Source organism: Ziziphus jujuba, chromosome 4 (assembly GCF_031755915.1).
Source record: "Ziziphus jujuba cultivar Dongzao chromosome 4, ASM3175591v1".
Taxonomy (NCBI): domain Eukaryota; kingdom Viridiplantae; phylum Streptophyta; class Magnoliopsida; order Rosales; family Rhamnaceae; genus Ziziphus; species Ziziphus jujuba.
In genome coordinates, this window is record NC_083382.1 from 2,038,605 (window position 1) to 2,106,932 (window position 68,328).

The window sequence follows — 68,328 nt, forward strand, 5'->3', positions numbered from 1 at the left end:
TCGATGAGTCTCAGACCGCAGTTGAAAAGGCTCAGACCACATTAGTACTCTTAATAGCAACAGAATATTGAAATGACTCATCAGCAATACTATGAACAAATCAATTGAGGATTGAATAGGTCTGAAGCCCAAAGCAGCAGAAGACAATTTCTCATCAACATCAGGCAATGTGTCTACTTGATCGACTTTAATAACATTTGGACGGGCTCCGATATCAGAACCAAATCTATGAATACAGTATAAGCCAAAACATGTAGCTGCCACACCAGTAAAAGTAGCAGATGTGAGTTGCTCCAGAGAAGGAAAGACAGTGACAGAAACTGCCAAGAAAAATGCTGCAATTTGCCAACTTCGGCTGAAATTTATGTTATCTATCAGTACCAAGCCTGTTTTGCAATACATTGCAAAGTCTTTACCATTGTTTATGAAACTGTAGTGGCTACTGGAGTCATTGCTATTAATTAGACGGAAACTGGACGCACGGTTCTGCACAACTTCAGCTAGATCAGCACGTGCAAGAGTTGTACCTCCTCCGAGTTTGGCGAGGATGAGAGCTGGATTAACACCATATTTAAAGCGATACAGATGATCTCCACCAGAAAGGAAACAATCTATGCAGGAAGAGAGCACACCATGAAAACTTGATTGATCATGGTCACTGCATTTTGGACATGTACTATGATGATCGTCTGACCTTGCTCCTCGTCGACCTTGAGTGAAGTGGATCACGTTTTCTTCATCCAAATATATTCCTGAAGTCATATATATCAGGAAAATTATTAAGTAAATTTCATGGTGGTGAAGAACTCAAATTCTCGTTCATAAGAAAGGAAAAAGAAAAAAAAAAGTCTGTGAAGCACAAAAGTACTGTCTGGCATAAATTCAAAAGAAATGGAGACGAAGAGGAAGGTTACCATGGTCTTTTGTATTGGCTTGTGTCTATATGTAGATGTAATCTCCAGGCTTTAGGTTTTTCTTCTTGGTTTCCTTGAGAAGAACCTTCCACATCTTGTTGCGCAGTTCACTCATCTTACAACTGGGATATGTTTCTTTCTCTGCTCTTCAAATTTGTGTTTTAGGAAATGGGAAATTGAATTCAACCACACTAGAGGTGCAATGCCAATATTGAATACCTTGACAATACCGGGTTTGGACTGTAATGCAGAAAGGATTGGATTGGCTGACAGAAGGGTAAGTCCATATTTCTATATTCTTAAAGAAATAATGACGACAGCAAATAATAAGGGAAAAGATACTACCTAGTATTGTATGTCAGTAAGTCAGTGTCACTTATCGCCATCAAATTAGTCAACAAGGGCAACATATGTATATCAATGCTATTGCTAGGAGTATTCTACTTCTCCAACTTATGAGTATACATGTTTATTTAATTTGCTTTGAATAACCAAAAATCATCTTACAGTAGGACATGTTACTCTCTCTCTGTCGCTCTCTCTCTTTCTCTTTCTATTCTTCAAGGAAATGGGAAATTGAATTCAACACCCCTAGAGATGCAATGCCATTATTGAAAACCCTGATTAACAAGTGCATGAGGACAATACGGGGTTTGGACTGTAATGGAGAAAGGATTGGCTGACAGAGGGGTAAGTCCTATTATTAAACAAATAGTTATGTCGTGGCATCAAACAATAAGGGAAAAGATGCTGCCCTAGTGCCTATTATTATATGTCAGTCAGTTGTCCCTTTTCTCCACGAAATTAGTCAACAAGGGCAGCGTGTCACTGATAGGAATTATCCTACTCCTCAAATTTATGAGTGTGAACATACTTATTTTACTGTGTATAACCAAAAAAACAAAACAGAGCAGACAGAGAAAGAGATGGCCTAATGTTCATCCAAAAGCTGGGTTATAAAAATAACAATGCTTCCAAATCATCTGTCAGTAAGATATTTTGTTTAATTGTGTTGCCTGTTATCGTTTCCTACAAAATTGAAAGTGGCTAGGATCAAGCAGATAAGTTCAAATAAATATATAAGAATCTTAGAGAGCATAAGTACTTCCCGTAATCGGCAGAGCGAAAAAACACAAAGGAAAAATAGACAAAAACTATCTTTATGTTATGGGACAATTACATAAACTTACCTTGTAGTTTTAAAGTTTTTTTTTTTTTTTTAAAATTATCCTTGTTTTTATATATTTTTCAGATACTTCTCTTTTAGTTTTATTTTTCTTTCAATTTATTATTTTACACAATATATAATAGATAATTTAATAAAAAATTAACAAGTGGAAAGACGAGAATGCCTTTTTAATTAAAAGACAGCATTTTCTATATGAAAGACAAATAAAACAGAGGAAGCTCATTGCCAAACAATCACCATTGCCCAAATGTTGTTATATCCATGGCAAACCGACCTCTTCGACTTCTTCATTCTTCTTTGGATTAAAAAAAGTTGTGGATGACAGCCATTGGTGCAGACTTTAAGCATTGATTGTTGGTGTTTACTTTTTTAAACCCACAGTCACATGCTTATATATGCGTTTAGCAAAGGAGGCCAGGAAAATAAAAGAAACAGTTTAAAAGAAAGAAAACCATGTATAAGAACATTAATAGCAAATAATAAATTTTATATTCATTACATCAACACACCTGATTTTTTTTTTACCAGATAAGAGATTTGCAAATTTGCAAAGTTTTAAAAACAGGGAGTAACAATTGAATTCCTTGAGTGAGTCATATGGAACCTTCAATTAATTGAGAGAAAGAAAGTGGCAGAAAAATATTTGGGTTGGATTTCTCATCAAATTTTACATTTATTTATTATTATTATTTATCGGTTCTAACAAAAGCATATAAAAAGTTACATTTTGAACTCTTCTCCAATTTTATCTTGACCCTATCCACTTGTTTTCATTCAAAACATATACAAAATTAAAGTGAAGTAGACTGTGGTAACTTTTTACTAAATCATTGTCATTTTGTCTGGTTAAAAGATAAAAATAACTAGCACATCTATGTTAATAGACTGTTTGAGAAATCATAAAAGCGACCTTGCATAAAAATGAAGAATAAGAGCTGACTAACGGATGTTTAAAATAAATAAATTTTTTTTTCCAAATGAAGAATATAATAAGCTATATACCATGACCCAAAAGAATTGTCATTAACATGGTTTAGTAGCAAGAAGAACATGATCATCTATAATTGTATAGAGAAATGGCTCCAGATTAAGCAAGATTTGGATAAATGCTTCATGTGCTAATTACTAACTTTTGCATTCGACAGCATTGGTTAATACATTATGTATTTATTAATACCATGCATAGTGTAGCTGGATTATTTTCCACCTCTTTTACCCTTACCGTCTTTCTTGAATTTGATCCAACTTGACAGTACCTATATATGCTCCGCCCCATTTCACATACTTACAAATTTAGTTACATCTTTGAGATTACTAATAAGCCAGCAAATACCATAGAACTCAACCCATTTGTGTATCTAATGATGGGACACGGATGTTTAGTCATAGGTTATGGATCTTTTTATTTTAAAAAGGAAAAAGTGCACTCCAGTGGAGCATGATTTTTTGGTCAGAACTCCAATGGAGCGGTGATTGCATATACAGCAGTGTCTCCATTTTTGGATAAGTTGAGAAGGATAGATTTCATTGGCAATTGGACCGTCCCATTAGTTCAAATAAATAACAATTACAATTTCCATCAAAAGGACCCCATCCACATATAAGCAACTGTTATAATCAAGTCGAGAAGACAATTTTTACTCCTTATAGCCCGGGGACGTTCAGGAAACCAAAATGTGTTTAGCAAAATAGGGTAACAAATAAACTTGGGTACGAATGTGAAAAAAAGCTGTCGGGACATAAAAGAAATAAATCTCTCAAAAGCAGCCAGTTCCTGAATTCGAACTCTACGAGCATCCCTACGATATCCTGTATCAGAAAACAGTCTCCAGATTGAGTAAAGGACATAACCCACAGCTAGCCCACCAACAAAATTATTAATATTAGTTAGCAGCAATGAATATGGAAATGAAATGATAGCACAAATGGCGGCAAAAACGGATGCTATCTGTCCACTACGGCCGACGGTAATGATCCTTGGCACTAGCAACCCTGTTTTGCAGTATATTGCAAAGTCTTCACAGTTGTTGTGGAAGAGGTTGTAGGCACCAAAGCCATTCTCCAGGAGGAAATAGGCACGGTGCAGGACAAATACTGGTGGATCCGAGTAGGCAAGAGTACCTGTACCTCCTCGGCTTTTGGCTATAAAGAAATCTAGATCAACACCATAGTCATAGTGGTAGAGTTTGCCGACCTTGAGAAAATTACGCATGTTGCAAATCCTCACAGGACCACTGGTTATTTGGTCACCATTGCCCCACCATTGATGGATGGTGGGTGTAATAGGGGCATCTTCTCGAGTTAGATGGATCACCTTTCTTCTACCCCATCTTTTACCGATATATATTCCTGCATACATATGGTCAGCTCAAATTTGGATTTTAACATAAGGATTAACATCAATTTTTTTTTTTTTTTTTGGTTTTTTTATCACATTGTTAAAATTGAAAATTTTATTAAAAATATATTTATTAATTGTCAAGTGTCAATAGAGTTTTTTTTTTTTTTTTTTTTTTTTTTTTGGGGAAGTTTGAACCTAGACAGAGAAAAATAAAAAAGTATGGTTTTTGTCAACTCAGCTAATTACATTATTGTGTCAATCGAGTTATTAAATCTTGATAAAGTTATCAAATTCCAATAGAATTCAATTTTTCCAAAAATAGAATTTTATAATGTCACCTTATCTACATTTGATTATTTTTTAAATTTTAAATTTTAACAATTACTATAATTTAAAAACTAACAAAGAAAGACATAATAATATTATTTGTGCTTATGTGATTTTTATTCATATAAATATATATATGTATATATATTATATCAATTTCTCATCAAGTTACCTAAATAATTTATTTTTCATCAAAACCTTTTTTATGAGTATTTGGATTTTTTCAAGAGCGATTTAAAAATGTATTTGAAATTTATATAAATTTAATAAAATATAAACAAACTAATATTTAAATGCAACCTAAACATATTTTTAAATTTTAACTCTTAAAAAAATTCAAAGGCTAATAAAATAAGTCCTAATGAAAAATTCATAAAAGATGGGTTGGCTATATATATATATATATATAATGTAATTAAGTCCACCTCCTATCATTTGAGCATATATTTAACAGATAATATACATGATTTTAACATATATTTAACAGATAATATACATGATTTTAACATATTTTTAACAGATAATATCATGTATAAATAAAAAGACGGAGAAAATCACCATGATGCGCGTAGAAATAGCTCCTCTACGTGTAGATGTGATCACCCGGCTGTAGTTGCCTCCACTCTATCTTGTTGGAAAGCACCCACCGGATGTGGAACGTCTAAAATTTTAGTTGTTAAATAAAAATAAAACTAAACTATAAGATTAAATAAATAAAAAAAATTTAAATTTCAATTATATGTATGTAGACCAAGTACGGAGAGAAAGTTACTCTGTTGTATACAGCCCAGTAAAAAAATTTGAAGCCTGCTAGGGCCCAGACCAGTGGACGAGATTTAGACCACATACAGAGTACCGGATACAGATTTTCTGTCTCCAAAACTCTGTCTCCAATCCTATCCCACTAATAAAAAATTGACACCTATTTAAAATACTATCATATATTTTCTTCTGTTTTCACGTCATTCACCGTTAAGTTATACTAACGGAAGCTTTCTTATGGCTACAAAACTCCAATTGGGCCCATTTTATTAAAATTTATAAATAAAGTCCTCTACCATTCTTTTTCTTTTCGTTTCTGTTCTTTTTTTTTTTTTTAAATTATTGTGCCATTCTTGCCGTTCTTCTCCCTTTCAACTATAACTTGTATATTTTTTAATTATTATTATACCAATCGAATCCCACTCATTAAAGTTTCAAAAAAGCCCTAAATTATTTTTCTTTTTTTCTGATTTTTTTTTATTTTTATTTTTTGTGCAATCCCATGCCAGTCGTCACTCTAACTATTATATATTTTTTTAATTATTATTTTTTTTTTCTACCGTGCAGCAGCAACAGCCATTAAGGGTTCTTTCTCTATTTTTCTTTCTACGAGGCATTGCAGCAATTTCTTTCTGTTATGTTATATATAAGAAAACATCAATTTACAATTTTAACAAAACACATCTATCATCGAATATAAAAGAATACTTTATTCATAAAAAAATATATATATTTATATATATATATATATAAAAGAATATTATTTTTAACTCTAAAGAAATGTAATAAATGTTTCTAAAGTGCATTAAATAGTAAAAACAAATGATATAAAACTTATTCTCAATAGTAAAAACAAATAATATAAAACTTATTTTCAATGTTTCTATATCCTTATGTCAAACTTCTATATATTCTTGTTATTATCAATGATATAATTGTTATTGAATCTGAAACATTGGTGTTCTTGGGGGATTGCATGCACCTACAAAAAGACACACAAGTACATGTCATTTCCTATAAAAATAAAGCAAACTTTAAAATAAAAAATAAATATATATATATATATATATATTTGATAATCTTTTGAAATACCTGTTCTAATAAATTCAGCATACTTGTATTCTGAATCAAATTTGTTGAAGCAACATGACTACAAACCTAGTATATATAATATTTTAATATATATAAAAAACAAGAAAATAAAATAATATTAATAATTTTTACCATAAAAAAAATAAAGCATGAACCACAAAGATGAAATGTAATTAAAAATATAGTATTACGTGATCACCATGGTATCGAGGCACAATGTTGAATGGCAAGTTTAATAGATCTTGACTATTAAAATTAGAAGAAACCTGCAAGTGAAAATATATGCAAATATATTAAATATTAATATAAATAATGCAGACAAAATTTTAGTTAATAATAATTATAACTGCATTGAATGGAATATTGAAATAACTAAGTTTGTTGAATTGAACGTGAATTCTTACATCATTATGTGCTATTTCACTAGCATGTGACTGTTGTTGAGATGGTTCTCCAAGTGCAACATTTTTCTTCTTTCGCACCCTTTCAAGAGCATTTCTTGGCTTTGTAGATTTTCCACGTACTCTTTTCTTATTTTTAATTCCTTTAATCTTGTCACTAGCACTTGGTACGGTTGTAGTCTCTACGATTTTAGAAATGGATTTTCCAATATTATTGTCTTTTAAATATGTATCCACATCTTCTAAAATCTTAGCAAGAGCAGTTCTTGCAATTTTATATGTTTCTTCTGTTTCTGCTGCCTTCGTTGCCACTTGAGTTTGCAGTCTACACAGATCCTTATAACGTCTTGCCAAACTTAATTTAGGGTCTTCATTTATTGTATTTGCAAATACAAATTCAAAATTTCCTAACTTTGCAGATTTTGTCCATCGTTTCAATATATATTGTATAGGAATTTTTTTTATATCCTTTGAATAAAGAACTTTAAAAGCATGGGAGCACAAAATTCCTGTAAACTCAAACTTTCTACAACTGCAAATCACTGTGTTATCAAAAAAATCATATCTAATAGTATGCTAAAATTGTTTTTTATTATTGGTAAGTTTGTACTCCGTCACTATCCCAATATGATCAAATATTTGCATAGCATAATCATAAGCCTTACATTACTCATCTTGGAACACGTTGAATACTATTGGGGTGTAAATACTTGCTGCATCTTTTAGAATTTCAACTGGAAATGATAACGATGGAGTACTTTGAGTCGCTTTGAAATCAGCCTTTAGTTCTTCATAATGATGATCTTCAATTAACCTCTGAAAAAGCTCAAAGAACCTTAATAAATTATGTTGATAGCTGATATAATTTTTAATCACATTATTCATACTCTCACTCGGTTGAGTAGTAGTCATATCTGCACAAAAAGTCTCTATGCCATAAACCAATGCCCATTTCTTTCTCAAATCAAACATTCGTATAAGCCAATCATTATCTTTAAGATCATATTTCTCAAGCATTGCATTCCAAGCTAGAAAAAATTCTTGTTCTTCTTCATAATCATATATCCAGCTACTAAAATCTTTGGCAAACTCTCGAAATTTGGCAAAAACTCCACTAAGATGTTTTGCTGCATTTTGATACAAGTGCCATATACACAACTGATGACATGTTTCTGGCCATTGAGAAGTTAATGCTTTTGCCATTGCTGGATCTTGGTCAGTAACAATAGTTTTTGGTTTTTTACCCGACATTGCTTTTACAAAAGTATCAAACAACCAGATAAATGTTTCAGCACATTCATCGTATAATAATGCAACTCCAAATATAGTAGTTTGCTTATGGTGGTTCACCCCTAGAAACATAGCAAAAGGTCGACCACTTTGATTTTTCCTATAAGTTGTATCAAAGCTAACTACATCACCAAAATGAGAGTACGCAATCATCATTTTTGCATTTGCCTAAAAAATATTACTTATCAAATCATCTTGATCCACTTTTATTCCATAAAAAAAGTAAGGATTTTCAATTGCATAGATTGTAAGTATTCCAAAACACCACTTGTCTCTCCTACTTTCATTTGAATTGTTCTTTTCATTTTCAAGTAATTCTTGTAATCATCACAAATAAATCCAAGGTTTTTATATGTCAGGACCCGATCAAAATTCCTCCCCGGAACCCTAGACAAGCCCTGATCCCAGGGAAATACCACCGAACCTTCCAATGGAAAATCCGACAGCACCTCCCCTAAGGGTAGGACTTACCAAAAATTACCTGCACTGAAAACACACTTCTATATTCATCCCCTTATTCCTCCCACAATACTACAAATTGATTTCACAAATTTACAGCACTTCAAATGAATAACAGCAACTCAGTGCATAAATAACAACTAAATGTCCAATACAGTATGTAGAGCATTATACAATTAAATGTGGAATTAATACAATAACAGATAAGGAATCAATACAAGATGGAGAGGAAAAAGGGAAGAAATACTTTTTGGACTTGGGGCAACGAACTGAGACGTTAGGCTCGCCCCGAACAATCAATGTCTCCAACCTGGACCTAGGGGAATGGAATTTAAAAACGTGAGATGCTAATCATCTCAGTGAGTGACCCTATCTACTGAACACCTTTAATATTAATAATATAACAAATAAAGGGAATTGAATTAATACCAACAATTAATAGTTAAATAAATAATAGCAGTTGGAAATAATAATTTCCCTCAAAACTCTCACGAATCACTCCATTGGAAATGTTCCCTTTTTAAAACATTTTCACAAAACCCGATATTCGTATTTTCCGAAAACCAAGGGATCAAACAATTTAATAAACAACAAATAAATAAATAAATATCCCAAATATAAATAAAATGTAATAAATTATAATAAATAATTTTTGTACTCTTTGGGATTTGAAATTTCTATCCGAAAAATTTGTACTTGACGCACTACACCATATACCAGTGATGCCCTCCGATAGCCAGCGTCTTGAGCACCGACTGGCGGGGAGATTAAAGAGAGAAACTTGCAAACGGCACTTCGGCGTCCCGACAGTACCGCTGCTGAAACCGTCATCCCGGCCAAGGAGGGGGGCGGCTGATGCGCAATATATAAGACTTGCCTGCCCTCGGTCCAATGGCAACTCACGGGAGACATAATACTTGCGCGCTAACCACATATATATACCAGAACACCAATACTGTATGAGTGCGTCTAAAATAATTACTAAATTAATTATAACCGTACCGTTTTCCAAAATTACCGTGGGAAATATACCAATTTTCACATTTACCATCCCACATATTTCCATTTAACAAATCGGTACGAAAACATCGATAACCAATAAAATTAATTTTTCTCGCAACACGCGGTTCAACAAATAATATACCACGGGCATAATTATGAAAATTAAATCATCAATTTAAACAAATAATTTCCTTAAAATATTCAAACCAATTATGCCCAAAAATAATATAAAATCCAGACACAATTAATTACTGAAAATACTTGCTCATGTGTAATAAATACCATTTAATCACAATAAAATAATAATCGGGAATTTCTTAATGACCCCAAAATTCCATTTAGCACCAATGGGTAAATATATATAAAATAATATTTTTTCCGATTATATTTAAAGTACACCACGTGAGCATAACTGCAGATATCAAATTAATTACCCCAAAAATATTTTTGAAGGTGGGTCACTCACCTGGAGTGCACAATTAACCTAAGATCCTCCATTGGATCAATTCCACGACTCACCCGTGCTCGTAGAACACAATTCACACACAGTCAGATAAATTATTATTTTATTCAGATAAATAATACCTGGTACCCTGGGGGTTAAACACAAACATTATCCAAAATTGTCGAATAATATACCGAATCGAAGCTCGTGGAACGAGGATCGCATTACCGGTCTCCATCGACCCCAATTCCACCGGTGGTGGCCGGAATTTGGCCGGAAAGCTTCGACCGGGATTCAATTCCTCGTATCTTGCAAACCGCTTCAAATTTTGTAGATTGGAGGCCATATTTGGACTCAGAGGACCCAAAATAGAGGGAAAGGGGTGGCAATTTGGACTGGGTTGGCCAAAAACGGCGAGAATCACCGGAAAAAATTCAACCCGCCGCCACGATTTCACCGGCCCGATCTGGGCGTGTCGCCGGCTGGCCGATCGCCAAATTTGGCTAGTGAGCTCTCCGGTGTGTGGTCTTGGATGGTGGCCGGCGCGTGTAGCTTGTGGTGGCCGGAGAAAGATAAACACGGGAGAGAGAGAGACGGCCGGAGGGAGAGAAAATGAAGGAGAAGGAAGAAGAAGGAGGAAGAAGAAGAAGAAGAAAGAAAAAGAATTCCTCCCGTGTCCCTGCCCCTTTTTCCCCACATGGGGAGAAGAAAAGAAAAAGAAAAAGAAAAAGAAAAAGGAAAATAAAATAAAATAAAACAATTAAATAATAATAAAAATAATATTATATAAAATAATAATAAAATAATATGATATTAAACATGGTTGACATGTGGCATCTCACCATGGTGACACATGGTCACATTTATTAAGTCACACGTGGCACATCGTTACACGTTTAAAAATAATATTAAAATAATACGGTGTTTGAAAAACTCTACAGGTTCATAACTTTCAAACCGCACGTCCAAATCGAACGTGCCGCTAGTCTACGGACTCATATCGATGAGCACTTTACAACCATGCATGAGTCAAAGCTCAACTTTGCATGAATAAAAAGTCAACTCCGGCACCCTTGGACAGTTTGGACCTCAACTTGTTTTGCTCATAACTTTCAAACCGTAGCTCTGCTTTCAACGTGCTACTAGTCTTCGAACTCGTGCCAACGTGTACTTCATAACGGTACCTCAGTCAACCTAGAATTCCAACCGGAACAAGAAGTCAACTTTTGATCCCTTTTCGATCAACAGTCAACAGTCAACAGTCAACGGTCAACGGTCAAAGTTGGAAAATTTCCGTTGTACTTTGGGACGGGGTGTTACATTATATCCACCTACTCGCTTAGCCATTAACTCCAAACTTGCTTTAGGAGCAATTCCTGAACTATCAGCTATATCTATTTCAGCAACTTGGACAAAAGTTAACTTCCTCTGAGACCTATGCAAATGACTTTTACTAGGAGTTGATGTCACATGTGTATGTTGGCCAATGAAATCAGTAATACGATATTTACCAGTTTGATCCAAATTTATTTTCATTCTAGCTAAACAATCAAGTCTTGTTTCAGCACGATGAGATTTAACATTAATATTTCGTTTATCCTTTTCCCGAAAGCCTTCACAACAACAACAAAAAGTTCTATTTTTCATCTTTCGACTTTGATCTTTATGTCCCTTACTCCTTCGAATGCCAAAACCAACCTTGTAAGAATAAGCATTATAAAAGTTATAAGCTTCATCTTCACTTTTAAATTCTATTCCAACTTTTGGTATCATTTCATCCAAAATTTTAGAATGAATTGCTTCTATTTGTTCTTGACCAGTTATGTTTCCTTCATCTTTTTTATCTTCATCTTCCAATGACATATTAATATCTTTACTCACATAACTATCATTATCCATGATCTTCAGCACTTTAATTAAATATCATAAAGAAAAAAATTAGAATCATAAAATTAAAAATAACGGTATAAATATATATATATATATATATATATATATGACAAGCTTAATCATATTAAAAGAAAATCTAATATCAAAGCAAAATAAAAAAAGAATAATATTTTAAAGCCTAGAATATTTCAATTTATTATAAAATATTAGAATATAGCAATAATGCAATATCATATTTAAATCCTCTTATGGATGCATTACCATACGAAACACATAAATGAAAAAGATATATGATTAAATTTTATATATTTTTTCTATTGTTTAGATTAAATATTATATAAATAAAATTGAAATCAATATTGAATATAACAATTACATAAATTTACTCAAGCAAATAATGAAGAATGTTGATATAGAAAGTAATAATCACTTATCAAAAACTACCGATGAAGTTTCTAATTTATAATAAAGAAGGTACCTGTTTTTTTTTTTTTTCCCGAGAATGATAGGTACGATTTGATGGTTGCTGCAGTGCCTCACAACAGAAAAAACTAGAGAAAGAATTGCTACAGTGCCTGGTAGAAAGAAAAATGGAGAAAGAAGCCTTAATGGCTGCTGCTGCCCTACGGTAGAAAAAAATAATAGTAATTAAAAAAAGTATAACAGCTACGGGATCAAAGACTGAAGACTGGCAGGGGATTCCACAAGAAATAAAAAAAAATATAATAAGAAAAAAAGAAGAATGATTTAGAGCTTTTTTGAAACTTTAATGAGTGGGATCTGAATGGTATAATAATAATTAAAAAAATATACAAGTTACAGTTGAAGGGGAGAAGAACGGCAATAATGGCACAAGAAACCAAAAAAAAAAAAAAAAAGAACAGAAACGAAAAGAAAAAGAATCATTAAGGATTTTATTTTTAAATTTTAATAAAGTGGACCCAGTTGGAGTTTTGCAGCCACAAGAAAGATTCCGTTAGTATAACTTAACGGGAAATGACGTGAAAATAGAAAAACATATATGATGGTATTTTGGATGAGGTGTCAATTTTTTTTTAATAGGATAGGATTGGAACAGAGTTTTGGAGACAGAAGATCTGTATCCCAGAGTACCAAATACGTAATAGTCCGCATCAGATCTACCCGAACCAGTTTAAAAAAGAAGCGTTTGGTACGTGGGAAGCCCAGATAATGAGAAGCCAATCTCTCAACTTTAGTAAATCTATCAACTTCAACTCGAATAACATTAGGATGAGCTCCGACATCAAGAGCAAATCTACAAGTACTGTATATACCGAGACCTGCCAACGTGAGAGCAGTAAAGCTAGGAGGCATGCTTTGGAAGATAGTAAAAAACACAAAAGCAGTAACAGCCAAGATATATGCTGATGACTCATTTATATCCCTGAAGTCACATATAATTTATTTACATATACTATTAAAAAAAGAAAAAGAAAAAGGAAAAGAAGAAAGTTTGTGAAACCACAAAATGACTGCCAAGCATTCAAAAGAATGAAGAAGAAAGAAGAAAGAAGAAGAAGATCACCGTGATGGACTTCTTTCGTGTTGGCTCCTCTGCATCTCCATGTGTATATGTGAGCCCCAGGCTCCAGTTCATTCCTTGGTATTCTGTTCCAAAGCACCCTTCTCATGTTGTTCCAGTTCCCTCGCATTTTGTTCCACATCCACACTTATTCTCTCATGTTGCACTTAGGGGGTTTCTCTTCTCCTCTTCAAAATTTGTAGTGTTTTGTGAAATGGGAATTATTTGAATTCTAGTTTATCCCACAAAAATTGAATTTGGGAGGACAGTCAAATGAATTGGGAAATCGCTTTCCTAAGCCTGACGACTGTATATATTAAAATAGTAGGTGCATGGAGACAATACTGGGTTTTGTCGGTGATGTACAAAGGATTGATTGAGAAACTAAATAATTTATTGCAAATAGTGGGTTTTGTCCGTGATGTAGAAAGGATTGATTGAGAAATTAAATAGTTTATTATAAATCCATTTAAATAGATAAGATTAATTAAACCAAAAAATATATATAAGAGAAATGTCTTTGTGGGGATTGCCTATAGCAATGTTCACACTTTTCTATGGACGTTTTAAATAAGGTCTCTAATTATATATATATATATATAATAAAGAATTTATAAAGAGGAATTTAAAGATAACATTCTTAACCTTTTGATCCATATAATTTGTGTAATGTAATACTTTATATTTTATATCCTATCAATCACTTAGTTGATTTGACAAAAATCATTGTAATATGTGTATGTTTAATTATTGGATTAATTACACTATACACTTTTAAGGTTTATCTTAATTACAACTAGATATTCTAATATATGTGATAATTGCAAATTAGTCCATTCCGTTACCACATTGGTGTTAAAGTTGACCCAAAAAAGGGCATATTAGTCATTTGACACAAATAAACCGTAGACCCACCCAAAAAAAAAAAAAAAAAATTCCAACACCTGTAACAACCTCCACTGCTCCTGGCTACTACAACTGCTACTTCATTTCCTCGGTGCCATGACGGTGTTAGCAATCTCCTCGGTGCGCAAGGTGTCAATGTGGACAAGGCCGAGGCCGAGGTCAGTAGCGAGAGTAGAATTGATGGTGCGATCGAAGGAGCCGAGGCAAACGATGAGCTAGTAAGGATGGAGATGGAGCTGGGCGGCATGTGGGATGTAGGCGAGGTAATGGAGGAGGCCGGTGGAGGTAGACTCGATCTTGCTATCGGAGAGTCGGTTGAGAGGGATGTGCTCGACGGTTGCGATGCCGGCCAAGGAGTCTTGCTAGAGGGCATAGTCATCGATGTAGTTGAGAGTGACGACCAAGCGGAGAGGAGGAGACATAGGGATGTTGTGCTGGGGCATTGCAGCAGGGGACTTGATAGCCACACAAGACGTCGTTTTTGGTGGTAGGAAATGAAGTAGCAGTGGTGGAGGTTGTTGCAGGTGTTGGGTTTTTATTTTTTTTTTTGTTTTTATAGGGGGAGTCTGGGGTTTATTTGTATTAAATGACTAATATGCCCCTCTTTCCATCAACTTTAACACCAATGTGGTAACATCAGTGACTGATTTGTAACTATCACATATATCAGGGTATCTGATTGTAATTAAAGTAAACTTTAAAGGTGTGCAGTATAATTAACCCTTTTTTTTTATTGGGCTGAAGAAAGATGGGTATTGAGCTAGTTATTGATACCATTCATAAGTTCCTTTATTTGTAATTTGTGATTGAAAGACAATTCCAGTGCAAATCCTGTTTAACCTAGTGGTAAAAAATCATTGTTTAAGAAGCAATGATTCCAATTCAAATTTCCACCAAATTAATTTTTGAAGAAATCATATCAGTGCCAATCTTTTTGAGAAAAAAACAACCAAAGAGTTCGTTTTGGCGTTGTAGAGAATATTTTAACTTATTTTTTCTGTATATCCCGTTCATTGTACAAATAAGTTGAATTTTAATACAGTTGTACAAAACCTTTTATCTTGAGCCAGTGAGAGAAAAGCTCATTGCTCTTTGTAAACTTTTTTTTTTAAAATAATCATCTAGAAAAAAGTTGGATTAGTAGGGGAATAATTAAAAATAGATTATAAGAAATTTTTGATTAATCAATAAACTTTTCCAATAGTGGTTTTTGACTGCATGTATAGGTTGTCTATTTTTAATTTGATAATATTTTCTGACTTTGCCTCTCTTTTTAGTTCTCTTTGGATTTGTATTGATCAGTATCCATATAAAGTTAAACAGTATGTTGCAACATTTAGATATGGTTTGGTAATACTTAGAGTATAAAAAAATCAATCGTAGTTATATTGAATGAAGAATCAGGCTTTACAATTTTGAAAGAAAATTAATAAAGTATTTAATAACTTATATTAATAAAAATGCTATAAAGTGTAAAAGTTATAGATAAATGTTTAGTAATTTATAAAATTTAATCGTTGTAAATTTTATAATTATTAATATGAACATAATATATATAAGTTATTATTATTATTATTTTTTTTAACAAAAATACAATAATATGCATGTAGTTATGTAATTATACTTATATACTAAAAAATTAATATATAATATATGATTTTTGAATTTTTTTTTTCCAAATCTTAATTTTAAAATAAAATACTTAACAACCAAATTATTTGCTTACCAAGCACCTCAGTGGTAAAAAAATTCTTTTATAATTAATTTTATAATTATTATAATTATTACCAAACTAAATCTTGGATATATTAATAAATGTATAATTGAACAAGATGTTAAAATTTCATGATATATGATTTTATCATTAGATTCATTACCGTTTGGAAACACAAATTCAAAATTCCACTAAAAATATGATACCAGTTTAAGGTGAGCGTAAAAAAAGGCAGGGCTATTTTAGAATAAATACTTGCATACTAAATCACAACAAAAATTGATTTCACGTTCATATATATGTTTAACATCCAAAACAGCAAGTTTCATTGATCAAAAACTAAAACTCAACCAATATCGCCATATAAATCCTAGATAAATCATAAATTAATCCATGATTTTTCTTACTTTGATTCTCTTTCAGAGTAACAAATTCTCGCCTTCATGATGCATGAGTTGAGGTACTACCGGAAAGCGACCACTATGCATCCAAGATGGCAATCTCTTAAGTCTAATTTCATAAGCTTTTCCCACAATGTGTAGCATCAGCAACAAATCTAAACATAGAATAGATGAAATAAATCGTAGTCGCCACACCAATAGGATTGCTAGGCCGGAATGTAAACTTAAAAATGGCGATAGCACAAGTCATACCAAGGTAAGATGCTATCTGCCGGCCAAGGTTAATAATTCTATTTCTCGAACGCAACCCTATTTTGCAATATTGTTGAAAAGGTTGTAGGTACCAGTCCTAGAACCTTTGGTCAGCTCCTGAAGAGAACAGTAAATAAGAGTTTCGGGCCGATCAGTAGAGCAAAAGGTACAAGTACCACCTAGAATTTTGGCGATAAAGAAAGCAAGACTAACACCATACTTCTAGAGATAGAGTTCATCATCGCTGCAATATTCTACACGACTTTTCTTTGCTTGATTACTGGTGACAAAGCTAGTGCTTATGGGAATGTATGATGAATGGGATAAAGCTAAGTTAGGTAAAATAGGGTCTACTCCACGAATGAGGCTAATCACTTCTCCGTCACTGCCACCTACATATATACTTGGCCAAGTCACATAATTTTGTTTCCAAACGGTAATATATCTAATGATAAAATCATATGTCATGAAATTTTAACATGTTATTCAAATATACATTTGTTAATATATCCAAGGTTTAGTTTGGTAACAATTATGATAATTCTAAAATTAATTATAAAATAATTTTTTTACCACTGAGGTGCTTGGTAAACAAATAATTTTTGTTGTTAATTATTTTATTTTAAAATTAAGATTTGAAAAAAAAAATCAAAAATCAAATATTATATATTATTTTTTTAGTATAAAAGTATCATAACACAGTTACACACATATTATTGTATTTTTGTAAATAATAATAATAATAATAATAATAACTTATATACATTATGTCCATTTTAATAATTATAAAATTTATAGCAATTAAATTTTATAAATTATTAAACATTTATATGTAACTTTTACAATTTATAGCATTTTTATTAATGTAAGTTATTAGATACTTTATTAATTTTTCTTTCAAAACAGTAAAAGCTGATTCTTTATCCAATATAACTACGATTTTGGAAATATTGAAAAGATATATATGACCATAAACTTTGCTTATGTACAACAGACATTCTTTTTTCCAAACTTGGTGAAGTAGTCTAGTTTCTAATTAAAGAACTTGTCAAATATTACTATCAGATTCTATTCAAACACTTCCTACACATGAGGGAAAGGAAATAGCTGCTTCAGGGAAAAGACAGAGCATAGGTGTAAGTACATATACATATACTCATGTATATTTAAATTAATTACCTAATCCTAATTGATTCTCTAAAAGCAATTCTCTACTCCAAATAATAGGTAGATTTCTTATTCAATAAAGTCCAAAACTATGTAATATTCCTATACTAACTTAAAGGTTTCTCATGCAATTATAAACACAGGTGAAACAGAGACAGTTAATGACTCAAATTATATATACAGATAAATACAGTTTTTTTTCTTTTGGACCCTCTTCTTTTCAATAGTGGAAAAATAAATGAAAGGAAGATGTGACAACAAAGATTGTAAAAAAATGCCATTCAGAGCCTAGTATTCAACCGAGTTGTATACAATGTATAGGACACAACAAACATAGAAAATGTCAGCAAAGCAAATGTTCCTATTGACAGTTTTTTTTTTTAAATTGTTATATAAATCACAAGAAGCAATCTTGCATAAACATGAAAAATAAGCACTAGTTAAAGAAATAAATGGAAAAAGAACAAACAAATTAACAAAGAATGTAGTTCTTTGCCAAAGTATGATGTAATGCTAATCTTAGTTGTCCCCTGAATTTAATAAGACTAACAATTTAGGATGGTCAACTTACTAAGCCACAACATTAAAACAACTAAAGTGGATTCGTAAGGCCCTGTTTGGTTTGTGACAAATTAATTTGAAAAAGTTGAGATGAAAGTGGTTTCATTAAAATATATAGATGTTTTTTTTCATGTTTTTTCTGGAATTAGTTTGACATATTTATTTAAACGGCAGTCTTACCCTCCTTTTGAATATTTCCAGCTACTAATAAAGACTAGAAAGAAATAATAATTCTGTGGAAACTATTTCTTAGTAAATGGATTTCTGAAAACTTTATCATGGTTCAAGTACTTAAGTTGGATAAAAGATAAGGATATACAGCTAAAAGAATTGGGTTTTGGGTGTCAAAATAAAATCACAATAATAAAGAAAAATACCATAATTTTAACATAAAAAGAAAGAAATATGGAGATAAAGAAGATCATCACCATGATAGGCATAAGTACTGTAGGAGTAGCACCTCCATGTGTAGATGTGATCTCCAGGCTTCAGCTGTTTTTTATGTATCATGTTCAAAATCAGCTACTGGATTTTGAATGTCTAATGTTTTAGTAAGTAATTTTATTTCATAAATAAAAAAAGAGGATAAATTTCATCATATATAGTTCTTCAATTTTGTGTTTTATTATGAAGAAATGTATATTTGTTCCCTTTCATTAGTAGTCCACTTACGTAATTTATTATAAACATTACTTACAAGATTTAAAATAAAAAATAAAAAACCTTATAATAAGTTCTCATTTGGTATAGTTTGTAATTTTCCATATATGCTTGCTAAAAATTTATTTTCTATTGGCTTTAGTTGAAAGCTTTTAGAAGCATTGAGGTATGAAATACTTTTAAAAAATTATCCAAATATTTTTAGAAGCAATTTTTGAGCGTTAAATGTTAGAAATAGCTACTCAGAAGCGTTGACAAATTGTAGGGGTCTAGCCATTTTCTACTAAAGCCTGACCCATCAGGGTTTTTTAACCCCATAGAATATTATAAATAGATGCTTAATTTCAGTCTTGTATGACATAACACATATTAGAGATAACATAGGTTTTTGTGACTCCAAGAGAGAGTTTTGGAGAAGTTTTTTAATATATAAATTTCATAGTAAATAAATCATCTTTTTTCTTCTCAATTTTCGTGCTTTTTTGTCTCTCTTTGTTTTTGTGTTGGTTTTGTGTGTTTTTCGTGATCAAAGGATCACAACAAGCAGTATAAGAACCAAGATCCAGATATAGGATTCATCATCTAAAAGCTCAAACAATAGATTTGAGTATACCAAGAGGTAGATCTCACCGAGACGAAGAGAACGAGCCTAACAACACCTTCATCCGCTACCACATGCGCCTCCACGTGCCGGTCAAAGTTTTGTGCAGGTTTTTCATGTGTCGATCAATGAATACCGGCCATCCATGCGCCCACAGGCCAAGTCGCTATATGAGCTGCGAGCCGAGCCGAGCCATGTCCCTAGTTCCAAGCCAAGCTAAGACACATCATCTTGCCACATCATCTGCTAGCTAGCTACCATGTGGTGCCATGTCACTCGATTTGCCACATCATCCAGCATGTCACCACCAGTCCCAAAATTTTCTAAAATTGTGGAAATACCCCTATATTTTTTGTATTTGCAGATTTTTCTAGAAGTTTTGATATTTGCAGTTTGACCCAAAACTTTAAATTTTGGAGATTTAGATTTTGTTCTGAAAGGAGTCAACCTAATATTCTTTTACAGTTCCGAACACATTGATGGACTCTATTTTGTCGAATTCATCTCCAATTTTTGCAGGATAAGATGTCAATGGATGAGTCGTACTCAGGAACTATGATCAAGCTTACTACCACCAACTATGCACTTTGGAGACCTCAGATGGAAGATCTTCTAAATTACAAGGACTTGTTTGACCTCTTGGATGTTGAAGGCAGGAATCTCAATCCCACCAAAGAAGTAGAATGGAAGAAGATGAACATGAAAATGATCGGTCAAATCTGACAATGGATCGATCACAGTGTCTTCCATCATGTTGCGTAGGAGACAGACTTATATACCCTCCGAAAAAAGTTGGAGGACATGTACCAAGCTAAGATTGCTTGGAATAAAGCCTTATTGATGAGCTGCTTGGTGAATTTGAAGTTGAAGAATGGAACTTCTGTAGCCGAGCACACCCGTATGTTTTAGAACTTGGTAAACTAATTATCTGCGGTGGAGTTACAACTGGGAGATAAGGAGCAGGCACTTTTAGTTCTTAGCTCTCTTCCAAACAGCTAGGAGATACTAGTAGTCTCTCTTAGCAATTCAGCCCCTAACAGCAAATGTACCATGGCTATGGTGATGGATGCCTTATTTAATGGGGAGGCTAGGAGAAAGGACATGGGCAAATGATAAAAAACATGCCTTTACCACAGAGAAATGGGGGAGATAGCAAGAATGTTGTCATGACAGAGCTAGAGCAGAGGCAGATCTATAGATGGAAGGAGGCTAACATCATTATTGTAGCTGAGAAGGTCACTTGAATAAGTAGTACAGGAAGATGTTGCGAGAGCAGGGACAGAAAAGTAATTAGCCAAAGAAGGATGGTAAAACTTTAGTCACTGTTAGAGGAGAAGTGGCATATTGTTCCACACAAGAAGAATCATGCCTTCACACTTCAAGCTAAGAAGTCGAGTGGGTAGTTGATATTGCAGCATCCTACCATGTTACTCCACGTGTAGAGTTTTCCAAAACATATAAAGCAGGAGATTTTGGTACAGTGAAGATGAGAAATGACAGCTTCGCTAAGATCATTGGAATTGGTGATATTAAGATAAAAACCAACATTGGACATATAATTACTTTGAAGGATATCCGACATGCTCCAGACCTTCGGCTTAATCTGCTTTCAGGAATAGCCTTTGATAAGGAAGGCTTCTACAATCACTTTTAAAATGGTAAATGGAAAATGACAAAATGTGTTATGGTTCTTGCTCGAGGTCATATTTGTTGAAGACTTTACAGGAAACAGCCTAAATATTTCAGAAGAAAAGGTATCTCAAAATTTGTGGCACCAGAGACTTGGTCACATGAGTGAGAAAAGATTGTCTACTTTGATAAATAATAATAAAAAAAAAGCTTATCACCATTTCCAAGAATGCTGTGCCAGATCCTTGTAATCATTGTTCGTATAGTAAGCAATACAGAGTCTCATTTAAATCCTCTTCAACAAGAATATCAAAATTGCTTAGTCTAGTGCATTCTGATGTTTGTGGACCTTTGGAAGATGAATCTCTAGGTGGCAATAGATATTTCTTGACCTTTATAAATGATGCTTCTTGGAAGGTATGGGTTTATTTCCTGAAGATGAAGGATTAAGTTTAGATTACTTCAAAGAGTTCCATGCCATAGTAGAGCCCGTGATAGGAAAGAAGATGAAGTGTCTTCGCTCAGACAATGGAGGTAAGTATACTTTCCGAGAGTTTGATGCATACTATAGAGGACAGGGTATTCAGCATGAGAAGACAATCCCTTGCACCCCACAACATAATAGTATAACCGAGAGAATGAATCAAACGATTATGGAGAAGGTCAAAAGTATGATTAGTATGACTAAGTTGACAAATTCATTATTGGGAGATGCTGTTCATGTCACCTACTATTTAATTAACAAAGCGCCATCAGTACTACTGAATTTTGAAATTTCAGAGAAAGTGTGGTTTAGTAAGAATCCATCATACTCTCATTTAAAAGTATTTCAATGTTTAGCCTTTGCACATGTACCCAATGAGCTTAGACAAAAGCTTAGTGCAAGGACTACTCCATGCATCTTTATCGGATATGGAGATGAAGAATTCGGATACAAATTATGGGATCCAAAAGCAAATAAGGCTATCAGAAGTAGGGATGTAGTATTCTAAAAAAAACCAAATTATAGAAGATATTGAGAAGCAAATGAAGTCTTCTAGTATCAGTGTGTAACATCCCATCCTGAAATATGCTGGAAATTTCTCAAGTTGACCAGGTTTGATCTGGTTTGACCATCGTTGACCGAAAAGGGTCAAACTTTGACTTTTTGACTCGATAAGAATTCGAGGTTGACCAAGACACCGTTGTGAAGTACATATCGATCCAAGTTCGTAGACTGGTAGCACGATGAAAACGGAATTACGATTTGAAAGTTATGGGCAAAACAAGTTAAGATCCAAATTTTCCGAGAGTATCGAGTTGACTTTTTATTGTTGTAGAAATAAGCTTTGACTCATATACAGTTGTGAAGTACTCATTGATACGAGTCCATAAACTAGCAGCACGCCTGATTTGATATTTTGGTAGAAAGTTATGGACCTGCAAGTTTTTCAAATACCGTATTATTTTAATATTATTTTTAAACATATGAACAATTTGCACCATGTGTGACATTATGAAATATGCCATGTGTCACAAAATGAAAATGCCACATGTCAGCCATGATTAAATACTACATTATTTTATATTATTATTATTTTAATATTATTTTCTATATATTTATTATTTTCTTTTTCTTTTTTTTTTTTTCCTCCCCCACGTAGGGAAATGCCCCACGGGCTTTTTCTTCCTTCTTCTTCCTTCTTCTTCTTCTTCTTTCTCTCCTCCTCCCTCTCAGCCCCACCTTGGTTTCTCCATTTTCGACCACCAGAAGGCCACACACGTCGGCCATTGTTGAAGCCCAGTCACCGGTGAGCTCAGCTGCTAAGTTTGGTGGCCGGACGACCAACGATACGCCCAGATCGACGGGTAAAGCCGGCGACAACACAAATTCCATTTCCGACGATTTCATCGTTTTTCAATGTACCCAGTCCAAATTTATACTCTATCCCCCCTATTTTGGGTCCTCTAATCTTAAAAATGGCCTCCATTTGTTCAATTTCTAAGCGGATTGTGAGATATACGGAGGAGGAGCTCGGTCGAAGCCTCTCGATCAAATTTCAACCACTACCGGTGGGTTTGTGGTTAATGGAGGTTAGAAATGCGTTCCTCATCTTATTAGCTTTCTATAGGCACCTCATTTGTGAATTTTGATTAACTTTTGTGTTAAATCCTCTGGATAATTGTGTATAATTTATCCGATTAAAAATATTATTTTATTCGGTTTGTATACTGTTGATGCTTTAGGAGCATGTGTGAATTGTGGAATTGATCCTATAGAGGATCTTGGTATAATTGCGTGCTCAAGGTGAGTGACCTACCTTCAAAATTATTTTGGGATGTTAAAATATATATATTTTGTGTTAATTGGTTATTTGAAGAATATGTTTTAAGTGTTGAATATTTAGTAAATTTATATTTCGAATTTTGATGCCATAATTGAATGAATTATAATTATTTGTGCATCAAGAAATATTTTGATTTCAAGAATTTTATGAATATGGGATTTTGTTAATAATTGTTAAATTTTATTTTTAGAATATTGTGTAATTAGAAATGCTTTCATGTGAATTTTAATATATGTTTAATATTTGAAGAAATTTCCATTTAAGTTTACAATGCTGATTTATGATGGTTTTAGTATATGTGTTATTGCCAAAAATGTATTTGGGATTTTAAAAGAATTATGGTTTACGGTTTTTAATTAATTATTGTTGAGTTTGATGTTGATTTTATAATGCATAACAAATGTGTTTACATTATTTTAAGAATATATGAATTTCATGTGGTTTTAATATTACTTTTGGCATGACTTGATTTTAAAGATTTCAAGAAAAATATTGGTTTAAGTAATGGTGCTTTCAAAATATATATTTTTGCACTTGAAATATTATCTGATGGATTTTATGATATGGAAAAAATTATATATTATCGATGGATTTATGCTGGTGATATTAAAGAAAAATGTGGGAATATGAATTTGAAAAGTGATATAATTCCCACGGTGAGTTTTGGAAAAATTGTTATTTTTAAAATAATATAGTTATTGGCTTTAGACACAATTTTTTAAAATAATATAGTTATTTGCTTTAGACACACTCATACAGTGCTGGTGTTTTGTACTATATATGTGGATAAGTGCGTAGGTTCTAATGTCTCTCGTGAGTTGCCATCAGACCGAGGGTAGGCAAGTTTGATATTGGCCATAGCCGCCCCCCTCCATGGCCGAGATGACGGTTTAAGTAGCGATGATGCCGGGACGCTGAAGCGACCGTATGCAAGTTTCTCTTTTTAACCCCCCGCCATATGGTAGTCGGGACGGTGGGTATCATAGGGCATCACTAATATATAGTGTGGTGTGTCAAGTTATTTTCTCGATACGAATTTCAAACCAAGATACTTTAAAATCGTATTTAAAATTAAACGTATTTAATTTTGTTTTATTGCTTATTTCAAACTAATATTTTCCAAAATGTATTTATTCATGTTTTTATCAATTATTTTAAATTGGTGTTTTAGAATTTTATTTTACCATGTTGATATTATTTATTTAAATTTTGAGATTTTAATACGAATTTTATTATATTCTTTTATCTATTTTAAATTGAGGTTTAAAATCTATTAAAATGTTTATTTGATTATTTCATTGATTTAAATAATAAATTTTATAATTTATATATTGAGTTTATTTTTGTTTTATGCCAAATTTCTTTAATAAAAGTTTATTTATAATTTTATTTATCTTATCTAGTGATGTCTTATTCTAAATTTAATTATTGGATTTTTAAAATGTTTTCAATGTATATATTGAGTTCTAAAATAATATTTGTATTTATGTGTATTCTAAATTATTGCATTCCGTTTAATTTGATATTTCTCTGATTATTTTTAATGTAAATTTTATTGTGATTTTGCTTATTTTATTTATGATATTTTGTTACAATTTAATAATTGTTATTAAAATTATTCTTGTTTCTTATTATACATTCTAGATCTTTAATTTAATGTATTTGATTTATAATTTATTTAATTAATTATTCCTTGATTTTTGGGGTACAATTATTGGATTTTGTGAAAATGTTTTAAAAGGGAAAATTTTCCAACTGAGTGAACTGTGAGAGTTTTGAGAGAAAACAACATTTCAACTACTTATTATTTATTTGATTATTTATTATTATTAATTAATCAAGTTTATTTTATCGTATTATTATTATTATTATTATTATTATTATTATTATTATTATTATAAGTGTGTCGTAGTTAGAGTCACTCACTGAGATGAGTAGCATCTCATGTTTTTAAATTTCGTTCCCCTAGATCTAGGGTAGTAGGCGTTGATCGTCCGGAGGCGAGCTCGACGTCTTTGTTCGTTGCTGAAAGTCCAAGAAGCTTTCTTTTCTTTTGCTCCCTACCTTGTATTATTCATTTTATCTTTTGTTGTATTAAATTTCATATTTAACTGTATCTTGGTAAAGCTCTGTATACGATTCTGGACATTTATTTATTAATTATGTACTGATTTCCTGTTATTCATTTGAAGTGCTGTGAATTTGTGGAATTAAATTGTAGTAAGGTGGGAGGAATAAGGTGGTGTCTATAGAAGTGTGTTTTCAGTGCAAGAAGTTTGTGGTAAGTCCAACCCTTAGGGGAGGTTCTGCCGGATTTTCCATTTGAGGGTCCGATAGGGTTTCATTGGGATCAGGGATTGTTTAGGGTTCTGGTGAGGAATTTTGGATGGGTCCTGACAAGTGTGTGACAGGCCAGACCACCCGCATGCGATATTGTCCTCTTTGGGCCTGGGGAATCATCTTACAACCCAGCACTCAAGGTTTTAAAAGACCTCGCAAGGAAAAGGTATCCACGTCCACTTATATATAATGCTTCGTTCCCCTTTCCAACCGATGTGGGACTTCACAATCCTCCCCCTTTGGGGCCCAGCGTCCTCACCGGCACACCGATTCGGGTTTGACTCTGATACCATCTGTGATAGCCCAAACCACCGCATGCGATATTATCCTCTTTGGGCCTGGAGAATCCTCTTACAGCTCAGCCCTCAAGGTTTTAAAAGGCCTCATAAAGGGAAAGGTATCCACACCCACTTATATGGAGTGCTTCGTTCCCTTTCCAACCGATGTGGGACTTCACAATCTGTGACAGCCTAGACCACCCACATGTCATATTGTCCTCTTTGGGCCTGAGGAATCCTGTTACGACCCAGCCCTCAAGGTTTTAAAAGGCCTCGCAAGGGAAAGGTATCACACCCACTTATATGGAGTGCTTCGTTCCCCTTTCCGACCGATATGGGACTTCACAATCCTCCCTCCTTGGGACCTAAAATATATATTAAAAACATTATAAATTGGCAATAGAATTCTAGATAGAAATTCTCATAATATCGAAAAGATAAACATATTTTTCAAAAATATGGGCCAGTACCCGGATCGGTGTGCCAGCGAGGATGCTGGGCCCAAAGGGGGAGGATTGTGAAGTCCCACATCGGTTGGAAAAGGAAACGAAGCATGATTTATAAGCATGTGGTTACCTTTCCTTTGTGGACGCATTTTGACAAAACCATAAGGGCTGGGCCCAAAGCGGACAATATTTACATGCGGGTGGTATGGGCTATTACACTTTCCTTCCATAGAATGCACATATTATCATGGAAGTGAATATCAAATCTCTTTTTCAAAAGTTGCCCAGTGCTTAGCAAATTACATTGCAATCCAGGAACATAATAAATTTTTGACATTTTCTCCAAAGTTCTAGATTTAGTTTTAAAAATAATTTCTCCCAGACCTTGTATTTTATAGGATTTTGCATCTCTTATTGTCACTTGACCACGTTCAAATTCTTCTAATGATGAAAACAGGTGCTTGTTACCAGTCATATGCTCACTTGCTCTACTATATAAATACCAAACATGATTTATATCACCATAGCCAGCAAGAAGCAAAGTTTTAGAATTACCTTCTTCCTTGTCCTGAATGAACCCAGGATTCTTTCTTTGATTAGCTGGATTATTCCAACATTCATTTGCTTTATGTCCAGGCTTGTGACAATAATAGCATTCAAAATAGCCATGTCCATGCAAATTAGGACCTCTTGCTCTTCCTCCTCTGAATCTGCCACCTCTTCCCTTTTGTGGTGTGTTCTCTGGCTGATTTATATTTTCTACTGAAGATTCGTCTCTACTTGGACTTCCTTTTCCTCTTCCATAAAATTTCGAGCCTCTTCCTCTATTATTGTCTCCTTTGCCACGTCCTCTAAAATTAGCTTGTGAGAAATTTTGCCCTCCTGTATTTGTAACTTGTGATTTAAGAGCTTGATCAACAGAAGTCTGACTGATTGAAGCAAGAGTTCTTTTATTTACTCGAAATTCATGAGACTTTAAAATTCCAAACAACTCCTCTATTGAAATAGTAGATAAATCCTTTGATTCTTCTACTGTAACGACAAAAAAATCAAATTTTTCTGGAAGGCTTCGAGGAACTTTTTCAACAACCTTTTGATCTTCTAAAATTTCTCCATTAGAAGCCATTTGATTCACAATAGAAGTAACCTTATTTAAATAGTTTGAAATGCTTTCACTCTCCTTCATTTCTAATTTTTCAAATTCTACTCTTAAAGATTGCAGACGTACCTTTTTCACCTTTTCTTCTTCTTTATATGCTGATTGGATCATCTCCCAAGCTTACTTGGATGTTTATGCTTTTGCAATTCTTTCAAATACTGGTCTTTCAATGGTTTGATAAATCTGAAAGAAAGCCTTGCTGTCTTTCTCTCTTTTTTCTTTCAACAAAGTGCTTTCTACTGTAGTTAGACTCTCTTCGTTTTCTGGCTCTTCATATCCATCTTCAACAATACTTCATAACTTAAATGATTTTAGCAGTACCTTCATCTGATGCCTCCAATAATCATAATCTTTTCCATTGAAGCGGGGAATAAGAGAAGCCAGATTGTTCATATTTGCCATAAGGCTCTGATACCAATTGTTGCTTTATATATATATATATATATTATTTAAAGTGCATTACACGTTCAAGAAGGAGAGCCAAAAACAGGAGCCAATACATAAACCTTTTTTTTTTTTTTTTTTTCGTTTTTTATATTTCATACTCCTCTTGTTTCAATGGACAAAGAACAGAGATATATATACCTTCACTATTTTCATAGTTCATGAACCATATTTAAAAGGTTCTTACATTTCCCATACATATTTATCATATATCCTAGAAAAAGTAAAATATTAAATTTGGTTTATTATTACAACATTAATAGAAAATAATAAAATACATATTCATTACATCAACACACCTGATTTTTTTATTTAGCGGATAAAAGATTTACAAATTTTCAAAGTGCTAAAAACAAGAGTAACCATTGGATTCCTTTAGTGAGTCATATGGAACCTTCAATTAATTGAGAGAAAGAAAGTGGCAGAAAAATATTTGGGTTAGATTTCTCATCGAATTACATCCACTTCAAGCCATTGTTTATTGCATGAGGGTTGCCTTCCCATCAGATTCTCGTCTATAGGTATGACTGTTTGGTAACATTGTTTTAAAAACCCAAGGAAATTTGTTTTGTTAAACTTTTAATTACGTGGATGTTTTTGTCTCTTACTTGTTAATTTTAAATGAAATTATTTATTCTATGTTAAAAAATAATAGTTTGAGTTGCCAAACCACGTGGCTGCCAAGCCAGTAAAAGTAGCCAAAACACCTGGCTGCCAAAACCAGTAAAAGTAGCAGTTGTGAGTTGCTGCAGAAAGAGAAAGACAGTGACGAAAGTAACAGCAAAGATAAATGCTGTTTGCCAACTTCAGCTGGATCGCTAGAAGCAAGAGTCGTACCGCCTCCAAGTTTGGCTAGGAAGAGAGCTGGATTAACACCATATTCAAAGAGATACAGATCACCTTCAACAGGAAGGAAACAATCGATGCAGGAAGAGACCACACCATGAAAACTTGATTGATCACGGTCACCACATTTTGGAAATGTACTATGATCATCTGACCTTGATCCTCATCGCCCTTGAGGAAAGTGGATCACGTTTTCGTCATCCAATTATATCGCTGGAGTCATACATATCAGGCAAAGTAAGTAAATCCCATGGTGGTGAATCAAAAGTTCGTGAAGCACAAAATTAAAGTATGTCAGGCATGCATTCAAAATTAATGGAGAAAGAAGAAGAAGATTAACATGGTATTTTTTATCGGCTCATGTCAATTTGTAGATGTGATCCCCAGCTGCAGTTTCTCCTTCTTGATTTCGTTCAAAAGCACCCTCCAGGTCTTGTTCAAGAGTCCACCCATCTTAAAAATTATTATTTAAATCTCATTTATCAATTCTTTAATATTTAATTGTAATTGTTAAAGATTATAATTATATTTTTAATAGTATTATTTAATTATAAAATATTAATTTTTAACTTTTATATAGTTTTAAACTATAAACATTAATTAAAAAATACTAATAAATAAAATTATTTTAATAAATCTTAAAAATTTTAAAAATGATTAATGTAATTTTTCAAATCTACATGGTTTAAATATAATTATCTAAGCTATTAAAAGATGCAAACAAAAACTTATATATATATATTTTCTTATAAATCATCTAATTTACAAATTATCTATATTCTCATGAACATAAATAGGAATGCTAAATAACTAAAACTATCTACTTCATCACATTAACTTATACTTAATGGGTGGAAAAAACCAAATCAATGGGAAGCCCAAAAGTCATTTTTTACTCTTTGTTGTTATGTATATATTTTTTATTATACGACCACAAGATATAAACATTCAAAAGATTTATAGTTTATAATTAATTAGAACTAAGAAAAACTATATTATTTATTTTCCCATTTTTGCCTCGCCATTGCCATCCGCTGATTTATTCTCTCTCGTTACTATTCGGTTTATTGTCTCACCGCCAATTTTATGATGCCATTGGAAAACAGAAAAATAACGTGGTTGCTTCCAAAGGCTGCATAAAATTTTGTCCCTTTTCTTAACAAATAAATAAATAAAATAACCTTTTTCATGCGAAAAAGAAAAAAAACTTAAAAATATATTTAAAGAGTTCAGAGTAATATTTGCCTATTTTAATTTAAAAACTATTAAAAATTTTATTGTCATGTTTCAAAAGTGTATCTTCTTACCTTTATTTTATTTTAATATCTTTAATGATACCAAAAAGATGAGAGTGTATATATACATATAATTTTTTGTTTTGGTAAATAAAGGAGATGGGTCTGGTGCTAACTAACGTTTGCACTTGTTATTGGTACCATTCCTATGTCCCTTTATTTATAATTTTTAACCTGAAAGATAGTTTCCGTACATTGCAAACTCCTGTTTAACCTCGTTGTAAAAAATCCTGGTAAAAGAATAAATTTTAAGTGAGTTTCTAGAAGTGTTAAAAGTATTATAGCATGTAATTTTAAATCCTTTTTGTTTAATAAAACTGATTGTTTTTGTCCTTTTTATTTATTAATTATTTATTTAAAATATTAATAGAAAAAAATTAACCTATTTTATAGGCTCAGGGTGCCCAAAATCGCAGGACGCCTTGTTCAGAATAAATACTTACAAACTATGTCACTACAAAATTTTAAGTTTATACTGTTTAACATCCAAAACATCAATACATTTATTAAAAAGAAAATTTAACCAATGACCCATATAAAACCTACATAAATCATAAATTAGTCCATGATTTTACTTGCTTTGATTCTCTTTCAGAATATCAAAATCTTGCTCCAAGATTCATGAATTGAGGCACTACTGGAAAACGACCAAGACGTCTTGAAGTTGGCAATATCTAAAGTCCAACTTGATAAGCTTTCCGACAATGTGCAGCATCAGCAACAAATCTAAAGTTAGATAGTAGATGAAACAAACCCTAGCTGCCACACTAATAGGATTGCTGGTCAGGAATGTAATTATGAAAATGATGATAGCACAAAACACACCAAAGTAAGATGCTATCTTCCCATTCCTGCGAAGGTTAATAAGTCTATTTTTCGAACGCAACCCTGTTTCGCAATATATTGCAAAGTCTTTGCAACTGTTGTTGAAAAGGCTGTAGGCACCAGTTCTAGAACCATTGTTCAGCTCCCGACGGGAATGGTACATGACAGTTTCGGGTCGATTAGTAGAGCCAAGGGTACACATACCACCTCGAAATTTGGCGATAAAGAAAGCGAGACTAACACCATATTTATAGAGATAGAGTTCATCACCATCAAGAAAACTATCTAGGCAGCAATATTCTACAAGAGTTTTCTTTACTTGATTACTAGCGGCGGAGGTAGTGCTTATGGAAATGTCTGATGAATGGGATGGAGCTGAACTGGGTAAAAGAGGGTCTCCTACAGGAAGCTGAGCAGTCTTACCCTCCTTATGAACATCTGCAACTACTAACAAAGACTCAAAAGAAATAATTATTCTGTGGAAATTATTTCTCAGTAAATGGATTTCTTAAAACATTATCATGGTTCAAGTACATGAGTTGGATAAAAGATAATGACATATAGCTAAAAGAATTGGGTTTTGGATGTCAAACACTACGCAAAAATTGATATCTAGTGACACTCACTTAGTAACACTACGAAACAAACGCGTCTGAAAAAACAAAACCGCTACTTTGAGGTTAATGCGTTAGTAAAAATTCAATAAATATGATGCATCCAAAAATTGTCGACCTCAAAAGGTCACTAAAAACAAAAAACACGCGACACCTCCGTTAAGGGTCGCTGAATGTAGGGTTGACCAGAGTCGCCATTAACACTGCGTGTATATTTTATCTGAATTGTATTGTATGTTTAAATGCTACTTATGAAAAATCAATACCAACCACTAATCTATGTTTACATAATAATAAAATTTAATCATACAAGGTTGTTGTTCAATTATATAATTTTTCTTGTATAGCTTATTCTTGCAAATCTCTTAAATAGTATTCTTTTATTTCAACTACAAATAACCAGTAAAAATATTAGAGCAACATAACTGAACTGGTTTTTTTGTTTTTTGTTTTTTTTAATAGAGGTAATAGGCGACATATTATTTAGATTGTGCGTCGCCTATTACCTTCCCTTTACTTTTTAATTTTTTTCAAGTTCTTTTAAACAATCTAATTTTATTTCAACAATAAATAACTAGTAAAAATATTAGATCGACAAAAACGAGCTTTTTTTTTTTTTTATATATAGTTAACAGGCGACACACTATATAGATTGTGCGTCGCTTGTTCTCTCTTCCCCTATTTTTTTAGTTCTTTTAATTAATCTAATTTTAATTCAACAACAAATAACTCATAAAAATATTAGAGCAATATAACTGAACTGGTTTTTTTTTTTTTTTTTTTTTGTTATATGTGTAAGAGGCAACACACCAATAAGGTTGTGCGTCACCTGTTTTCTCTTCACTTTTTTTTTTTTAGATCTTTTAATCAATCTAATTTTACTTCAATAATAAATAGCCAGTAAAAATATTAGTTCACCAAAACTGAGCCTTTATATATATATATATATAGTTAACAGGCGACACACCAATAACATTGTGCGTTGCCTGTTCTCTCTTCATTTTTGTTTTTAGATATTTTAATCAATCTAATTTTATTTCAATAATAAATAACCAATAAAAATATTAGTGCGCCAAAACTGAGCTGTTTTTTTTTTTTAATATAGTTAACAGGTGACGCACTATTTAGATTGTGTGTTGCCTGTTCTCTCCTCACCTTTTTTTTTTATAGTTTTTTTATAAATCTAATTTTATTTTAACAACAAATAACCAGTAAAAATATTAGAGCGCAAAAACTAAGCTTTTTCTTTTCTTTTTTTATATAGTTAACAGGCAATGTACTATTTAGATTGTGCGTCGCCTGTTCTCTCCTCATCTTGTTTTTTAGTTATTTTAATCAATCTAATTTTATTTCAACAACAAATAACCAATAGAGCGCCAAAACTGATTTTTTTTTTTTTTATATAGTTAACAGGCGATGCACTATTTAGATTGTGCGTCACCTGTTCTCTTTTTAAGTTTTTTTTTTTTTATATAGTTAACAGACGACGCAATAATGCATTGTCTGTTCTCTCCTCACCTTTTTTTTAAATACTTTTAATAAATCTAATTTTATTTCAATAATAAATAACCAGTAAAAATATTAGAGCGCTAAAACTGAGCTTTTTTTTTTTTTTATATAGTTAACAGGCGACGCACCATTCTTCAACAAATGCGTCGCCTTTTCTTTTTTTTTTTTCCAATTTTTTTATTTAAACATTTAGAAACCCATAAAAAAAAATCAAAATAGGGCTATGACAAGAATTGAACCCAAAACCTTCTACACTCTCAAAAAATCATCACACTATCGGGCCAAATAACTTGTATGTACTAATACAACAAAAACTAGTTAATATAGTGTTAGGCGACACATTATTTAAAGAATGCATCACCAAATAGATGAAAAGGCGATGCATTCTTCAACAAATGTGTCGCTATTTCTTTTCTTTTTTTTAATTTTTTTGTTTAAACATTTAGAAACCCATAAAAAAATAAAATCAAAATAAGACCATGACAAGAATTGAACTAGGACCTCCTACACACTCAAGAAATCACCACACCACTAGGCCAAATGATTTGGATGTAATAATACAACAAAATTATCTAATATAGTGCTAGGCGACACATTATTTAAAGAATGCATTCTTCAACAAATGCATCGCCTTTTTTTTTCCAATTTTTTTTTAAACATTTAGAAACCTATAAAAAAAAAATAAAATCAAAATAGGATTATGACAAGAATTGAACCCAAGACCTCCTACACACTCAAGAAATCACCACACCAACAAGCCAAATGACTTGGATGTAATAATAGAACAAAAACTATCTAATATAGTGTTAGGTGATGCATTATTTAAAGAATGCATTGTCAAATAGATGAATAGGCGATGCATTCTTCATCGCCTTTTCTTCTTCTTTTTTTTGTTCCAATTTTTTTGTTTAAACATTTAGAAACCCATAAAAAAAAAAATCAAAATTCGGCTATGACAAGAATTGAACCCAGGACCTCCTACACACTCAAGAAATCACCACACCAACAAGCCAAATGACTTGGATGTAATAATACAATAAACATTATCTAATATAGTGTTAGGCGACGTATTAATTAAAGAATACATCGCCAAATAGATGAACAGGCGACGCATTCTTCAACAAATGCATCGCCCTTTTTTTTTTTTTCAATTTTTTTGTTTAAACATTTAGAAACCCATAAAAAAAATAAAATCAAAATAGGGCCATAACAAGAATTGAATCTAGAACCTCCTACACCCTCAAGAAATCACCATACCACCAAGCAAAATCACTTGGATGTAATAATACAACAAGAACTAGCTAATATAGTTTTAGACCACATAGTCTTTTAAGAAAGAGTCGTTAAATAGACAAAAAGGTGATGCATTTGTCAATAACTGCGTCGCCATTTCACCCAACCAATTTTTAACTTTTTTTTCAATTTGAAAGTTGTTTTTAGTAAGTTTTTAATTTTACAAATATGCTTTTTTTTTTTTAATTTGTAGATGAGCAATCAACAAAACTGATTAAAGATTAAAAATAAACATAGAATAGGGGACGCATTTTAATGGAATTGCGTTGCCTGTTCCTTCAATTATTTTTTATTTTTATTTTTAAAAAAAAGCAATTTAATAGACTTTAAATTTTTAAAAATAAGTAAACTATCATTGACCATAAACACATGAAAGTTAAGCTCATTTAACATATTTATGTCGATAAATTGGTCAATAAATGCTTATTGAATTAGAATTCTATATTCGGTACCCTATCTCAAATTAGGTCTTGAGATATTTTGTGTCTCGTCTATACACATATAAGTGAATAACTAAGAAGAGCATTTTTAGATCAAGCGAATTTATGTTCATTTGACTGCGACATGAATATATTTGTACATGAACAATTAAAAAATTATTTACAGATTAAATATAAAAAATGAAACAGGCGACGCTTTTCGACCATAATGCGTCACTTGATTCCAAAATTCAAGAACAGACGACCCTTCTTCAAGAGAATGCGTAGCATATTCTCTCAATTAAAAAAAGCAAAATTTTTAAAAAACATGCAAATTTTATAAAGAATAAAGGTGTACTTGAAAAATAGAAAAATAAACAGCAATCTTTGATATTTTGCTTTACATTTTTAAGAAATATTTTCAATTTTTATTTGTAAATGAAAAATAAAAAATTAATCAAAGGAAAAAAAAAATGCAATTGGGAGAAAATGCGCATTTTTGCCATTTTTTGAAAATTTTTGGCCCATTTTAAGATTTTTACGCGCTCCTTTGAATCCCTTTTTCTTTTTTAAAACTACATCAAGTACACTACCTAATAGATATTAGATTTGCAAGCAATCTAAGAGAGACTTGAAGAGTGAGATATTTCGGGTTTCATTTTTCATTTGCCTACGTTGTCACCGACTGGGAAGCTGGATTTCTCTGTGTCGCCCTCGTGATTTTCTTGGTTACTTCTTTCTTTGTCTCCATTGTTTAGGTGAGTTTCTTTTTTCTTTGTGGTTGGAGGAGACATGAGGAGGGTTTTTTTTTTTTTTTTTCATTTTAACTACAGGTTAAGTTTGTTGGGTTTTATTAATCTTGCTCTTGTAGAAATTTTGTTTGTGATATTGCTTGACATTGTTTTGCTAAGTTCAGCAAGTATTTTATGTTGAAGATCAACTTGATTCAAGATGGTCTATTGTTTTAACTTCACCACAATATCGTACTTTTGTTGAAGAAGATGTTCTTGGAGATACTATGATTGTCAGGACCCATCCAGAATTTCTCCCCGGAACCCTAGACAAGCCCTGATCCCACGGAAATACCACCGAACCTTCCAACGGAAAATCCGGCAGCACCTCCCCTAAGGGCAGGACTAACCAAAAATTACCTGCACTGAAAACACACTTCTAAAAACATCCTCTTATTCCTCCCACAATACTACAAATTGATTCCACAAATTTCAGCACTTCAAAATAAATAGCAGTAACTCAGTGCATAAAGAACAATTACACGTCCAATACAGTATACAGAGCATTATACAGATACATGTGGAATTTATACAATGACAGATAAGAAGTAATACAGGATGGAGAGGAAAAAGGGAAGAAAAACTTCTTGAACCTTCGGCAACGAACTGAGACGTTGGGCTCGCCCCGGACAATCAACGTCTCCAACCTGGACCTAGGGGAACGGAATTTAAGAGTGTGAGATGCTAATCATCTCAGTGAGTGACCCTATCTACTGTACACCTTTAATATTAATAATATAAAAATAAAGGAATTTAATTAATCAATACCGAATAATTAAATAAATAAATAAACATTTGAAGTAACAATTTCTCTCAAAACTCTCACTATTCACTCCGTTGAGAATGTTCCCCTTTTAAAACATTTTCACAAAACCCGATATTCATACTTCCCGAAAACCAAGGGACCAAATAATTTAATAACAACAAATAAATAAATAAATACCCCAAATATATTTAATTAAAAAGTAATAAATTATAATAAATAATTTTTTTGAACACCTTTGGGGTTTTAAACTTTATTTGAAAATTACACCTGACGCACCACACCATATACCAGTGATGCCCTCCGATACCCAGCGTCCCGAGCACCGGCTGGCAGGGAGATTAAAGAGAGAAACTTGCAAACGGCACTTCGGCATCCCGACAGTACCGCTGTTGAAACCATCACCCGGCCAAGGGAGGGGCGGCTGTGGCCAATATCAAACTTGCCTGCCCAGTCCAATGGCAACCACGGGAGAAATAATACTTGCGCGCTAAACCACATAATACTTGCGCGCTACCACGTGTCCATACACCAGAACACCAATACTGTGTGAGTGCGTCTAAAACAATTATTATTAACCAACCGTACTGTTTTCCAAAATTACCGTGGGAAATATATCAAAATTTCACACTTACCATCCCACATATTTTTATTTAACAAACCGGTACGAAAACATCGATAACAAATAAACCACAATTTTCTTGAAGTACGAGATGCAACCATAAAAATACCACGGGCATAATTTATAAAATTTAAACAAATATTTTCGTAAAATATTTAACCCAATTATGCCCGAAAACAATATAAAATACCACATACAAATACTACCGAAATACACTTTGCTCATGCATAATAAATAAATTAAACCACAATAAAATTCATAATTAAATCGCACCACATGAGCATAATTTAAATACCAATTAAACATAATTAATTGGCTAAAAATGATATAAAATCCAGACACAATCAATTACTGGAAATACTTGCTCATGTGTAATAAATACCATTTAATCACAATAAAATAATAATCGGAAATTTCTAATGACCCCAAAATTTCATTTAGCACCAATGAGTAAATATATATAAAATAATATTTTTCCCGATTATATTTAAAATACGCCACATGAGCACAAATTACAGATATCAATTTAACACCACATAAATATAATTAATTACCCCAAAAATAATTTTAAAGGTGGGTCACTCACCTGGAGCACGTAATTAAACCATGATCCACCATGGGATCAATTCAACGACTCACCGGTGCTCCTAGAACACAATTCACACACAGTCAAATAAATTAATATTTTATTCGGCTAAATAATACCCGGTACCCGGGGGGTCAAACACAAACGTTAACCAAAATAGGCAAATAATATACCGAATCGAAGCTTGAGCGACAAGGATTACAAATCTGATCTCCATCAACCCCAATTCCGCCGAAGGTGGCCGAAATTTGGTCGGGAAGCTTCGGCCGGTTTTAAACTTGAGGGATCTTTCAAACGGTGGGGATTTTGGGCAATCTAACCCAGGAAATGGGCTCAGAGGGGTCGAAAATGGTGGGATAGAGGTATGGGATGGGCTGGGTTGGTCGGAAACGATGAGAATCGCCGGAAAAACATAACCAGCCGCCGCCGGCTTCACCGGCCCGATCTGGGCGCGTTCGGCGGTGACTGGCCGGGAAATTTGGGGGCTGAGGTCGCGGCAAGCTGGGCTTCACCGGTGGCCGGCGCGTGTGGCATTCCGGCGACTGAAATCCGGCCAAACGGTGGTCAAACAGAGAGAGGGAGAGAGTCAAAGGAGAGAGAGAGAGAGAGAAAATAACTGCTGGTGTTTTGATGGCTCGGGGAAGAAGGGAAGAAAGAAAAAAAAAAAAAAAGAAAAGAAAAGAAAAAGGAGGTGTTTTCCCACGTGGGGAAAAAGAAAAGAAAAAGAAAAAGAAAAAGGAAAATAAAAAGAAACAAATTCAAATTAATTAAATAATAATATTATTATTTAAAATAATTTGATTTTTACACATGGTTGACATGTGGCTTCTCAACATGGTGACACATGGTCACCTTCATTAAGTCACACGTGGCACATCGTTACGCGTTTAAAAATAATATTAAAATAATACAGTATTTGAAAAACTCTACAAGTCCATAACTTTCAAACCACATGTCCAAATCGGACGTGCCGCTAGTCTACGGACTCGTATCGATGAGCACTTCACAACCATGTATGAGTCAAAGCTCAACCTTGCATGAACAAAAAGTCAACTCCGGCACCCCTTGGACAGTTTGGACCTCAACTTGTTTTGCCCATAACTTTCAAACCGTAGCTCCGTTTTCAACGTGCTACTAGTCTACGAACTCGTGCCAACGTGTACTTCGTAACGGTACCTCAGTCAACCTAGAATTCGAACTGGGTCAAAAAGTTAACTTTTGACCCCTTGGTCAACGATCAACAGTCAACCTCGGTCAACGTGCAAAAATTTCCGACATGGTTCGGGACGGGGTGTTACAATGATGGTTCACAATCTATTTGTCATATAATTGCCAAGTATCGATGAAAATGATAATGAGGATGAATGTGAGAGTGACTATGTTTGTAATGACTATGAGGGGAGAAATGTGCCTCATCAAATCTTAAGAACAATGGTAATATTCTTTAAATTTTCATTTACTAAATTACAAATTTAATAATGATTAATATTTTATTTATTTTGCATAAGTGTTAATAACTTTTTTAATTTTTTCATATGCAGTATGAAGGTGTAATATCGTCAACGAAAGGACGTTAACTTCCATCTCAATGAGTATGCATTCATGGAAGTTTAATTAATATTAAATTTGTTATGAAAAATACAATAGCTTACAAATTATGTAAAAATATGTCAATAAGATGATATTTAATTTATTTGATAATTAATTTGTTATGACAAAATATTTATTTAAAATTTTTGTATTCTAATTATTTTGGATGAAGCTAGTTTTCATTTTTTTTATTTTAATTATTTTTATATTTTTATTATTTTAATCACTTTTCACAAAATTTAAAAAAATTAAAAAAAAAAAAAAAGAAGAAGGGGCGACGCATTAACAAATAATGCATCGCTAAAAGTGTCAATACGTCGTTAAATAGGTGACTCTATTAATGCGTTGCTAAATAGGATTAATGCGTTGCTAAACAGTCAACTCTATTAATGCATCACTAAATAGACAACTCTATTAATGCGTCGCTAAATAGGTGACCCATTAGCGACTAATATATTTAGTGATAATATATGAAATAGTCACTAATATATTTTTAGTGATATTATTGTGAAGCGTCGCTAAATAATGTGTCATTATAAGTGGATTAATAGAATGCATCGCTAAAAGTCAATATACGTCGCTAAAAACTAAAATATAGGCGACTCTTATACTGCATCACTTATTGTCTTATGGATTTAGCGATAGGACGTTAGGCGACGCTGTGCGATACGTCGTTGTTTATTTTGTGTAACGCATTTATTGCGTCATTTATCAATGCAATTCTAGTAGTGAAAAAAAAAATCACAATACTAAAGAAAAAAATACACATAAGTTAGAATCCATGTTAAGTACCATAATTTTAACGTAAGAAGAAAGAAATATGGAGATAAAGAAGATCGTTACCATGATGGGCATAGGTACTGCAGGAGTTGCCCCTTCATGTGTAGATGTGATCTTTAGGCTTCAGCTGCTTTTTGTGTATCTTGTTCGAAATCAGCCTTTGGATATTGAATGTCTAATGCTTTAGTACTTAATTTTATTTCATAAAGAAAAAGAGAGTAAATTTCATCATATATAATTCTTCAATTTTTTGTTTTGTTTTGGAGAAATGAATATTTGTTCCCTCTTGTTAGTAGTCCACTTACATAATTTACCATAAATAATACTTATAAGATTATAAAAAAAAAAAAAAAAAACACTTATAATAAGCTCTCATTTGGTATAGTTTTTGCTTCTTCAAAATTACTTGCTAAAAGTTTATTTTTTATTGGCTTTAAAATCTCTTAGAAGCATTGAGGTATGGAATATTTTGAAAATATTATCCAAATATTTTTAGAAGCAATTGTTGAGCTTTAAAAGTCAGAAGTACCCTCTTACAACCGTTGCTAAACTAGATTTAAAGTATCACTAAATTTATTTACCGAATATTTGCTTTGTTTCTACATAAATACTTTTTGTAATTTTGCCAGGTAGAAAAGTATGATACATGCTAGAATCCAGACCACTCAAGGAGTCTCGGACAGCAGTTGAAGAGGCTCAGACCACACTCGTACTGTTAATAGCAACTAAAAATTGACATGAGTCATCAGCAATACTATGAACAGGTCAATTAAGGATTCAATAGGTCTGACGACAGACGCAGCAGAAGAGAAGTTCTTATCATCAACATCAGGCAATGTCTCTACTTGATCCACTTTAATAATGTTAAGACGCGCTCCTATGTCAGAACGAAAACCATAAATACAGTATAACCCAGAACATGTAGCTGCCACAACAATAAAAGTTGCAGCTGTGCTTTGCTGCAGAAGAAGAAAGAAAGTGACAGAAACAGCCAAGAAAAATGCTGCAGCTTACCAACTTCTACTGAAATTTATGTTATCTATTACTAGCAAGCTTGTTATGCAACACACTGTAAAGTCTTTACCATTGTTTATGGAACGGTAGTGGCTACTCGAGTCATTGCTATTAATTAGTAGGAAACTAGATGCACGGTTCTACACAACTTTAGCTGTATCAGAAAGGGCAAGAGTTGACCTCCTGCGAGTTTGGTGAGGATGACAGCTGGATTAACACCATATTCAAAGACTCCAGAAAGGAAACAATTTGTGCAGGAAGAGACCACACCATGAAAACTTGATTGATCATGGTCACAGCAATTTGGACATGTATTATGATGATCGTCTGGCCTTGCTACTCGTCGACCTTGCGTGAAGTGGATCACCTATTTTTATCCAAAAATATTCCTGAAGTCATATATCAGGAAAATTATTAAGTAAGTTTCATTGTGGTGAAGAACTCAGATTCTCATTCATAATAAAGAAAAAAAGGAAAAAAAAAAAAGGACTGCGAAGCAAAAAAGTACTGTCATGCATGAATTCAAACGGAGAGGAGAAGAAGAGGAAGGTTACCATTGTCTTTTGTATTGGCTCGTGTCCATGTGTAGATATGATCTCCAGGCTGTAGGTTTTCCCTCTCGATGTCAAACGTAACTATATTTCTCACCTTAAAACTCCATAAACTGAGTACAAGATATAGAGATATAAAAAAAACTATATTTGGAAGCTATTCTTTGTCTGTTACAGTAACAGCCAAGAAAAATGAAGCAGTTTGCCAACGTTTGCCAAAATTTATGTTATCTATCACTACCAAGCCTATTTTGCAATACATTGCAAAGTCTTTACCATTGTTTATGAAACGGTAGTGGCTATTGGAGTCACTGCTAGTAAGGAAATTAAGTGCATGGTTCAGCACAACGTCAGGTTGGTCAGCAAGAGCAAGAGTCGTATCTCCTCCAAGTTTGGCGAGGATGAGAGCTAGATTAACACCATATTCAAAGAGATAGAGATGATCTACACCAGAATCGAAACAATCTATGCAACAACAGACCACACCATGAACACTTGATTGATCATGATCTCTGCATTTTGGACAGGTACTATGATGATCGTCTGACCTTGCTCCTCGTCGACCTTGAGTGAAGTGGATCACGTTTTCAGCATCCAAATATATTCCTGAAGTCATATATATCAGGAAAATTATTAAGTAACTTTCAGGGTGGCGAAGAACTCAGATTCTCATTCGTAAGGAAGGAAAAAAAAAAAAAAAGTCTGTGAAGCCCAAAAGTACTGTCAGGCATGAATTCAAAAGAAATGGAGAAAAAGAGGAAGGTTTGTTAAAAAAAATAAAACAATAATAGTAATAATTTGTAATTTGGCAAAGTCGGTTGAGTGTGAAAATTCAAGAAATTACACTCATGTTGCAATTAATGTTGCAATTGATGATAGCAATTAATGAAAGGGAGTCAAAATTGTTTACTAAAGCCATAGCAAGTTGCCACATGTAAGCTAGCTTTATATGTATTGATTAGATAATTGATAGATTGACATGTGTCCTCATGAGTTGTATTTTTACTTGTATAGAAAAGAAAACAGCAAAGCAAGCGTATGGTGGTAGTTACTTTGGAACCGCCTCTTTAAGCTTATATATAGGCTTGTACTCTTGTTTTGAATTAATTATGAAAAATAAAGAAATTATAACGTGCATTCCTTCTGTATTTTGTGGCTCTTCTCTTCCTTCAATTTTTATTAGTCTCGGCCGCCCTCTTTTCTTTTACCAAACAAGTATTTTTTCAAATCTCTTCAAATTTAAGCCTTCATTTTAAACACTTTTTCATATAATATCCAACAAATTTGGTGTCAGAGCCTCGTTCTTGCCCCCTTTATAAAATATCCATGGCAACCAATAATCAATCAACCTTTAGTTATGCTCAAAATCTAATTCCCATCTTTACTGGTGAGAATTATGATTTTTGGTGCATCCAAATGAAAACCCTTTTTATCTCACAAGATTTGTGGGATATAATTGAAGAAGGCTGTGATGAGCTTTTAAGTCCTGAGCAACTGCAGTCGTGGACGGAAGTAGCAAGAAAGGAGTAATAGCAGTAAACTGCAAAGGAGGTAACTCTAAACTCATCCATGATGTGCTTTATGTTCCCAGCTTAACATCAAATCTCTTAAATGTTGGCTAGTTACTACGAAATAATTATTATGTAATTTTTGATGGAGAAGAAAGCACAATTATTGATAAAAATAAAAACGTCATGGTGGCAAAAAAAAAAAAAAATTTGAATCAAAACGTCATGAAAAACTAGCTTTTCAAAGTCAAAAATTGGATGAGTCATACTTATGGCATCTAAGATATGGGCATTTAAATTATAATGGCCTAAAATTATTAAAAAACAAAAATATGGTTTAGGCTTACCTCTTATTGCCCACATAAATAAAGTCAGTGAGGGATGCATGTATGGAAAAATGCATAGATTGCCATTTTCCAAAAATACCTGGAGAGCAAAGGCACCATTAGAGTTGGTACATTCTGATATTTTTGGACCAACTCAAACTCCATCTCTAAATGGAAGGAGATACTTCCTTCTATTTATTGATGATTATACCAGAATTATGTGGGTATATTTTCTGAAAGAAAAGTCATAAGCTTTTTCAATATTCCAAGAATTCAAGACGCTTGTAGAAAAGCAAGTTGAAAAGTCGCTGAAGACACTTCGAACAAATCATGGTGGAGAATTCATGTCTAAACCATTTATGGAGTACTACAAGAAAAATGGAGTTCAAAGACAACTCACTATTTGACACACCCCGCAGCAAAATGGTGTGGCAAAGTGAAAAAATAGAACAATTGCAGAAATGGCCAGAAGTATGCTGAAGGAGAAAGGCCTTCCAAATGACTATTGGGCAGAAGCTGTCAACATTGCTGTCTACATTTTGAATAGATCTCCAGCAAGAGTTGTCCTGAATAAGCTCCATATGAAGCGTGGCACAAACAAAAGCCCTACGTACAACTTTTAAAAGTATTTGGATGCGTAGCTTACGCACATGTCCCCTCACAATACAGAGAAAAATTTGATGAAAAAACAGAAAAATATATATTCCTTGGATACAACAGTGAGTCAAAAGGTTATCGACTGTACAATCCAAAAACAACTAAGTTGATAATCTCTAGAGATGTTATCTTTGACGAATCTATAGCATGGAATTAGGAAAACACTTCCAAAACTAGAGCAAAAATATTTGAAGAAATTCCTATTCAAGATAAGTCAAATTCTCAACCAATTCAAGATGCTGGTCCAAATACAAGTCGTCAAGAATCTTCAGGCCCAGTCCAAAGAATGGATATATCTTCATGTGACAGCCCAGACCACCTGCATGTAGATATTTTCCGCTTTGGGCCTGGAGAATCCTCTTACAACTCAGCCCTCACGGGTTTAAAACGCGTCTCAGTGGTTAAGGGGAATCCTCTTCCAACCCCTACACTTGTCAGTTCCACTGGCCCGGGCCTTCCAGGCCCAACCAAGATATTGTCCGCTTTGGAAGCTAAGTGGTGAGCCCAATCCTACTCTCACGGTTTTACTTTTCCTCATGGAAACAGGTCTACAAGGGAAAGGTATCCACATGCTTATAAGTCATGCTTCGTTCTCCTTTCCAACCAATGTGGGACTTCACACTTCAGATGATGAATCACCACCAAGAAAGGTACGCTCACTCGTAGATATTTATGAATCTACTAATATTGCATTTTTTACATGTGAGTCTCAAAATTTTGAAGAAGCAGTAAAAGAAGATATTTGGATTAAAGCAATGGATGAAGAAATTGCAACAATTGAAAAAAATGATACGTGGGAAATAGTGGATCTACCTGAAGGCAATGATGTTATTGGACTCAAATGGATCTATAAAACCAAGTACAAAGAAGATGGAACAATTCAGAAGCATAAAGCACGGCTGGTCGCCAAAGGCTATTCACAACAGCCAGGAATCGACTTCAATGAGACATTCGTACCAGTTGCTCGAATGGAAACTGTTAGAACAGTACTCGCATTAGCTGCTCAAATGGAGGTACCTGTTTATCCACTAGACGTCAAATTAGCATTCCTTAATGGAGAACTCAAAGAGGAAGTATATATGGAACAATTTTTAGGTTACAAAATCAAAGGAAAAGAAAACAAAGTCTTACGATTAAAGAAGGCATTATATGGATTAAAGCAAGCACCACGAGCTTGAAATAGCAAAATTGATTCATAATTCAGACAAAATGGATTTCAACGGAGTCTAAGTGAGCCCTCTTTATATGTTAAAAAAAGAAGGTATGTAAGATATTCTCATTGTCTGCTTATATGTTGATGATTTGATTTGTATTGGTACTAATCCAAAAATGGTAGAAGAATTCAAAAGAGCAATGATGAAAGAATATGAGATGACAGATCTTGGCCTAATGAAATATTTTCTTGGCATCCAAATTCAACAAACAAAAGGAGAAATATTTATTTCTCAAGAAAAATATTTAAATGATCTTCTTAAACGGTTTCACATGGACAACTGTAAACTTATGTCTACACCAATGGCGTTAAATGAGAAGTTGTGTAAGGATGACAGTGCAGAAAAAACTGATGCAACATATTACAGAAGCTTAGTTGGATGCCTCATTTATCTAACAAATACCAGGCCAGATATTGTTTTTACTGTTATTTATGTTTCCAAATTCATGCACGAGCCAAGTAAAAATCACCACATTGCAGCAAAGAGAATCCTTCACTATCTATAGGGTACCAAAAAGCTTGGAATTAAGTATGCCAAAGAAGCAAATAACAAGCTCATCGAACATACAGACAATGATTGGGTAGGCTCTGCACATGATCTCAAAAGCATCTCAGGATATTTATTTTGCTTAGGTACAATACCAATTTCTTGGTCATCAAAGAAGCAAAGGATCGTGGCATTATCTTAGGCAGAAGTAGAATATATATCCACTACAGATGCAAGAAGTGAAGCAGTATGGCTTAGAAGACTTTTATCAGATATGCAACATAAAGAAACTGCTCCAACAATTATCAGATGCAATAATATGTCAGCAATAGCAATGATAAAAAATCCAGTATTCCACAGCAGGTCAAAGCACATAGAAATTCAACATCAGTTCATCAGATATTTGGTTGAAGAAGATGAAATTAAACTTGAATTTATCAACACATCTGAGCAACTGGTAGATATTTTTACAAAACCAACAACAACAGAAAAGCTAGAAAACTTTAAGAGCTTTGCCAAAATTACAAATTAAGAGCGGGTGTTAAAAAAATAAAATAATAATAATAATAATTTGTAATTTGGCAAAGTTGGTTAAGTGTTGAAGATTCAAGAAATTACACTCATGTTGCAATTAATGTTGCAATTGATGATAGCAATTAATGAAAGGGAGTCAAAATTGTTTACTAAAGCCATAGCAAGTTGCCACATGTCAGGACCCGTCCAGAATTCCTTCCCCGGAACCCTAGACAAGCCCTGATCCCAGGGAAACCCTACCGGACCCTCCAACGGAAAATTCGGCAGAGCCTCCCCTAAGGGATGGACTTACCACAAATTACCTGCACTGAAAACACACTTCTATAATCACCCCTTTATTTATCCCGCAAACTACAAATTGGTTCCACAAATTGCAGCACTTCAAAATAAAACAACAGCAGTAACCCAGTGCATAAAGAACAACTACACGTCCAATACAGTATACAGAGAATTATACAACAAATGCGAAATTTATAAAGTGACAGATAAAGAAACAATACAAGTTCAAGAGGAAAAAGGGAAGAAAAACTTCTTGAACCTTCGGCAACGAACTGAGACGTTGGGCTCGTCCCGGACAATCAACGTCTCCAACCTGGACCTAAGGAACGGAATTTAAGAGTGTGAGATGCTAATCATCTCAGTGAGTGACCCTATCTACTGTACACCTTTAATAATAATAATATATCAAATAAAGGGATTTAATAAATCAATACCGAATAATTAAATAAATAAATAAATAAACAATTGAAATAATAATTTCTCTCAAAACCCTCACTGTTCACTCCGTTAGAAATGTTCCCCTTTTAAAACATTTTCACAAAACCCGATATTCGTACCTCCCGAAAACCAAGGGATCAAACCATTTGATAAACAATAAATAAATAAATACCCCAATATATAATTAAAATGTAATAAATTATAGTAAATAATTTTTGAACACCTTTGGGGTTTAAAACATTATTTAAAATTTACACCGACGCACCACACCATATACCGGTGATGCCCTCCGATACCTAGCGTCCTGAGCACCGACTGGCGGGGGGTTAAAGAGAGAAACCTGCAACGGCACTTCGGCGTCCCGACAGTACCGCTGCTGAAACCATCAACCCGGCCAAGGAGGGGGGCGGCTGTGCACAACAACAAACTTGCCTGCCCACGGTTCAATGGCAACTCACGGGTGAAGTAATAACCGCGCGCTAAACCACATAATACCTGCGCACTACCACGTGTCCATACACCATACACCAGAACACCAATACTGTATGAGTGCGTCTAAAAATAAACATTATTAACCAACCGTACCGTTTTCCAAAATTACCGTGGGAAATACATTAAATTCTCACACTTACCATCCCACATATTTTATTTAATAAACCGGTACGAAACATTGATAACCAACAAACCATAATTTTCTCGAAGTACGAGATGCAACCATAAAAATACTGCGGGCATAATTTATAAAATTTAAACAAATATTTTCGTAAAATATTTAACTCAATTATGCCCGAAAAATTAATACTGAAAACCACGTACAAATACTACCGAAATACACTTTGCTCATGCATAACAAATAAATTAAACCACAATGAAACCATAATTAAATCACACCACATGAGCATAATTTAAATACCAATTTAAATATAATTAATTGCCCAAAATAATTTTTGAAGGTGGGTCACTCACCTGGAGCACGCAATTAAACTATGATCCACCATGGGATCAATTCCACGTCTCACCGATGCTCCTAGAACACAATTCACACACAGTCAAATAAATTAATATTTTAATCAGGTAAATAATACCCGGTACCCGGGGGGTCAAACACAAACGTTATCCAAAATTGACAAATTATATGTCTATGGAAAGCTTGTGAGATGAGGATCACATTACCGACCTCCATTGAGTTCAATTTGACCGGCGGTGGTCGGAAAGATTCGGCCGGTTTTAATCCCTTCGTATCTTGCAAATCGACAGGAGTTGAGTTAATTGGAGCTCAGAATCGGACTCAGAGGGTCCAAATTAGTGGGAAAGGACCGGTTGCACGACCGGTGGCTGCCGGAAAATGGCCAAACCAGAGGCACACCGGCCGCCGGCTATGGAGGCCGATCCCGGCTCGTCGGCTGGCCATTCGGCCGGATATTTGGTCGCCGGTGTCGCCCAGTTGCGGGCTTTCACGTCGGCCAGCGCTTGCGTAGTTCCGGTGGCCGGAAAAAGTGCAGCAAGGAGAGAGAGAGAGACGATCGGGAGAGAAAGAAAGAAAGAAAGAAAGAAAGAAGAAGAGGAAGAAGAAGAACAGGAGTCGGGCCCCTAGCCCTTTTTTCCCACATGGGGAAAGAAAAAAAGAAAAAAGAAAAGAAAAAGAAAAAGAAAAGAAAAAATAAAAAGAGATAAAATAAAATTAATTAAATAATATTAATAATAATATTATTATTTAAAGTAAAAATAATAATAAAATAATTTGATTTTTACACCTGGTTGACATGTGGCTTCTCAACATGGTGACACATGGTCACCTTCATTAAGTCACACGTGGCACATCGTTACACGTTTAAAAATAATAGTATAATAATACAATATTTGAAAAACTCTACAGGTCCATAACTTTCAAACCACATGTCCAAATCGGACTTGCCGCTAGTCTACGGACTCGTATCGACGAACACTTCACAACCATGCATGAGTCAAAGCTCAACCTTGCATGAATAAAAAGTCAACTCCGGCACCCCTTGGACAGTTTGGACCTCAACTTGTTTTGCCCATAACTTTCAAACCGTAGCTCCGTTTTCGATGTGCTACTAGTCTACGAACTCAGGGCAACGTGTACTTCGTGTACCTCAGTCAACCTAGAATTCCAACCGGGTCAAAAAGTCAACTTTTGACCCCTTCGGTCAACGGTCAACGGTCAACCTCGGTCAACGTGCAAAAATTCCGACATGGTTCGGGACGGGGTGTTACACCACATCTAAGCTAGCTTTATATGTATCGATTAGATAATTGATAGATTGACATGTATCCTCATGAGTTGTATTTTTATTTGTATGGAAAAGAAAATAGCAAAGCATGCATATGGCGGTAGTTACTTTGAAACCGCCTCTTTTAGCTTATATATAGGCTTGTACTCTTGTTTTGAATTAATTATGAAAAATAAAGAAATTATAACATTCATTCCTTCTGTATTTTGTAGCTCTTCTCTTCCTTCAATTTTAATTAGTCTCAGCCACCCTCTTTTCTTTTACCAAACAAGTATTTTTTCAAATCTCCTCAAATTTAAGCCTTCATTTTAAACAGTTTTTCACATAATATCCAATAAGGTTACCATGTTCTTTTGTATTGGCTCGTGTCCATGTGTAGATGTGATCTCCAGGCTGCAGGTTTTCCTTCCTGGTTTCCTTGAGAAGCACCTTACAGATCTTGTTCCACAGTTCACTCATCTTACAACTAGGATGTGTTTTTCTCTCCGCCCTTCAAATTTGTGTTTGAGGAAATGGAAAGCTGAACTGAACCACACTATAGAGGCAATGCCAATATTCAATACCCTGACAATACTGGTTTTGGACTATAATATATGATTTTTTATTTTTTATTCTTCGGTTCAAATATCAATTTTAAAATAAAATACTTAACAACCAAATATTTGTTCAACAAGAAAACACCTAAGTGGCAAAAACTTCTTCTATTATTATTCTAGAACTATCAAAATCATTACCAAACTAAGCCTTAGATATATCAGTAAATGTATGATTGAACAAGATGTTAAAATTTCAGGACATATGATGTTATCCTTAGATTCATTACCATTCGGAAATAAAAATTCGAAATTCCATTAAAAATATAATAGTAGTTTAAGGTAAGCCTAAGAAAAGGCATAGCTAGTTCAGAATAAATACTTGCATACTAAATCACAACAAAAATTTTAAGTTTATATGCTTAACATCCAAAACAGCAAGTATTAATAATTTTTCAACCAATAACCCCATATAAATCCCACATAAATCATAAATTAATCCACGATTTTAGTTGCTTTGATTCTCTTTCAGAATAGTAACTTCTTGCCTTCAAGAGACTTGAATTGAGGCTCTAGCCAAAAACATCGACCATGACGTCTCAAAGGTGGCACTATCTTAAGTCCAACTTGATAAGCTTTCGGATTACGTGTAGTATCAGCAACAAATCTAAACATAGAGTTGATGAAATAAAATGTAGCAGCCACATGAATAGGATTGTAAATCTTGAATGTAAGTAACCAAATGATGCCAGCACAAACCACACCAAAGAAAAATGCAATTTGCCCACTCCTGCCACATTTAATACTTCCTGTTCTCAAAGACAACCCTGTTTTGCAATGTATTGCAAAGTCTTCACAATTGTTGTTGATAAGGTTGTATGTATCGTAGCCTTGAAGCCTTTGGCAAGCACCCTCGGCACGGTACAAGACCGAGTCAGGACGATCAGCAGAGCCAAGGGTACAGGTCCCTCCTCGAGTTTTGGCTATAAAGAAAGCAAGACTAACGCCATATTTATAGAGATAGAGTTCATCACCATTAAGAAAATCTTCTAGGCTGCAATAATTCACATGAGTTCTCTCTGCTTGATTACTGGTGACTGAGGACCTGGGTAAAATAGGGTCTCCTTGAGTTCTCTCTGCTTGATTACTGGTGGCGGAGGAGCTGGGTAAAATAGGGTCTCCTGCACGAACAAGGTGGATCACTTCTTTCTGTCCGTGAATGTCACCGACATATATGCCTGGCCAAGTCACATGAATGGCAGACAGAATAAGCTAACCCCATGGTGGCGAATCCATCATGACATATATAATTTTATAAAGTTAGTATATGTTGATATGATCACGATTGTACAATTTTTATACTGTAAGAGAAGGAATCATGATTCTCATACTATCATAAACATTGTTTGTCACAAAGTGAAAGAGATTAAACTAATGTATAAATGAAAACCTTCTTAAAATACTGTTAATTAAATTGATTGTCACTCTTCCAAAAGCTTAAGTTGTTTGGATGTCTATATATATATATATATATACATATGTCGATGATTGTATTTATATTATTGAATTACTAATAGAGATATTGAAAAGATATACAACAGACGTTTTTTTTCCAGTCTTGGTTAAGTAGTCTAGTTTCTAATTAAAGAACTTGTCAAATATTTCCATCAGATTCTGTTCAAGCACTTCCTACAATTGAGGGGAAGGAAATAACTGCTTCAAGGAAATGACAAAGCATATATGTAAGTACATATACATATACTCATGTATATTTAAATTAATTACCTAATCCTAATTAATTTTCTAAAAGCAATTCTATGCTCTAAACAATAGGCAGATTTCCTATTCAATAAAGTTCAAAACTACGTAATATTCCTACACTAAATTAGAGGTTTCTTATGCTATCATGGACACGAGTGAAACAGAGACAGCCAATTACTCAAATTAGATATACAGATAAAAACAGTTTTTTTTTTTTTTTTAACTCTATTCTTTTCAATAATGGAAAGAGAAATAAAACGAAGATGTTACAACCGAGATTGTCAAAAAATGCCATTCATAGCGTAGTATTCAACCTAGATATACATTATATATTACACAACAAACATGGAAAATATCAGCAAAGCAAGTGATCCCTAACAATTTTTTTTTAATTGTTATATAAATCACAAGAAGCAACCTTGCGTGAACATGAAAAATAAGAACTAGTTAAAGAAATAAAAAGAAAAAAGAACAAACAAGAAGAATGTAATTCTTTGCCGAAGTATGTTGTAATGCCAATTTCAGTTGTCTACTGAATTTAATAAGACTAACAATTTAGGATTGTCAACTTACTAAGCCATAACCTTAAAACAAACTAAAGTAGATTCTTAATGCCTTATTTGGTTTGTGACAAATTAATTTGAAAAAATTGAGATGAAAGTGGTTTCATCAAAATATATAGATGTTTTTTCACATTTTATTGGGAATTAGTTTGACATATTTCTTTAATGGCAGTGTTATCCTCCCTTTGAATATTTCCAACTACTAATAAAGATTAGAGGGAAATTATAATTCTACGGAAACTAATATAATAAATGGATTTCTGAAAACCTTATCACAGGCCAAACATGGTTCAAGTAGTTGAGTTAGATAAAAGATAATGATATATAGTTAAAAGAATTGGGTTCCGGGCATCAAAATAAAATCACAATAGTAAAGAAACAATACACATAAATTAGAATCGATGTTATATACCATAATTTTAACATAAGAAGAAAGAAATATGGAGATAAAGAAGATCATTACCATGATGGGCATGGGCTCTGCGGGAGAAGCCCCTCCATGCGTAGATGTGATCTCCAGGCTTCAGCTGCTTTTTATGTATCTTGTTCGAAAGTAGCCTCTGGATATTGGATGTCTAATATTTTAGTAAGTAATTTTATTTTATAAACAAAAAAGAGAATAAATTTCATCATATATAGTTCTTCTATTTTGTGTTTTATTTTGAGAAATGTATATTGTTCCCTTTTGTTAGTAGTCCACTTCCATATTTTACAATAAACAGTACTTATATAATAAAGGGAAAAAAAAAAAAATTACAGTGAGGCCTCATTTGACATAGTTTTTGTTTTTTCCAAAAATACTAGCCAAAAATCTATTTTCTATTGGCTTTTGTTAAAAGCTCATGGAAGTTTTGGAAGTCTGAAATATTACAAAAAATTGTCTAAACATTTTATAAGTAATTTTTGAGCTTTAAAAGCTAGAAGTAGCTTTTCAAAAGTTATAACAAACAAGACTTAGGTATCATTAAATTTATTTATCGAATATTTATTTTGTTTCTGCATAAATAATAATAATAATGATGATGATGATGATGATGAAAATATTACTTTTTGTAATATTGCTAGGTAGCAAAGTACGATACATGCTAGAATCCAGACCACTCGAGGAGTCTCAGACAGCAGTTGACGCGGCCCCGACCACGTTCGTACTGTTAATAGTAACGGAATATTGAAAAGAGTCATCAGCAATACTATGAACAGGTCAATTAAGGATTGAATAGGTCTGAAACCCGACGCAGCAGAAGACAATTCCTCAGCAGCATGAAGCAATGTCTCTACTTGATCCACTTTAATAACATTAGGACGGGCTCCGATATCAGAACCAAATCTATAAATACAGTATAAGCCAAAACATGTAGCTGCCGCACCAGTAAAAGTTGCAGCCGTTGTTTGCTGCAAAAAAAGACAGAAAGTGACAGTAACAGCCAAGAAAAAAGCTGCAGCTTGCCAACTTCTGCTGAAATTTATGTTATCTATCACTAGCAAGCCCGTTTTGCAGTAAATTGCAAAGTCTTTACCATTGTTTATGAAACGGTAGTAGCTACTGGAGTCATTGCTATTAATTACTAGGAAACTAGACGCACGGTTCTTCACAAGTGGAGATGGATCAGCAGGTGCAAGAGTTGCACCTCCTGCGAGCTTGGTGAGGATGCAAGCTGGATTAACACCATATTCAAAGAGATACAGATGATCTCGACCAGAAAGGAAACAATCTATGCAGGAAGTGACCCCAGCTTGGTCACTGCAATTTGGACATATACTATGAAGATCGTCTGACGTTGCTCCTCGTCGACCTTGAGTGAAGTGAATCACACATCCAGTGTTCAAATATATTCCTGAAGTCATATATGTCAGGAAAATTATTAAGTAAATTTCATGGTTGTGAAGAACTCAGATTATCATTCATAAGAAAGAAAAAAAGAAAAAAAAAAAAAAAAAGGTCTGTGAAGCACAAAAATACTGTCTGGCATAAATTCAAAAGAAATGGAGAAGAAGACGAAGGGTACCATGGTCTTCTGTATTGGCTCCTGTCCTTGTGTAGATGTGATCTCCAGGGTTCAGGTTTTCCTTCTTGGCTTCCTTGAGAAGCGCCTTCCACATCTTGTTGAGCAGTTCACTCATCTTACAACTGGGATATGTTTCTTTCTCTGCTCTTCAAATTTGTGTTTTAGGAAATGGGAAATTGAATTCAACCACACCAGAGATGCAATGCCAATATTGAATACCCTGACAATACGGGGTTTGGACTGTAGTCTACATTTCTATATTCTTAAAAAAATAAATATGACAGCGAATAATGAGGAAAAGATGCTACCTAATATCGTATGTCAGCAAGTCAGTGTCACTTATGTCCATAAAATAAGTAAACAAGGGCAGCATATGTATATCAGTGCTATTGCTAGGAGTTTTCTACTCCTCAAACTTATGAGTGTACATGTTTATTTAATTTGCTTTGAATAACCAAAAATCATCTTACAGTGGTATATGTTACTCTCTCTCTCTCTCTCTCTCTGTTCTTCAAAATTTTGTTTTAGGCAATGGGAAATTGAATTCAACGCCCCTAGAGATGCAATGCCAATATTGAAAACCCTGAACAACCAGCGCATGAGAACAATACGGGGTTTGGACTGTAATGGACAAAGGATTGGCTGACGGAGCGGTAGTCCCTATTATTAAAGAAATAGTTATTGCATGGCATCAAACAATAAGTGAAAAGATGCTATCCTAGTACCTATTATTTTACGTCTGTCAGTCTTTTAGTGTCCCCTATCTCCATGGAATTAGTCAACAAGGGTAGCGTGTCACTAATAGGAAATCTTCTACTTCTCAAAGTTATGAGTGTGTACATATTTATTTTAACAGAACAGACAGAGAAAGAGATGGCGTAATGTTCGTCCAAAAACTGGGCAATATAAATAACAATGCTTCGAAAACATCTGTCAGAAAGATATTTTGTTTAATATATAATCTGCTCTTATTGGTTTTGATATGAAATATTGAATTATTGGCTTTAAGGTTTGTTGTATTTTTATAAGTTTAATTTTTTGAAAATTTTAGTAGAATTTGTGATTTTTTTGTTAGGTTTATAACTTTTTATTCATAATTTAGGTTTCTTATAGATATATTTAATTTGAGTTACATTTAGTAAAACTTTAATTTAATCTATTTTAGTTTTTTTTATAATGCTTTAATTTATAGTATTATTTTACTGGGTAAGCTTGATATATTTAGATTATCTGAAATGGAGATTTTTTTTTTTTTTTTTTTTGGGGGTTACTTGCAGGTTTTTGAACAAGAACAATAAGAGGTGGAATCATTAATGGGGATTATCATTTTGGAATTGTTGCTATTATTTGGTTTCTAGATCAAGATTTAAAGATCTTTTTTTGTAATTGTTGCAGATATAGGAAAGAAATTTGATATCTGAATTACATTTAGTAAAACTTTAATTTAATCAATTTTAGTTTTCTTTATAATACTTTAATTTATAGTGTTATTTTACTAGGTAAGTTTGATATATTTATGTAACAGTCAAGTCCACCCACATGAGATATTGTCCGCTTTGAAAGCTAGGTGGTGAGCCAAATCCTACCTCTCATGGTTTTACTTCCTCACAAGAAGGTCTTTCAAGGAAAAGACATCCACACTCTTATAGCACATGCTCCGTTCCCTTTTTCTCCCTGACAGGGAATGTAAAACTATGAGGGGTAGGATTGGGCTCACTACCTAGTTTCCAAAGCAGACAATATCTCGTTTGGACCTAGGAGGCCCAGGCCAGTGGGATTGGCAGGTGAAGGAGTGGGACACTTAACTACTAAGAGGCCTTTTAAAACCGTGCAAGCTGGGCCCAAAGTAGACAATATCTCATGCGGGTGGACTGGGCTATTACATTTAGATTATCTGAAATGGAGACTATTCTTTTCTTTTTTCTTTTTTCTTTTTTTGTCTTTTGTTACTTGTAAGTTTTTGAACAAGAAGAATAAGAGGCGGAATCATTGATGGGGATTATCATTTTGGAATTGTTGCTGTCATTTGGTTTCTAGATCAAGATTTAAAGATTTTTTGTAATTGTTGCAAATATAGGAAAGAAATTTGATTGTGCAAAATTTTTTTTTTTCTCTTTTTATGTGTAGATAATTTTGATTATCATATGTACCATCAGTTATTTTTGAATGGTTGATATCAATCTATTAAAAAAAAATAGTTTTAAATTTTTATTATTTATTTTTGAATATATTACTTTTGTGATTATTGTTTTAACTATTATCAATTTTAAATTTAAGATAACTTTCACCTAAAAAAAAAAAAAAACAACGTAGTACTATAAATTAAATTAATAATAAGTAATAAAATTAAAATTAAAATTAAAATTTGAAAGCTCATATAAATAAATGACACTATTTTTAATAATTAATTTCACTGCATAAAATTGATTTAAATTATTATTATTATAATAATAATAATACTTTTTCGTAACATTTTGAAAATGATTCTAAATCTTTTTTTTATAATAAAATTAAAATTTAATGAGATTTTATAATATCGTTAATTTTTTTAGACATTGTCAAATGTCAGTAATTGATTCATTGTTTTAATCTAATGATTTTTTAATGACATTTATAAATGTCATCGGTTGTCTTTTTAGTGATATTTTGAATTATTACTATAATTTTTAGTCGCACTAGTATCATGATATTTGCAATGATTGACACTAGTTAATTAAATATCATTATACTATAACTTTAGTAACATTTTAAAATATCATAAATTTATTTTTTTTATCCATGTGATATAGCATTTCTAAATATTACGAAATTTACTTAAAATAACTTTTTCAAATGATATAAAATGTATTCAATATAGCATATCAAATGCTATAAAATGACATTTGTAACTATTTTTAAATATATAAGAGTATAGGACAAATACCATTAAATAATTATTTATAGCATTTAGCATAACATTTCAAAAATACTATAAAAAATAGAACTTTTTATAACATGAGCTATCATAACATTTCTAAGAATACTATTTTATAACATGAGCTATCATAACATTTCTAAAAATACAATATAGTATTCTGTACGTGCAATAAAAAATAATATATGTTGTACTGATTCTACATTCTTCAACAAATAATTATGGCAGCATTTTCTTTATTTCAACAAATAATTATGACAGCATTTTCTATATTCTTCAACAAATAATTATGACGGTAGCACTTGTTAAGTTATATATATGTGTATATATATACATATATATAGATCTAGATATATTTTGAAGGATTAGCTGACAAAAGGGTAACATGGAAAAATTGGATTGGCTGACGGAAGGGTAAGTCAATATTTCTATATTCTTCAACAAATAATTATGGCAGCATTTTCTATATTCTTCAACAAATAATCATGTCAGCATTTTCTATATTCTTCAACAAATAATTATTGCCGCAGCACTTGTTAGATATAAAAATATATATATATATATATGTATATATGTTGAAGGATTGGCTGACAGAAGGGAAATATGGAAGGACTAGATTGGCTGACAGAAGGATAAGTCCATATTTCCATATTCTTCAAGAAATAATTATGGCAACATTTGCTAAATAACTCCCTTATATATATATATATATATATATGTCTATATATATATATATATATTTTTTTTTTTATTAAATGGTATTTTTGTATGGAATGGAACAATTTTAAACCCCCATGAAAAACCGATGGTATACAAGTTGATTATTCTTTGGTTTTGGACTGAAATTGATCAAAATAAGACTTGGATTCCCCTTGTCCGTTACCAGAAGATTGGATCACCGTTGGAATGGCCAAAAACAGTGGTCGAAAAAGGATTTTTCAATCGGATCCAAACCAGGTTGCGCAACATGTTCACAAAAAACAGGCCAACATGCAAAATCGGCTGCATCTGGAACAAAAAAAAAATAATAATAATATATCGTTTTTGGCTTGCTTGATGTCATCATGATGACATCAACATGATATCAAACAATACTATAGTGCTGACATCAGCATGATGTATTCGAAGATGTCAACATAATGTTAGACAAGATGTTGCGGTCATTCTACTTATGTTAGCATGATGACATTGCATGACATGTGTGCTAATGTTATCATACTAATGAGTAACCCAATTTACTATGCAATAATAATAATAATAATAATAATAAGGTAAATAACTTAGTTAATTAATTAATAAGAAATAAGTAAATAAATAATAGGTTGTTAAAAATAATATTTTCCCTCAAAATCCTCACCATTCACTCAGTTGGAAAAGTTTTCCTTGTAAAACATTTTCACAAAACCCAATAATTATACCCCAAAAATCAAGGAATAATTAATTAAATAAATTATAAATAAAATACATTAAATTAAAGATCTAGAGTGTATAATAAGAAATAAGAATAATTTTAATAACAATTATTAAATTGTACACAAAATGTCATAAATAAAATAAGCAAAATCACAACAAAATTTACATAAAAAATAATCAAGGAAATATCAAATTAAACGGAATGCAATAATTTAGAATGCACATAAATACAAATATTAATTTAGAACTCAATATATACATTGAAAACATTTTAAAAATCCAATTATTGAATTTAGAATAAAACGTCACTAGATAAAATAAATAAAATCGTAAATAAACTTGTATTAAAGAAATTTAGCATAAAACAAAAATAAACTCAGTATATAAATTATAAAATTTATTGTTTAAATCAATGAAATAATCAAGGAAACATTTTAATAGATTTTAAACCTCAATTTAAAATAGATAAAAGAATACAATAAAATTCATGTTAAAATCTCAAAATTTAAATAAATAATATCAACATGGTAAAATAAAATTCTAAAACACCAATTTAAAATAATTGATAAAAACATGAATAAATACATTTTAGAAAGTATTAGTTAGAAATAAGCAATAAAACAAAATTAAATATGTTTAATTTTAAATATGATTTTAAAACATCTTGGTTTGAAATTCGTATCGAGAAAATAACTTGACGCACCACACTATATACCAGTGATGCCCTATGATACCCAGCATCCCGAGCACCATCTGGCAGGAGGTTAAAGAGAGAAACTTGCATACGGTCGCTTCGGCGTCCCAATAGCGCCGCTGCTTAAATCGTCATCCCAGCCATGGAGGGGGGCGGCTTATGGCTAATATCAGACTTGCCTACCCTCGGTCCAATGGCAACCCACGGGAGACATTATAACTTGCGCGCTCATCCACATACACAGTACAAAACACCAGTACTGTACTGTATGAATACGTCTAAAACAAATAACCATATTATTTAAAAATAATAATTTTTCCAAAACTCACCGTGGGAATCATACAATTTTTCAAATTCACAATCCCATATTATTTCTTTAATATCTCAAGTATAAATCCACCAATAATAATATACAAATAACTTTTCCCCAAATTATAAAATCAATCAAATAATATTTCAAGGATCTAATTATATAATTTGAAAGCACCAAACTTAAACCAATATTTTTCTTGAAATCTTTAAAATCAAATCATACAAAAAATAATATTAAAACCACATGAAACTCATATATTCTTAAAATAATGTAAATGCATTTATTATGCATCATAAAATCAACATCAAACACAACAATAATTAATTAAAAACCTTAAACCATAATTCCTTTAAAATCCCAAATACATTTTTAGCAACAACACATGTATTAAAACCATTATAAATCGGCATTGTAAAATTAAATGGAAATTCCTCCAAATATTAAACATATATTAAAATTCACATGAAAACTTTCTAATTATACAATATTCCAACAATAAAATATAACAATTATTAATAAAATCCCATATCCATAAAATTCTTGAAATCAAAATATTTTTTGATGACAAATAATTATAATTCATTCAATTTTGGCATCGAGATTTCAAATATAAATTTACTAAATATTCAACACATAAAACATATTCTCCAAATAACCAATTAACACAAAATATATATATTTTAAAATATATATATTTTAACATCCAAAAATAATTTTGAAGGTGGGTCACTCACCTCGAGCACGCAATTAACCCTATATCCTCCATGGGATCAATTCTACAATGCACACGTGCTCCTAGAACAACAATATTACACAAGGTCAAATAAATTAATATTTTATTTGGGTAAATAATACCCGATACCCGAGGGGCTAACAAAAACGACAACCAAAATTTACGACTAATATATTGAATCAAAGCTTGTGAAACAAGGATTATGAATCTGGTCTTACTTCCCCGGAGATCGGACCCGAGGTGGCCCGAATCTCGCCGGACATCTCTCAGATTTTAGACCCTCAATTCTCACAATCCGTTAAGAATTGAGGAAAGTGGACACCAGATTTGGGTTCAGAGGGTCGAAATTAGTGGGAAAGGATGGGTGAGATGATCGAAAACTCACTGGAATTGGGTTTTCCGATGAGCCTCCATGGTCACCGGAATCCTCCACCGCGGGCAACGCGTCCGGTGGCCACTGGTTGTGATTTTTTGGAGGAAATATAGATGGGGGAATTCATGAATGGATGGGACCGACAGTGAGGCAAATGGAGGTCGGAATAGGGAGAAATCTGGGTTTGAAGAAATCGGCACCACCGTCGGAAAAATTCTCGATTCGAGCGCATCAGCGGTCGGTTGGCTGTGAGTTTTGGCTGGCCGGCCGGTTTTCAAGTGGACTTGAAGGTAGGGTGGCGTGTGGGTGACACTGTTCACTCATGGGATTGGCTCAAAATATGACACGTGGCACACACTGTTCACTCAAGTCAAAATATATTAAAATATTACGATATTTGGAAAATTTTGCATGTCCATAACTTTCAAACCATATATTCAAATCGAACGTACCGCTAGTCTATGAACTCGTATCGACGAGTACTTCACAATCATGCATGAGTCAAAGTTCAACTTTGCATAAACAAAAAGTCAACTCTGGCACCCCTTGGACAATTTGGATCTCAACTTGTTTTGCTCATAACTTTCAAACCGTAGCTCCGTTTTTAACGTGTTACTAGTTTATGGACTCATGAAAACGTGTACTTTTTAACAGTACCTCAGTCAATGTGAAATTCCATCAAAAGTAAAAAGTCAACATTTGACCCTTTCTCGGTCAACGATGGTCAAACGCGGTCAACCTTGGTCAAATTTTAGAAATTCCGATGTACTTCGGGACGGGGTGTTACACTAAATAAACAACGACGCATCCCATGGTGTCGTCTAATATCTTGTCGCTAAATCCATAAGACAACAAGGGACGTAGTATGAGAGTCGCCAATCTTTTAGTTTTTAGCGATGTATATTGACTTTTAACGACGCATTCTATCAATCCACTTATAGCGACGCATTATTTAGCAATGATTCACCACAATGTCACTAAAAATATATTAGTAACTATTTTACATAGCGTCGCTAAATATATTAGTCACTAATGAGTCGCCTATTTAGCGACGCATTAATAGAGTCGTCTATTTAGCAACGTATTAATAGAGTTGACAATTTAGCTACGCATTAATAGAGTCACCTATTTAACGATGCATTAATAGAGTTTACTATTTAGCGACGCATTAATAGAGTCACATATTTAGTGATGCATTAATAGAGTCACGTATTTAGCGAAGTATCGACACTTTTAGCGATGCATTATTTGTTAATGCATCGCCCCTTCTTTCTTTTCTTTTAATTTTTTTAAATTTTGTGAAAGGTGATTAAAACAATAAAAATATAAAAATAATTAAAATACGAAAAAACAAAAACTAACTTCATTCAAAATAATTAGAATAAAAAATTGAAAATAAATATTTTGTCATAACAAATTAATTATCAAATAAATTAAATATCATCTCATTGACATATTTTTATAGAATTTGTAAACTATTGTATTTTTCATAACAAATTTAATATTAATTAAACTTCGATTAATGCATACTCATTGAGATGGAAGTTGACGTTCTCTTGTTGACGATATTACACCCTCATACTGCATATGGAAAAATTAAAAAATTTATTAAGACTTATGCAAAATAAATAAAATATTAATCATTATTAAATTTGTAATTTAGTAAATGAAAATTTAAAGAACACTACCATTATTCCTAAGATTTGGCGAGGCACATTTCTCGCCTCACAATCATTACAAAAATAGTCACTCTCAAATTCATCCTCATTATCATTTTCATCGATACTCGGCAACTATATGACAAATGGATTGTGAGCCATTGTAGTATCTCCAAGAACATCGTCTTCCACAAAAATACGATGTTGTGGTGAAGTTAAAACAATAGACCATCTTGAATCAAGTTGAAAACAATATACCATCTTGAATCAAGTTGATCTTAAACATAAAATACTTGTTGAACTTAGCAAAACAATGTCAAGCAATATCACAAACAAAATTTCTACAAAAGCAAGATTAATAAAACCCAACGAACTTAACCTGCAGTTAAAATGAAAAAAAAAAAAAAAAAACAACCCACCTGATGTCTCCGCCAACCACAAAGAAAAAAGAAACCCACCTAAACGATGGAGACAAAGAAAGAAGAAACCGAGAAAATCACGAGGGCGACACAGAGAAATCCAGCTTCCCGACCGACGACAACGTATGCAAATGAAAAATGAAATCCGAAATATCACTCTTCAAGTCTCTCTTAGATTGCTTCCAAATCTAATATCTATTAGATAATGTACTTGATGTAGTTTTAAAAAAGAAAAGGGATTCAAAGGAGGACGTAAAAATTTTAAAACGTGCCAAAAAATTTCAAAAAATGGCAAAAACACGCCTTTTCTCCCAATTGCATATTTTTTTCTTTGATTAATTTTTTATTTTTCATCTACAAATAAAAACTAAAAATATTTCTTAAAAATACGAAGCAAAATATCCAAGATTACTGTTTATTATTTTGTTTTTCAAGTACACCTTTATTCTTTATAAAATTTGCATGTCTTCCAAAATTTTTGTTTTTTTTTTTAATTGAGAGAACAAGTGATGCATTCTCTTCAAGAAGGGTCACGTGTTCTTGAATTGTGGGATCAAGTGACGCATTATGATCAAAAAGCGTCGCCTGTTTCATTTTTTGTATTTTCTTTATAATAATCTTTAAATAATTTTTTTATTGTTCATCTACATATATATTTATGTAGCAATCCAAAGAATATAAATTCCATTAATCTGAAGATAGAAAATAGTTTTGTCAATGCTTTTCTCAGTTATTCATATGTATGTGTATAGACAAGAAACAAAATATCTCAAGATTTAATTTGAGATAGGGTACCGAATATAGAATTCTAATTGAACAAGTATTTATTGACCAATTTATCCACATAAGTATGTTAAATGAGCTTAACTTTCATGTGTTTGTGGTCAATGATAGTTTACTTGTTTTTAAAAATCGAAAGGCTATTAAATTGCTTATTTTTTTTCTTAAAAAAATAAAATTGAAGGCACAGGCGACGCAATTCCATTAAAACGTGTCGCCTATTCCATTTTTTTTTTAATCTTTAATTAGTTTTGTTGATTGCTCATCTACAAATGAAAAAGAAAAAAAAGCATATTAGCAAAATTAAAAAAATTATTGAAAACAACTTTCGAATTGAAAAAAATTAAAAATTAGTTGGGTGAAACGGCGACGCAGTTGTTGACAAATGCATCATCTTTTAGTCTATTTAGCGACTCTTTCTTAATAGACTGCGTCACCTAAAATTATATTTGTTATTTCTTGTTGTATTATTACACCCAAGTTATTTGGCTTGGTGGTGTGGTGATTTCTTGAGAGTGTAGGCGGTCCTGTGTTCAATTCTTGGCATTGCTCTATTTTGTTTTTTTTTTTTTTTCTATGGGTTTTTGAATGTTTAAACAAAAAAATTGAAAAAAAAAAGAAAAGAAAGAAACGGTGATGCATTTGTTGAAGAATGCATTGCCTTTTCATCTATTTGGCGATGCATTCTTAAAATAATGCGTCGCATAATACTATATTAGCTAGTTATTGTTGTATTATTACATCCAAATCATTTAGCCTGGTGGTGTGGTGATTTCTTGATAATGTAAGGATTCTGGGTTCAATTCTTGTTATGGTTCTATTTTGATTTTATTTTTTTTATGGGTTTCTAAATGTTTAAACAACAAAATTGAAAAAAGAAGAAGAAAAAGGTGACGCATTTGTTGAATACGTCACCTTTTCATCTATTTGACGATGCATTTTTAAAATAATGCGTTGCCTAACACTATATTTGCTAGTTTTTGTTATATTATTACATCCAAGTCATTTGGCATGGTGGTGTGGTGATTTCTTAAGAGTGCAGGAGGTCCTGGGTTCAATACTTGTTACGGTCCTATTTTGATTTTATTTTTTTTATGGGTTTCTAAATGTTTAAACAAAAAAAATTGAAAAAAAAAAAAAGAAGGAAAAGGTGACGCATTTGTTGAAGAATGCGTCGCCTTTTCATCTATTTGGCGATGGATTCTTAAAATCTACTTTTAGCGACTCATTATTTAGGGACGCTTCACAACAATGTTGCTAAAAATATATTAGCGACTGTTTCATATAGCATCGCTAAATATATTAGTCACTAATTAGTCTTTTATTTAGCGACGTATTAATAGAATCGCCTATTTAGCGACGCATTGATAGAGTTGACTATTTAATGACGCATTAATAGAGTCGTCTATTTGGCGACGCATTAATAGAGTTGATTATTTAGCGACGCATTAATACAGTCGCCTATTTAGCAGTGCATTAATAGAGTTAGCTATTTAGTGACGCATTAATAGAGTTGCCTATTTAGTAACGTATTAATTGAGTCACGTATTTAGCGACGTATCGACACTTTTAGCGACGTATTATTTGTTAATGCGTCGCCACTTTTTTTTTAAATTTTTTTAAATTTTGTGAAAAGTGATTAAAATAGTAAAAAATATAAAAATAATTAAAATACCAAAAAAAGAAAACTAGCTTCATTCAAAATAATTAGAATAAAAAATTTAAAATAAATATTTTTTTATAACAAATTAATTATCAAATAAATTAAATATCACTCATTGACATATTTTTACATAATTTGTAAACTATTGTATTTTTCATAACAAATTTAATATTAATTAAACTTCCTTGAATGCATACTCATTGAGATGGAAGTTGACGTCCTCTTGTTGATGATATTACACCCTCATACTGCATATGGAAAAATTAAAAAAGTTATTAACAGTTATGCAAAATAAATAAAATATTAATCATTATTAAATTTGTAATTAAGTAAATGAAAATTTCAAGAATATTACCATTGTTCTTAAGATTTGACGAGGCACATTTCTCTCCTCACGGTCATTACAAACAGAGTCACTCTCACATTCATCCTCATTATCATTTTCATCGATACTCGACAACTATATGATAAATGGATTGTGAGCCATCATACTATCTCTAAGAACATCGTCTTCCAAAAAAATACGATGTTGTGGTGAAGTTCAAACAATAGACCATCTTGAATTAAGTTGATCTTAAACATAAAATACTTGTTGAACTTAGCAAAACAATGTCAAGCAATATCACAAACAAAATTTCTACAAAAACAAGATTAATAAAATCCAACGAACCTAACTTGCGGTTAAAATGAAAAAAAAAAAAAAAAAAAAAACAACCCACCTCATGTCTCTGCCAACCACAAAGAAAAAAGAAACCCACCTAAACAATGGAGACAAAAAAAGAAGAAACCCAGAAAATCACAAGGGCAACACAGTGAAATCCAGCTTCCCGGCCGATGACCACGTAGGCAAATGAAAAATAAAACCCGAAATATCACTCTTCAAGTGTCTCTTAGATTGTTTCCAAATCTAATATCTATTAGATAGTGTACTTGATGTAGTTTTAAAAAAGAACAAGGATTCAAAGGAGCGCATAAAAATTTTCAAACGCGCCAAAATTTTTCAAAAAATGGTAAAAACATGCCTTTTCTCCAATTGCATTTTTTCTTCTTTAATTAATTTTTTATTTTTCATCTACAAATAAAAACTGAAAATATTTCTTAAAAATGCGAACCAAAATATCGAAGATTGCTATTTATTATTCTATTTTTCAAGTACACCTTTATTCTTTATAAAATTTGCATGTCTTCCAAAATTTTTGTTTGTTTTTAATTGAGAGAACAAGCGATGCATTCTCTTCAAGAAGGGTCACCTATTTTTGAATTGTGGGATCAAGCGAAGCATTATGATCGGAAAACGTCGCCTGTTTAATTTTTTATATTTTCTTTATAATAATCCCTAGATAATTTTTTAATTGTTCATCTACAAATATATTCATGTAGCAATCCAATGAACATAAATTCCATTTATTTGAAAATAGAAAATAGTTTTGTCAATGCTCTTCTTAGTTATTCACATATATGTGTATAGACAAGACACAAAATATCTCAAGACCTAATTTGAGATAGGGTACCGAATATAGAATTCTAATTCAACAAGCATTTATTGACCAATTTATCTACATAAGTATGTTAAATGAGCTTAACTTTCATGTGTTTGTGGTCAATGATAGTTTACTTGTTTTTAAAAATTGAAAGTCTATTAAATTGCTTTTTTTTTAAAAAAAAAAAAATTGAAGGAACAGGCGATGCAATTCCATCAAAACGCATCGCATATTCCATTTTTTTTTTCAATCTTCAATTAGTTTTGTTGATTGCTCATCTAAAAATTTAAAAAAAAAACATATTTGCAAAATTAAAAAATTACCAAATTGAAAAAAAGTTAAAAATTAGTTGGGTGAAATGGCGACGCAGTTGTTGACAAATGTGTCTCCTTCTAGTCTATTTAACGACTATTTCTTAAAAGACTGTGTCGCCTAAAACTATATTAGTTATTTCTTATTGTATTATTACACCTAAGTTATTTGGCCTGGTGGTGTGGTGATTTGTTAAGAGTGTAGGAGGTCCTATGTTCCCAAGGCTCTACTTTGATTTTTTTTTTTTTTATGTGTTTGTAAATGTTTAAACAAAAAAATTGAAAAAAAAAAAAAAAGAAACGGCATTGCATTTGTTGAAGAATGTATCGCCTTTTCATCTATTTGGTGACGCATTCTTAAAATAATGCATCGCCTAGCACTATATTGACTAGCTTTTGTTGTATTTTTATATTCAAGTCATTTGGCCTAGTGGTGTGGTGATTTTTTGAGAATGTAGGAGGTCTTGGGTTCGATTCTTGTTATGGTCTTATTTTAATTTTATTTTTTGTGGATTTCTAAATGTTTAAACAAAAAATTGAAAGAAAAAAAAAAAGGAAAAGGCAACGCATTTGTTGAAGAATGTGTCGCCTTTTCATCTATTTGGCAACGCATTCTTAAAATAATGCATCGCCTAACACCATATTAGCTGGTTTTTGTTGTATTATTACATCCAAGTCATTTAGCCTGATGGTGTGGTGATTTCTTTAGAGAGTAGGTGTCAGGACCCATCTAAAATTTCTCACCGGAACCCTAGACAAGCCCTGATCCTAGGGAAACCCTACCAGACCTTCCAATGGAAAATCCGGCAGCATCTCCCCTAAGGGTAGGACTTACCATAAAATTCCCTACACATAAAACACATTCCAATAAACACCACCTTATTCCTCCCACCTTACTACAATTTGTTTCCACAAATTTACAGTACTCCGAAATAATAACAGAGAATCAGTAAGCAAAACCAATATCTGTCCAATCGT

The 68,328-nt window shown here is 32.7% G+C and overlaps 2 protein-coding genes across 2 annotated transcripts; both read right to left on the minus strand.

Annotated features, from left to right (window-relative positions):
* Positions 1–27,127: 27,127 nt before the first annotated feature.
* On the minus strand, positions 27,128–28,123 carry LOC132803426 (uncharacterized). The gene has a single exon (XM_060816432.1). The coding sequence runs from the start codon at positions 28,121–28,123 to the stop codon at positions 27,128–27,130; it is 996 nt and encodes a 331-aa protein (XP_060672415.1).
* A 22,522-nt stretch (positions 28,124–50,645) lies between these two features.
* LOC107415847 (uncharacterized) lies at positions 50,646–55,214 on the minus strand. Its single transcript, XM_060816658.1, has 4 exons — positions 54,599–55,214; positions 53,640–54,427; positions 53,056–53,152; positions 50,646–51,506 (listed from the first exon to the last, which is right to left on the minus strand). The coding sequence occupies exons 1-4, from the start codon at positions 54,711–54,713 to the stop codon at positions 50,797–50,799; spliced, it is 1,710 nt and encodes a 569-aa protein (XP_060672641.1). The 5' UTR covers positions 54,714–55,214; the 3' UTR covers positions 50,646–50,796.
* Between the last annotated feature and the right edge of the window lie 13,114 nt (positions 55,215–68,328).

Excerpts from the sequence above, each read along its gene's own strand:
- LOC107415847 (XM_060816658.1), bottom strand. The coding sequence starts at position 54,713 with ATGAGTGAACTGCTCAACAAGATGTGGAAGGCGCTTCTCAAGGAAGCC. Across the intron at positions 53,153-53,639 it reads ACCTAGCAATATTACAAAAA|AGGCTACTTTCGAACAAGAT; the intron begins GTAATATTTTCA and ends TCCAATATCCAG. Across the intron at positions 51,507-53,055 it reads CAGAGCCCATGCCCATCATG|GCATATATGTCGGTGACATT; the intron begins GTAATGATCTTC and ends TGACTTGGCCAG.
- LOC132803426 (XM_060816432.1), bottom strand. The coding sequence starts at position 28,123 with ATGAAGGAGAGTGAAAGCATTTCAAACTATTTAAATAAGGTTACTTCT.